The sequence below is a fragment of the Platalea leucorodia genome (assembly GCF_965183815.1).
Source record: "Platalea leucorodia genome assembly, chromosome: 13".
In the NCBI taxonomy this organism is placed as follows: domain Eukaryota; kingdom Metazoa; phylum Chordata; class Aves; order Pelecaniformes; family Threskiornithidae; genus Platalea; species Platalea leucorodia.
The window spans coordinates 16,042,175-16,109,730 of NC_138835.1; the positions used below are offsets into that span (position 1 = coordinate 16,042,175).

Genomic DNA, 67,556 nt, shown 5'->3' on the forward strand with positions numbered 1-67,556 from the left:
TTTCACAGCAGGTCCCCGCCCCAAACTGCAGCCCCTTTTGTGCCCCAGTGCTGGTGCAAAAAAAAACACGCCTGAAAATGCTGAGCCTGTCTGGGATCCCTCCTCCCTGCGCTGTTTGCCTGAAGCTGCTGCAAGGTTTGGGGTTTGGGTTTTACGCCTCAGCCTTGCTAAGCCAGACCCCAGACCTGGCCCTGCGGGTGGGCACCGCCTTGGAATGGCTGGTTTGAAAAAAAAATAAAAATCCATGAATTCGCTTATTTCTGCTTTCAGCAAGGGAAAAAGCAGTTTAGCCCATCTAGAGCAGACAAGAAAGGGAGGAAGAGGAGGAAAAATCAGCTTTTGCCAGAGCCCGGCTGGGTGTGTCTCCTCGCCCCCCCGCGCTGGGTCTGTGTTTCTGGCAGCCAGTCTTGCCTGGGAGGGATCTACCGTCAAAGCCACCCAGGAAAGGAGGCCTGATACGCTAATTAATATTCTGAACTAGTGACCCGTCTTTTTCTTTCCACCCCTTCCCTTTCTCTGGGCTCTCCAGCCTCTCCCTGCCGCGGATGGCTGCAGCCCCCTCCAGCTGAGTCAGTCCTTCCTCCCCGCAGCATTGCAGCACCTCCGCAGCTCCCTGCGCTCCTGCTCCTGCAGCACCCGCTTCGCTCCCGCCGCAGCAGCATGGCCAGCACCGTCTCAGGTAGGACAGGCATCTTTTGGGGGAGCTTGTCGTCAACCCGCTTATAGAACCATCAGGTTTTATTTTTTTTATCATTATTCTGAGGGTTTTGGGGTTTTTTTTCCGTGCATTTCGGGGGAGTTCTCTGATGAGGAGGCAGCTGGTATGGCAGCATTGTTCCCCTTCCTCCCCCATACGCACGCACACCCCTCTGATGCAAGATAGCAGGTGGGCTTTTTATTTTAATATGAATACACATGTGATAAACTTGCCAATTTAAAATATTGCTGCTGTTACATTGTGCCATAAGAAGATGCTGCTGCATGCCAATTAATTATTATTTTTGTAACATGATACAGCTTTTTTTTTTTTCCCCCTAAGAAAAATTTGCACGCTGTGCAGCTGGGTGCAGAGAATTCAGCAATTAGATTTGTTTTGTGAAGATCGTGTCTTGCCTGAATGGGTAGTGGAAAGAAAGACACAGGCAAGAGACGGACAGTAATGCCCTAGAAAATCCCCCAAACCCAACCAGAGTGACCGAGATGGCTTTCTGTCTGTTCTCAGGGCTTCCCATCCCTAGATTGCTTCCACAGCTCGCATTTCTTCCTTAGAAGATGCTACAGGGGAGCGGTCCTCTGATGGCGGTGGGCGAGATCAGATGCTGCAAGGGAAGCCCTTCCTCCCTCCTGCAGCAGCAGCGGGGAGCGCAGCGGGGAGCGCAGCGCGGCTGCCCAGCAGCCTGGCGCCGGGCTCGGGTTTGGCTGCGGGATGGCAGCCTGCCCTGGGGATGCTCCGCTTCTTCGCTCCAGTCGTCTCCTAAAGATACGTTTTGCCCCTTTTAGCTGGGGAGGAGGGATTGAAATGGCTGAAACTGGGAACGTGGGTGAAGGAGAAGAAAAGCCTGAAATGGTAAAATGAACAGTGGGTGGGTTTAGAGGGTCTTTTTCTTTAAAAAAACAAGTTTTCTCTTGAAATGGCTCTGAATTCTGCAGTGCATAAAGAGGGGCTTGGGCGGGGGAAGGTGGATCCCGGAGGGCTGGGCTGCAGGGCTGAGCAGGAGCGGCAGACAAAAAGGAAAGGCAGGGAGTGCTTTGTGCCCCCCGGGCAGGGAACCAGCCCGCAGACCGGGCAACACCTCTTGCTTCTTCCACTGCCCTTTGCCCGTGTCTCCTGCTGTGCATTTTCCAGTCCTTTCTCCTTTTAAAAGACCAGCAGACGCAGGGGAGAGAAGGGCAGAGAGATGGGGGGCGGGGAAGGGTGCAGCTGATCCCGAGTGGGCTTTACATGCAATTAAAGATGGTAAAGCAGCGTTGAAAAAAATGTGTCTCCGTGATAGAAAATCTCCAGCTATTGTATATATTTCTGCGAGTGTCCCTGTCTCAGCGAAGGTGTGCGCCAGCGCACGCTCGGGAGGTCCCACCCATCTGCCTTCCTCTCCTGCAGAACAGGATTGGGCCTCGTCTGCGGAGCGGGGGTGGGAGGGACGGCGCGGGCTCACCAGCCATCTAACCCAAGGTTGCGTCGAACTTGAGATGGACGAGGTGGCGGATGAAACACGCGTAGGCATAACGTGCGTTTTCCATTTGGTGCATTCTCACCCTCCCAACCCACCAGATGCCGATGGCGTATTGCATCTTCCCAAAGATGCAGTTTTACTGTAAAGGAGACTTAGGATCATGGAAGCGTGTGCTTCAGAGAAACGGTGCTTGCTTGTGGCTCAGGTCAAGTAGAGAAACCATTTCAAGGAGTAGAAAGTCATGGGCAAGCAGTGCTGTGGCAGGAGGAAAGGAACAGGGCAACGTTTGCCAAGGGAGGGAGCGGGGCTGAGCCTCGCCCAGCCGCCCTTGCAGGGAGCAGCTCCCCATCGCCTATAGCACTCACAGCAGAAAGGGAGAGAAGCCTGGCACGGCAGGAGAAAAAGGCAACCAAATCCTTAAATTCAGGAAAAAGTCATTCGCTTTCTTCTTTATTTTCTTCTTTATCCGCAGCAAAAGCAAATCCGTGCTGAAGGGAGAGCAGCTGTAATTGCCTGCAGCTGATGCCCGGGGGCTTATCCCCCTGGGAAGATTTTCTGGGGGTTGTTTAAACAAACAAAGAAATCCCTGGGATGAAAAGAAATGGGGCCGGCTTCCCCCAGCCCCGCAGCCACCTCTCTTTTCTGCCTGCCACCTCAGGCGTTTTCTCCTGGCCACGGTGGTTGGGTTTGGTGCCAGAGCAGAGGACGCGGCGGCACATGCTCAGTGCAGGCTCAGCTGCGGTGCTGGCCGTGCCGCCGGGCAGCCCTTGCCAGGGGCAGAGCCCTCGCACCTCCTCCCCAAGGCATCTGCGCCAAGCTTCGTGCTTTTGTACAGCGCAGAAGCGGGGTCTGGCTGGGCTCTGCAGGACTGTGTGACTTTCCCCACCGTTTGGAGGCATGTGGGTTGCGTAAAGAGACAGGAGATTATGAAATGATGCGGTAAGGTGACAGCCTCAGGGGCTTTTCTCCGGCGCTAGCGGGTTTGAGAAGGTGGAGCCAAGAGGAAACGCCGGTTTGTCATTCCTGGCCTCAGGACTGGGCAAGGTAAATGTGCCTTGATAGATCCCGAGATTTTCTCCTCCTGCACTGAAACGTGAGAGGCGTGTGACTTCGTCCATGCCCGGGCGATCCCCTTAATCCCTGTTCCGTGCTGGTGGGCACCATGTGGTATTGCCCTGTCCTGACACTTCTGCTCATGCTGGAGAGCCGCAGTGCTTTCTATCAGCCTCTCCATCTCTCTGCGTTCCCATGAAATCCCTATTTTCTTTCTCTTCAGGTGTTGATGGAGTGTATATGGTCTTAGAAATTTATGGTACTCTTATTGGGACTTCAGTTTTACAAGCCAAGAGAATCTATTGTAGGAAATTTTTAATTTATTTTCTTTACCACTGTATCCAAACGAGGGATCCAACTCCTTGGAAGACATCTGTTCTTTCTAAAATCCTCCTGATGGTACCATGAGGATCCCTCAGATATCTCGAGAAAGGGCTTTCTTGGAGCCTGTCAGTGCTGGTTCAGACCTGGGGAAGGCACTGTTTTATCAGATGAACACATTCTCCTGCTGCAGAGGAAAAGCTGAGCTTTAGTGGTCTGGTGTGGCAACTGGGAGGCTGCAGATAAGACCTTGGTGTGGGCAGCAGGGTGGATTGCAGCTTCAAGCTTTCTTATGGTGAACGGGGGTGATGATTCTTGATGATAATACTTGGAGGGACCTGAAGCTCACTAGGACTTTGCTACCCCTAAATTAACTCGAAACAACACGCCTGCCTCATCCCTCCCAGTCGCCCTACTGACATGGGCTTTATTTTTCCAGCTGTAAGCCTACCTTTACAAAAAAAAAAAGTCTCCTATCCGGAGGGGATTTAAAATGATGGCACATCTTTGGCTGTGATTTAGAAATACAAAAGAGTGAGAGAGCAACCAAAGATCACGTGCATGTGCTGTGGCACTTTGGCACGTCCCGGCTGGTGAAGAGCTGCTCGGCATATTTCCAAGCGGTCCTTTTATTCTTTCAAGTTACCTCTACATGTTTAGTGCTGTACTAGAGAATCTTATGTTTTCTGAATGTGTTTACGCACATAATATCGCTGGGTGATGGGTAAGTACAATAATCCTCAGTGAACGCAAAGGAAACCAAGATCCCAAGAGACCAAAGGAGTGTCTGTGGGCACACAGCGTGGCTGCCCCCGACACATCACGGCGCTGGACGCCTGTCTCTGACTGTCCCCCGCTCCTTCGCAGCTCTTTGTCTCTGCCAAACCCGGCCGTCTGAAGCTACGTTTGCCCCAGCTCCACAAACACGCTGGGACAGCTGCCTCCCTTTGGCTCCTTCATCTGCTTCATAGAATCATAGAATCATGGAATCATCAAGGTTGGAGAAGACCCTTAAGATCATCGAGTCCAACCATTAACCTATCACTGCCAAGTCCACCACTAAACCATGTCCTCGAGCACCACATCTATCCGTCCTGTAAATACCTCCAGGGATGGGGACTCAGCCCCTGCCCTGGGCAGCCCGTTCCAATGCTTGACCACCCTCTCGGTGAAGAAGTTTTTCCCAACACCCAACCCAACCCTGCCCTGGCGCAGCTTGAGGCCGTTCCCTCTCGTCCCATCGCTTGTTCCTGGGGAGCAGAGACCGACCCCCCCGGCTCCAGCCTCCTTTCAGGCCGTTGCAGAGAGCGATGAGGGCTCCCCTCAGCCTCCTCTTCTCCAGGCTGAGCCCCCCCAGCTCCCCCAGCCGCTCCTCCCCAGCCTTGTGCTCCAGCCCCTGCCCCAGCCTCGCTGCCCTGCTCTGGCCACGCTCCAGCCCCTCCATGGCCGCCTTGGGGTGCGGGGCCCAGCGCTGAGCACAGCATTCGAGGGGCGGCCTCCCCAGTGCCCAGCACAGGGGCACCATCCCTGCCCTGCTCCTGCTGGCCACACTGTTCCTGATACAAGCCAGGATGCCACTGGCCCTCTTGGCCACCTGGGCACACAGCTGGCTCATCAAGCAACCCGGGCCACGCTCCTCTCCGTCCTGGCAATCAGCCCCCCGCCAGCCCGGGCTGCGGGGTCTCTGCGGCACCGCGCGGGCCCTTCTCTCTCGCTGAGCCCGTAGGAGAGGAGATTTCCCTGCTTCTTTTCCTGAGGGCAGCCCACAGGTTCCAGTGCCACAGCTTGGGTGATTTGCTGATCCATTGGCTGTGCATAAGGCGGGTTGATGCGGCGTTCGTGAGCTGCAAATGAAACCCAGGAGGGAAGGAGCCGGGTGACTGGAAACCCTTCCTGGGCGATAGGTTAGCAGATGTCTGACAGCAGGCAGAGTAACCCTCGCGCCTGACGGTTCTCGTGGATGAGTCCACGTGAGCCCACGGTGGCTTCTGGGCCCAGACCTCCTGGTGGGCAGCTGGGATGGTGCATGGCATCGGCATGATCTGAAAAAGAACAAAAAACACTAGCGTTTTCTGGTCGTGTGAGCTCTCTTGCTGACCTGTTTTTGGAAGTTGAGGAGCAAGAAAGCAGAAGTGAGTTAGCCTGGAGTGAAGGGCTGGCCGTTATTTGTGTGACGGGGTTCAGGCTTATCGAGGACGATGGTTGCTTTCGTTGCGTGTGGGGCGTTGCAGTCTCTGTGCTGAAGGACCCGGTTCCCTGCCTCTCTGCCTTCTCTACCTCCTGTTTGTGCTTTGGCTACAGTTATAACTGGACTCTTCTCATTTTTCATGATATAATATTCTTTATGGAAGCAGTTTTTACTTCTCCAAAGTTATCTTTGCAAACCGAATTATTTTCCTGTAATAACCTTCCTTTGACCTTGCTACCAGACATAGCACATCCAGTCTGATCCATTTAAATTGCCTGAATTCGTATAAATTGGTCTTGCTGTGCCTCTGCTTTCTTATGAATGGCTCTGTATCGCCGTTGTGCCTAAAGGGCCTCACTCTGTTTTGCTGGCCATCGTTAAACACCGCACAAAGACAGGCTGCTCGAACGGTCTAGAGTTTAATTTTATCTGGTTAGGAAGCAGAGAACAAAACTTGTTCATGAATAAGAGGTGGCGAGGCCAGGCGCACGGCGAGCGGGGAGATGGCTCCCCTTGCTCGCGCACCGGGCCCGTCCCAGCCGTTCCTCCGTCTCCTCGCTGCAGCTGCTGGGGAGCAGCTGGGTGCCGTCTCGGGGGGTAACTGGGAGGGAAGCCCTTCAGATGGGTAAATGCTGTACGCGGTGCCCACGCGAAGCAGCAGGGACGGGGAAACGCAGCGTGTGCTGTGCGGCACGAGAGGGGGCGCGGGCCAGGAGCCACCACAGAGCAAGCGGGGAGCACCCCGGCCCTCCTGGGGCTTGGTGAGGGCCCGGGCCAGCTCCCTTCTCCTTGCAGCAGGGAGAAAGCCGTTTTGCCCGTGCATTATAGACCGTGCAGGGAAAAGCTAGATGAAAGATTTTCATAAAGATTAATTGTTGCATGGGGTGTGCAATGGAATATAAACAGCGCAGGATCAGATGGTGCTGATTACTGGGCACAAATATTCAGAAATATTAAGCGACTGACTGCCCCTTTAGGTGGGATTGTAGCTTAACAGCTACCCGAGGCCTCAGGAAGCCAGTAAAGTGCGAGTTCACCCCACTTTGCAGGATGGGACCCTGATATATTTTCTATATCTTCTACAGTTTATTCACTTCTTAGTTTACAAAACTCAGTTATTTTTAATGTTTCACCCCAATTCTAATATAGAATAGAATAGAATAGAATAGAATAGAATAGAATAGAATAGAATAGAATAGAATATTTCAGTTGAGAGGGACCTACAGCGATCATCTCGTCCAAGTGCCTGACCAGTTCAAGGCTGACCAAAAGTTACAGCACGTTATTAAGGGCATTGTCCGACTATGAAAGCGCTGAAGCGTTATGACCTAGTGATGAAGACGGTACCAGAGTGAATGAACTGGCTGCTGATCCTTCTGTTGCAGAGTTTGCCTAAAGAGAGAGGTAAAGCATCCGTACTCCACACCTGAGTGAGCAGCCTTCCTACCCTTCCACCTGGTAGCGAGACAAAGCTCTTGTTGCACCTCTGAGACTGAAGGGATGCTTTGCTCTAAAGGAAGCCTTAGGAACCGCGTCAGCCAGCCTTACTAAGTTATACACATACACAGTATTTCTTCTGCGTAAGCTGAATTTATTTTACTAACTTAGCAGCAGTAATAAATGCAAGTAGATGCTTAAATAAAAAGTTCAGCATTTCCTGTCTAATTGTTCTTAAAATGTGTAAATTTGTGGGCGGGAAGACATACAGTCTTTCCTGGAGGGGACTTGTTGGCTGTGTCATATTCTGGCCAGCCAGCTCTCTTATCCTGGGGCAAGGATTTTGTCCGCTGGCATAAATGTGTCCTCAAAGCCTTGTATCTATTGAGTACAGCTACTTCTGAAGTCAATTTTGGAGCTGAGGTTTGCAATGCTGATCTTTTACCCCTGAGAGGTTTAAGCATGCCCTTTCTGATGCAGCTGTGATTGAGACACCGTCTTGCTTCAGGAGATCTTGGGTTTGACCTTCATTGACACAGTCTCCTAAACCGTGACCCAGGGGTTATGTTTCTTACTTTTATTTACTGAGTCAGGGGCTCTCCCTCTCCTCACAGGACGCCTTTTCTCATTTCAGCCTGTTAACGGTGGGCTGGACGCAGGTACCGCCTGCTGTTTGTCAGATCAAAAGCGCCAGAGGACGAGGGCATCAGCGCGGGCGCTTCTGCGTCCCCCGGGGGCGACCGCTGGCTCCGGCGCAGCGCCGCGGGGGGGTCGGGGGTCCATTTATTTCTCGGGGCGCGGCTCAGGGGTGATTTCTTCAGGGGTGCGTCCTTCCCCCCCCCCCCCTTCGTGCGGAAGCCCCCGGCCTTGGCGCTGCCCGGGGGCTGCCGGGGGTCCCCGGGGCCGGTGGTGCTGAAGGGACAGCGCCGGGCGGTGGTGCTGAAGGGACAGCGCCGGGCGGGGGGCCCGGGGCCGAGCCGACCCTGCCCGGTACCGGCGGGGGTCTCGGGCCGCTGCCGCCGCTCCCGCTCCTTTCCCCGTGGGGACGCTGGAGCGGGTTCGTCCGGTTGCTCGGGGCTCTTCGGGCGCTTTCCCCGCCGGTGCCCGGGGCCGGCAGCCCCCAGCGCTGCTCCCCGGCCCCGTCCGCCCGCTGCTTGCAGGCGGGGGCTGGCGCCGGGCTGCAGCTCAGCAGGAGGTGCTGAGCTCCTCCACAGCTCAGCACCGCCGCACAGGGAAGCGGGGTCCCTTTGCCCTCGCCCTCCTTTCCACTTTAATTGACGGAGAGGGACGGTCAGTTTGCTCTGCAGAAGGGAAAGCGGGAGAGGGAAGATCCCGATGGAACGGAGGCAGCTGCGAAATCCCACAACCGACCTCCCGAAAGGCAGGGACTGCGGCGTACGCTATCGACACAGAGAACAGTGAAACCAGTACTGGGGAGAGCTACTGAGGTTCAAGTAATGAAATGCAAAGCGCTGTGCCCTGTAAGAAGTGCTAGGAGACCATGAAACGAGCGGGTCGGGGATGCGGCACATCTGCTTAACGTCTTGGTCTCACCCAGGACCAGACGTAACGGTAGAGCAAGGACCTCAGTGTGTGGTTTGTTTCTGCTAAATGTTAAACCTCTCCTTTAGTCCAGGGGACCTCCTCTGCACGTTACCAGACGCATTAGCTTACTGCTGCGTGCCACGACTTCTGGCACGATACAGCGCGCTCGGGCGCCTTCCAAAGAGCTTTCTCACTAAGAACAAAAATCAAAGACGTCCTGCTCTGTGGCTGGCACTGCTGCGTCAGCCGTTCTGATTTGGTTCACATTTAGCATCAGGACTGGGCAGGGTATTAAAATCAGAATGTGGAGCAAACTGGGAAACGTTCAGTAAAGATCTGAGTTTCAGGGAGTGTCGGTTAGCGAAAGGAGGGCGTTAATCAGGGCGAAGTTCTGTACCTCGGAGGAAAAATAAGTGCAAGTATGAAGTAGGCACATGAAAGCACTGGTTTCCCACCCGAGTAGCTGCAGGAAGGCAGAGAAGATCTGGAAGGTGTTCCTGAGGGCATATGGTACACAGGGTGATTTTTTTTTTTTTTTTTCCCAAAATTGTTCTGCCTCTAATGGCTTTTCATATCACAGAGTTTGGGGGATTTCCCTTTCCTGGCCCGGTGGAGGGTCTTGCTATGAAGGTGGCATTGGCAGCCAGGTTGCAGAGTCACCTCTGGCTGGAGGTCGAAACAGGAGCTCAGCAAGGAAGGGACAAACCCAGACCGGGAGCACAGGGACGTGTGGGCAATCCAGAGGCAGAGCCAAGGCTGGACACCAGAACGCCTGTGCCCTGGGGTGGAGGCAGGAGGAAGGATGGCGCCAGCAGGCTCCGGGCAGGTTTGGCAGGACACGCGGCCATGAGGGCTCCGTCCCCATCTGCCTGCGTGTCCCCTGAGCAGCCGGTCCAGGGCAGAGCCTCCGTGAGACAGCAGCGCCCGCCGCTGACCTGCGGCACGGCGGGGATGCTGTGAGGGTTACGCTGATGTGAGAAAGAACCTGGCAGCCTGGCAGAGCACCTCTCTGTTTTCAAGACCTTCTTCTATTCTGAGGTTCTTTGTCAGGTGTGTGCTAACAGTTCGCTGTTTTAAATGTACTAAACTCCAAAAATAAGGTGAAGATTGCCCCAGAAACAGACCCGCAGCAAGCTGGGGGTGCTGCTGCCATTAGGGCAGCACCCTGTGCACTTGCGGTCGCCGAGGATGCCGCGGTGTGCCCTCCAGTCACAGGAGTGCTGAGCGAACTGGAGGGTTGTGTGTTTCCCCGTCCTTCGCAGGGACGCACTGACTGTGATTGCAGACCAGTAGCAACCTCTGCCTGCGTGGGCCAAGGTGGTGGCAGAATCCACTTACGTCCTCCCTTACCTGCTTCTGCGGGGCCGGAGGTACCTCGGGGCAGGAGGTACCTCGGGGCAGGAGGTACCGCGGGGCAGGAGGTACCGCGGGGCAGGAGGTACCTCGGGGCCGGAGGTACCGCGGGGCAGGAGGTACCTCGGGGCCGGAGGTACCGCAGGGCAGGAGGTACCGCGGGGCAGGAGGTACCTCGGGGCCGGAGGTACCTCGGGGCAGGAGGTACCTCGGGGCAGGAGGTACCACGGGGCAGGAGGTACCTCGGGGCAGGAGATACTGCGGGGCAGGAGGTACCTTGGGGCAGGAGATACCTCGGGGCAGGAGGTACCTTGGGGCAGGAGATACCTCGGGGCAGGAGGTACCGCGGGGCAGGAGGTACCGCGGGGCAGGAGGTACCTCGGGACGCCAGCTCACAGCACTTCCCCCCGTTAGCAGCACCCTGAACCCTTTCTTCACTCAAATGCCCATTTGCTCTTCACGTAGCCGACTGCATCGTGCCTCTGCACCCTGAGGCCAGAAATGGTGCCTTGTGAGATACCAGGGACTTGCCAGGGGTTGAGCAATGTTTCCAGGTGTTGATGGGCGCCATCGTACCCCCGCGTCTGGCAGCGGGCTGGAGGAAGGGTCTGGGCAGCTCTCCCGGCGTGGTTAACCACACGGGCTGCAGCGTTTCAGCTCCTTTGGAGGGAGAATCCTGCAGGGAAACTGATGCCTCTAGATGCGGTAAATGCCTACTCTGTGTCTTCCCATGACATTTGCTACGCTGGCAGCTAATTTAGTCTGCTCTAGAACAGACGCTCCTTGGGGACCTTTTGGCAAGCTATGACAGCCTGGAAAAGCCTCCATAGAGTCTGGGAGCTGCAAATGGGTTTCCTTGTGTCTGCTTCCTTCATTTCTCCATCAGAAAGAGCTGCCGTTGCCATTTGACTCTCTCCTCATTGCTATTTCATGTTTTTCAGCCTACAAGGAGAAAATGAAGGAGCTGTCTCTGCTCTCCCTCATCTGCTCCTGTTTCCACACCCAGCCCCATCCTAATACCATCTACCAGTATGGAGGTACGTAACCAGCACCGGAGCTACGGCATCGTTTGCGCGACGCTTCCGCGGGCAACGCGGCAGCTCGTCAGCGCGCTGGGCTGTCCCACCCCGGAGCAGTTTATTTTATTAACGTAACCCACATTTTCCCAGAAAGAAACTGCCCGCAGAGGCTGCCGGCCTCGCACTGGGGTGCCATACAAGATGTTAACAGCAATATGGCCTTTCTGTAATTACACTGGGAGTTTAAATGAATTGCATTGACTTGGGGGGGGATCAAGCTGATCACTCATCGGGGAATTTTGGAGGTAGAACAAAATGCCCCAGGTCAGGACATGGGAACACCCCGAGTCCTAGGTGAAGAGCTCGGTGCCCTCAGGTCACCGCTCTCCTGAGTGTCACAGGTCCACAGAGCCTCTTTTTTTCCCCCCAAAGATATGGAGGTGAAGCAGCTGGATAAGAGGGCATCGGGCCAGAGCTTCGAAGTGATCCTGAAGTCCCCTTCAGATTTATCTCCCGAGAGCCCGATCCTTTCCTCCCCCCCCAAGAAGAAGGACCTGTCCCTGGAGGAGCTGCAGAGGAGGCTGGAGGCTGCAGAAGAGAGGAGGAAGGTAACGAGATGTCCTGCAGAAGCAGTGACTTTTCTGTGACGGGTGCTAATTGCACCAAACCCTAGAACTGGCTTAGCAGGAGCAATGCAAAATGGCTGGAAATCGTGTTTTTATACTTATTATTATATTCCACTCTAAATTGTCAGGTGAGACACGGGAGTCATGGAGTGAGGTTCTGCAGCCTGGTTTAGGCAGGGAATTGGACTCGATGCTCATCATCGTCCTCCTGTTCTTAAAACCACAGAGTCTGGGGTCGTCTCGGTCCCCTGGGTGTGACCTGGCTGGGGACAGTTCTCCCTGGCCAGCGCAGGGGGTGCAGCCCTTGGCCACGCACCCAACCGCGCCTCCAGCCCTGAGCACAGCCCTGCGTTCTGAGAGCCGGCTGTGCCCCATCGGGCTGTCAGTGCTGTACAAAACGTCTGCTGGGGGAAGCTATGGAAAAGGAGAAAACCGGTGGAGTAAGACAAAGTATAAATGTTACAGATGTCGGTGGGTAAGGGGAGAGCAAGCTGAAATAACGCAAAGAATGAGGTGACGCTCGGAGAGGGGACTCTGCGCCCGCACGGGTGCCACCTGCGTTTTGCTGAGCCGGTGGGCACAGCGCTGCGTCGCCTGCCTGCCTGGAGCACCCGACCCAGCAGACGTTGCCCCATAGCAGGAAAACAGCATCAAAGCGGCTTCCAAGCAAGAGCGTTATGGGATGGAGGGGGGCGGCAGAGGGGTTTTGAGCAGAGGAGATGGCCAGAAAGCCTCTCTGGGGAGCTGAAGGCTAGAAGAGCCTCTTCGGTTGCCTTACACCTCTCCCGCCGCCTTGCCTCGGCAGACCCAGGAGGCGCAGGTGCTGAAGCAGCTGGCGGAGAAGCGGGAACACGAGCGGGAGGTGCTGCACAAGGCGCTGGAGGAGAACAACAACTTCAGCCGCCTGGCCGAGGAGAAGCTCAACTACAAGATGGAGCTGAGCAGGGAGAACCGCGAAGCACATCTCGCCGCCTTGAGGGAGCGGTTCCGCGAGAAGGCGAGTGCGATGCCCCGGGAGAGGGCTGGGTGCTGGCGCCCCGGGAGGGGGTTCGGGGTCTGGTCCCTGCGACGGGCACAGGGGAGCGGGCGTTTTGCTGCTGGTGGAAAGCGGGCTGTGGAGCAGCTCCGCTGCGGAGCAGCAGGAGGAGGGGGGATGTGTCCTTCAAGGTCAGGAGGGGAAAATACCGTCTGGGTGATCTTGAGACGTGCAAGCTGAAAGGCACAGGATCAGGCCCACTCCGTGTCCAGGGGCTGCGTGGCCGAAGGGCTTTGCAGAAGAGGGGAGCCGTGAACGCGGTCGCTGTAGGTTTGCATCACCTCTGGGCTCCCGCAGATGAGACGCTTCGCTCCTTGCAGGCGTAACCCACCGTCCTCGGGGTGCGTCGGATGGGGTCTCTTTTTTTTATGTCTGGTGCAAATCCCGTGTGCAGGAGAGAAGGGAAATGGCGATTGCAAGAGCAGAAAGTGTTAGCCTGGTGTCGTCTCTCCCGTCTTTGCAGGAACTGCATGCAGCTGAAGTTCGCAGGAACAAGGAACAGCGGGAGGAGATCTCTGGATAAAGGGCTTTTCTACACATCTAGCACCTGATTCCTGTTAACAAACCAACCAATCGACCACCCAACACATTTGATTTTGTTTGTCTAGATGCAACATTGGGTTCTCCATCCCCCCCTCCCCTGGTGTTTGTCCCCCAGCTACACGCTTCTTCTCTATCTCTGCATCCTTAATCGTCAGTACTTGTGGGGATTCACAGATCATAGGGACCTCTAAGCAGAATAGCAACTAGTTCACATGAAATAGAGAATCGATCAGTCAATCAAACAGCTTCTTTGGAGGGTTTTGTCCTTTTTTAAAAAAATATTTCTTAAACCGATGTAAAAAGAAAAATTAAGATATTAATAAATTCAACCAGCAGTGTCACAGAGATACGGATTTCTTATCCGGGGCTTTTACTCCTCTTGGTGTTTGCTCTGAGCCAACTATCAGCTTCAGAATAATGGGAAGTAAGTGATAATTTCTGTGTGTGAAGTGGAATAGGGAACAGCCCCAGGTTTGCCCGTGGTAGGAGAGAGGAAGGAGAGAGGGATGGGATGGCTCGGGAGTCGTGGGGCGCAGACCCCTCGTCTCTCGGCTGTTTCTGGAGCCAGCCCAGGCAGGCAGCGTCCCGAAGTCCTCAGCTTTGGGTGACGCTTGGACAGCCCGTGTGAGGGTCTCCAGGCAGGGCGCGGTGCCGGGTGCCACGTCGCGGAAGGTCCCCGTCGCAGCCGGCACCGCCTGGTGCCGCGGCCGGAGGAGCCCGGGGACGGAGCCGCCCTCTCCCCGGCAAAGCGCAGACCGAGCGGTCTTGGCCGAGCAGCCTGGGAGAACCGCAGGCGGCGACCGCATCCCCGGCTCCGCGGGAGCCCTGGGAGACGGCGCTCGCTCTGCCGGCTCTCCAGCGCTCCCAAAGCTGAGGTTTCACTCCAGTAAGAAAGTAAATCCAATAGAGATGGTGCATCGTTGTGAAATAGCCTTTTAGTGAGCAGAATAATCCTCCTTCCCTCTTTCCAAAGATGGATGTGGCTCTTGGGTGCCATGACAGGGCAGGGACCGAGACCAGAGCTCTGGCTCGTGGGCAGCACCCGGGGAGGCAGGGCACGCCGTGGTACCTCCAGACCGGCGGCTTTGGATGAGAGGGAGCTAAGAGGGGAGCAGTTCTGCGGTAAGGGTGGAGAAATGTCCCCATGCTCATTCCTTGTCTATCTTTAGCTTTTCAAGGCCTATTTTTAAGAAAAAATTGTCTCTTGATGGAGGTAGGGATGAGCAGAGAACACGCAAGCATGGCAGTAATGTCTGATCTAAATAGGTGACTGTCAAAGCCCATGGACTTCACCTTCTGCAGTCACAGCTTATGGAGGCAGCCGAGGTCCAAGCAGCCACCGTGCCCTGCGAGGGGCTGCCACCCTCCCGCCGAGACCCACAGACCTGCTCACCTTGCCCCAGCTCTGCCGCTGCCTTGCAAAACTAAGCGGGAACGTTGCACCCGAGGAGCGGGGAACGGCCGCCTGCGGGCACGCGGGGCCTCGCGGGACGCGGTGCTGGGGACTCAGCCCTGCAGGAGCACGGGCCTGCGGCAAGGTTTTGCAGAGGAGACGGTGGAAGCTGCTTTCATTTGAGGCAGAAGGTAACAAGAATTCCCCTCTGTCCAGTGCTTTAAAGATTACAGGGTTGTTATATTTTTAACAGAGCGGTGCAGTGTTTCGGGGAGGCGGCAGCGCAGGGTGCCGGGCTGGTATTTACACCAGGGCACCGCTGCCCTCCGCCTCGCCATGGCCCCTCCGTCCTGGCCCCGGAATAAACCAAAGGGGCACCCAAGGCACCGAGACGTTTAATTCTTAGCGATCGGTGTCCTCTGCACGCTGTGCCTCCGAAGGGCCATCCTGCGGGTGGGATGAGGGCCTCCTGCGGTGGGCTTTGCAGCAGCCGCGGGGGTAATTTAAGCGCCCCGGGGGTGCAGACGCTGGCGCGGGGGGCTGCCGGGGCGCCCGGGGACCGTGCTCTGCACAGCGGCGGCAGGCAGCGGCGAGGAGCTAGAGCAGATGAGGGGTTTGCACGGGGAATAACGACCCCCTTGCCTCTCCTCCCCTCTGAAACAGAAATCACCGCTGAGTCTTGTCAGAAGCTGAAGTTTTCTGTCTACCCTGTGCTTTAATTAGGTAAAGAATTGATTACGGCCTGGGGCGAGCATCAGGCGGCCACAGAAACCCCACGGAAAGCCAAAGAGCAGCGGCTGCCGGAGGTGAGATGCCGGGGCTCTGTGCTGATCTCCCCAGAAGCCCCAGCGGATTCAGGGGAGATCCCTCGGTGGCCACGGTCTGACCTTAGGGACGCTCTGCTCCGAGGAGGAAGGGCTTCCTTGCTCCCAAACCCCTCCGCTGGGGCCGGGGCAGGACAGCACTGTTAGAAAGCCCCAGCGCTGCCCAGTGACGAACAAAAATAAGATTTGGGGCAAAGAGGAAGGAAACTGAGGGTTGAATTTCTTAACAGTAGCTAACGATCAGTTTATAGTAGCAGCTGTCTTAGATAAGCATCTGTGTAGAGCGCGGCATCACCGCCAGCATCACCTCATTCATATAGTGACGAGAAATTTTAAAAAGTTTAAAAAAAAAAAAATTTAAAGGTAATTTAAACGAAACGTTTGTGTGTAAGAAATGGTTGAAACTGTCAAATGTCTGTGTCCCGCGTTGGTGGGATCTGAGAAGGTATCTGCGAGATATTAACCCTGTCCTACTCTCTGTGGTGCTGAGTGTTTGCTTGGTGTGTAATTCTGACCTGGAGCTTGTTGTAAATACTGTTTTTAGTACTATGATTATTATGATTATTATGATGATTATTATCGGAAATGTTGTACTCATGAGCAGGAGTTTAAAACAAGAGAAACGACCGTTTTCGCTCCCTCCTTGGGGCTCAGAAGGAGTCGGAGGCTGGGCCGGTGAAGGCAGGGTGCCGGCGGGGTGGGATGCTGGAAAATCAGGGAGTCGGGAGCTGGAGGCACCTGAGTCCTGCAGGCAGGGCGGAGAGAGCGGGGCCGGGCTGCTCCCCGTGCTGGGAGGAGAAGGAAGGGCTGAGAGGTGGAAGAGAGGTGATGCTTCCATTCTGGTACCTCTAATTGAGTCTTACCCCAAACCTCCTCGTGCGAGGGGGTCCAGGCTGCTCCCTGCAGCCCCGGGGGAAGCCGGAGGAGCTGCGAGGTTTGGCCTGTGCTGAAGGAGGAGCGGTGGTGGCAGGTTGTGCTGGGTAGAGCCGTCCTCCCCAAACAGCTACAGCGTCTCCGGACTCGGCTCTTGCCTGCATCTGCCTTTGTGCTGCCAGCTCTCCTCCCTCTCCGTGGGGGCCAGCCTGGATCTCAGGTGGGGACTTATTCCTGCAATAGCTTTGTCTGGCAAAAAATCCCATGGGCAACGCACAGGAGAGCGGCCCGGCACACGGTGCTCATGCAGGTGTGAGCACTCAGTTTTCTCACCTCCGTCGGGTCAGTGCTGGGAGGGACAGCGGACGTGGCTGCAAAACGCGTTACTGCAGGGTAAGCTCCTGCGGCGGAGGAGCAGGGATGTGCAGGGAGAGTTTTGCATCGGTAACGTCAGGGGACCGGCTCTGTTACTGCTGCTGAGGCCGTGGTGCCAAGGAAACAACCTCGTCCGTGGGGCCGACGCTTTGGGTGTAGCAGAGCGATGTTTGCCCGGTGCAGATGAATGTAGTAGGGATGTTGGGGAGCTTGGCATTTGTCCGGTGCCACTGGACGCTATCAGGGAAATGTGCGATTGCTTTGGCTACGCGCCCCAACTCCCGCAGTTTCGGCTGGACGATGGGTGTCCACCCGCCCACCGCGCCGCTCCAAACCCACGGGGACGGTGCTGCCGGCGCCAGCAGCTAACGCGGCGCCGTGCCCGACCCGCAGCACGCGGTACGGTCCGGCATCGCGGTTATTTCATGCCTTTCCATCTCCCAGGGTCACTAATGGTTGTGTGCAGCAGCATACTTCATGCCTCAATTGAGCCTAATTAAGTATCCTCATTAACATCCTTACTGTCCCAGCCTCCCTCATTCCCGGACCATTCCCACGTACCGCAGTCACGGACACGGCATGCAACCCCCAATTCCCGGGGCCACCTTCCTTATGGCAGGGCTTGAGGTTCTTCATTGATTCCCGTCGATGTTTATGAATTAAGCTTTGTAATGACAGTGAGCAGCCACCTTTTTGCAGCAGCATATGAACGCGAGACTTTGTGCCTGGCAGGGAGAGCATCCTCGAGGCGGCCGGCAGCATCCCTGCCCGCACCGCCAACGGACGGAGCGTTTGCAGTCGAGTGAGGGAGGAAAGATGAGATGGTGACAATTTATTTCGTGCGTGCATGCACCTTTCAAAGAGCTCTCCTGGAGAAGGGCCTCTGATTCGAGCAAGGCAGAGAAGCTGACGCTAAGGGAGTTCCCAGCTGGCACCGACAGCCGGGCGAGGAGCGAAGCTGCGCGAGAGCTGGGCCAGCTGCCCTCCTGTCCCAAATTAAAGCTCTGCGCTCACGTTACCCCTTACAGCAAAGTGCTCAGCTCCGTCTGGCAATCGGTGCTTTCAAGGATGCTGGCCCCGCAGACCGCTTGTGGACTGAGCCTCCTCCTTGCCTTATTATTTTGGAGTCATTAAAAAATCTTGCTTTAACCCAGAGGTGGGGTTACCTTTGAGTTGACCTTCCAGGGACGGTGGCAGTTCACGATTGCATGCATCCTACCTTGGGGGTAGGTCGGTATTGCTGCTCCTTTTAAAATGTAAACTTCGGCTTGCTTGATTTTGCTTAGCCCGGCGCGACTCTCTGGGCCTGGCTCTGCAAAGCCTGTCTCGTGGGGTTCGTTTAACCCCGTCCCGCTGCATCACTCCCCTCCCTCGCGGTGGCTGTGCACACGCGCACAGAAATGCGTACGTGGAACCGATATATGCACATACACTCTTATACCACTTGAAATGAGTCAGGGAATGGCTGTTTACGGTGCTAGAGATTTCTTACTACCCATGCTAGGGACGAGACGACATAGTAAGACCAATAAACTCCACCTTTGTAGTCAGTTGTCTTTAAGTAAAGCAGAAGAGGGGCACTGGCCAACACCCACGTGTGGGTGCTCTGTGGTCCCCGGGGTGCACGAGGCGGCCGCCCCCACCCGCTGCCGGGACGGTGGGACCCGAGCGCGGGGGGCAGCCGGGCATCCCCGCCCCGGCACCCCCCGTGCCTCAGTTTCCCCCTCCTGTGACAAGGGGCACCGACGCTCCCTAACCCCGGGGACCGCGGGAGAGCCAACGCATCCACGGCTCTGAAGTGCTCTGCGAGTACCAAAGCACCGAGCCGTGGTACGCGAGCGTCCACCCCGGGGGGAACAAACTGGCCCAGGGCTGCAGGCAGAGGTTTGGAAGATGACTGCGTGGCCGCGGGGCTGAGCCGTAACCCCCGGGCTCAGCGCCCCGGCCGCCCTCCCGGGCAGGATTCGCTCCTCCTGCCGCAGCCGGGGCCACCTTTGCTCGTGCCGGGTGGGAGCCGGCGCGGTGCCGTGGAAGGACTTTCCGTCACTAACAGAGCCTTGCCCGGTTCCCTTCGGTCTACCGCGTGCATTTCATTGTCAACTTGAGGTTGTTGTTGTGCAAAAGAAGTGATTATGAAAAACGAAAAAAAAAAGAAAAAAAAAGAAATAAACTTGGTATGAAACCGTATGTGTCCGTCTCGCTCCATAAACGAATTGTTTTAGCTCCCAGGCTTCTCTTTGTGTTGTGAGAATACTAATAAAATGCGTTAAACGGAAAATTGACCTAAAGATTTAACAAAATAGACTTTCAGCATCTGTATGCTAAATAAGTGCTTTGCACCCAGCATAAAGGATGCGGAGATCCACAGTTTATCGCCATTCTGCGAGGGAAAAAATAACGAAATGCTGGAATGAGGGCCCTGCTGACGTCCCCTGCGGCAGGAAAGGTGGGGGGTGTCAAGTCTTTACAGAGGGAGATCGAAAAAACATAAGACAATTACAATAAATCCAGTTCTGGAAAGCACATGAGCTGCTTTTTGAAAAGAAATCCAGCGCTTGCTTAATGAGCTTTTCCTGAGAAACGCTCCGGCCTTGCCCCGGGCTGGACACGGCGGGGGGAGCGGGGCCGCGGCTCCGCGGGAGAGCGGACCCTAAGCCCGGAGACCTGGCGCTCCGAGTCACGTCCCTGGGGCCAGGTACGCAAAAACGCCCAAAGAGCCGCAACCGAAAACGGGGGGGTTTGTAACGCGCGGGGACGGCCGAGGGGCAGGCGTCCGGCCGCTTCCCCAGCTGCTGTGGAAAGGATCCCCCGCCTCGGTGTCCGAGAAGCTAAGCCGAGGGGAAGGCGGGAGGCGCTCAGTTTTCACGCCCGTTTGCTCCTCTGCAAGAGGCGGGAGGGCGGCGCGGGGGCCATCACGGCGGCGGCGGCCCAGCAGCCTGCGCCCGATGCTCTTCCCATGCGTGCGCAGGGCGCTGCTGCCTGCGCAAATAGGGTTTCTATTTTTGCAGCGCGGCCTTCCTGATGGGAGAGATAACGACCTGACGGCAAACACAGCGTGGCTCGCTTTTCTTCCGAGGTTTGCTATAGACCACTAACCCGGGCTCTTAAAAAAAGCAAATGCGGTAAAGTAAGGCTCTACGTTTGCCTTAGGAAAACAGGCACAGTGCCTTGGTGCCGCAAAATTCAAGATGTATCAGAGAGACCAAGCAGGGTCACCCTCTAACGAGTTAATTCAACTCGGATCCTTCATCCTCTTGTGTCTGAAGGAGAACACGGCAGGACTGGGGTGCGCTGGGGAGAGCGGTCGGAGGAGCGGGCAGGGGCGGCGGAGGGGCTCCCGCCGCCCTCCAGCCTCTGCCCACGCCGGCAGCCCCGCGGGGCCGAGCGCTCGCAGGCAGCACCGAGGGCTTGAAGACAGGATACTGCCGTCTTGAACCGGTTTGTAGCACCCACCAAAATGCTTCTTCCAAGGTCAAAACCAGGCCAGCAAAGCAAAATACGCTCAGTAGCTCTTGGAAGGATCCCTACAAAGTGCGCGAGCCGCGTCCGAGCAAGGGGAAGGGAACAGCTCTGGCAAGGTAAATGCAAAAGTGCACCCGGGCAGGCAAAAAAAAAAATTTTTTGCAGAGTAATTTGCTAAAGGTTTGAAAAATAACAGGCCGCCCTTCCTCAGCAACCTCCCGGCACCACGGCTGCGAGGAGCCTGCCCGCCGATAAAGGGGCAGAGCGGGAGCAGGAGGCGAATTCCTGCCGGCCGTGGGTGCCCGGGAGGAGCCCGGGAGGTTGCCGGTGCCCAGCACCTGGCAGCAAAAGCAAGGTTTCGCTTTCCGCGAGGCCACCAGCTGCTGGGAAAACTGGTGCAGGGCAGCGTGGCCGCGGGTTTGCCGCCTTCTTACCACCTTTATAATGCCCCGGCCGTTGGGCGCCGTAGGCTTGCGGTGGCAGAGGGACCTTTTATCTGCCCCGTCCAGCCCAGGACAGAGCCGCCAGGGCAGCTCCCCGGGGAGCCACGGTGGAAATGCAGACAGGCTTCCCTGGAAAAGGGCTCCACAGTTTCTGGCGGGTGAATTAACGTTGCTGGTTACCGTCGGCTATCGTGGAGAAGGAAAAGAAACAGAACTCCCTGTGAAGCATCACTTTAATGAACGTAAGGTTGGCTAACCTGGAAAGCAAGAAGGAAGCGAGGGAAATAGAGCTGGCAGCGGGTTATGGGGCGGGGTTGGTCTGGATAGGGAGGATGGAAAAAGAAAAGGAAGAACCTTGGGAAAAAAAAGCACTATATACACCAAGTCATGTAAAAAAATACTGCTAACCAGACCAAACACACACGCGACGGGCCAGCCACACCACCGAACGCAAGGCAGAAAAAGCCACTTGCCAAGTAGCTGCGAAAAGCTGACCGAACTAAAACACCTCGAGAGTTTCAGGAAGGGATCCGCAACTTGTCGGGCCTCTGCTCTGGCTCTTCCTTTTTCAGAACGCGTTAACCACCCGCTTGCAGAAAAAGTGCGATGTGGTAAGATCACGTGAAACGTCCTCCCTGTGAAATCACTGCACGCCTTCGAAGGCCGGACCTCAGGGGCAGAGCTTGCAGGGCGAGCCCAGAAACGGCAGAAACGACACCAAAACCTGCAAGAGCTCGAGGTGGGCGAGGGAAACCCCAGCGGGCAGCGTCACAGCACGATGGTTAGCGCCGATCGGCAGCAGCGCGTCTTGGGTGCAGCAGCTCGGGGACGGCTCCTGGGCTCTGCAAAGGGTAGGAAACCCTGACCCCGGATCAGACGGCAGCGCTGCCACATCGTACCGTGCCCGAGCACCCCCCGGGCGCCGTGCAGAGCCCCCCTCCTTCCAGGGACAACAGCACTTTGTTGCTGAGGTCACCCACCGAAGAGTTTGCAACGCTCAGGGACGGCTTGCGGACATCGTGGGTGGGAGGGAGGTGTCCACCGTAAGGGAGCAAACCTGCAGAGCGTTCCCGAGCGGCATGAAAAATTGCCGCTGAGTCTAAACACCGCCACAGACACGGCCACTTTCTCCTCCAGGCACAAAACGCACGCTTCTATCTTCCCGTTTATAATTCATTGCTGATGACAGTAAAAGAGTCCTCTGAGAACGTCATCTCTTTAGTTTTTATTAGGCCTTTTGAATCGGAGGCCAAGCAGCGCTGCGGAGCTCTCGCAGGGCTGCTGCGTGCGCGGTAAACACGAGTGAAGGGCGCCTTGGAAAGCGGATGCCTGAAGCTCTCCCTCGGGGCCAGCCCCAGCGGGGAGCGAGAGGCTGGAAGGTCACCGATGACACCTCGATGCCTCCTCTGAAACCCGGCAGCCTCCAGCCCTGCCAGGCAGCCTGCAGCGCCTGGCTGCTTCCTTGGGCCCAGAGCCTGGGCAAAGAGGAGCACGTGCGCCCCTGCCACTGGGCAGAAATGCCTCAGGCTGCGTGCGGGACGCCCCAAAATGCTGCGGGGACTGGTGCGCGCTGTGCCCCAACGGCAAAGGCAGGTACCGAGAGTTCCCCGGTGCACGAGCACTGCTCTGCGCTCCCGAACAGCGTGCATGTGCACCCACACGCACCCGCTGGGAGGGAGGGAGGGAAGGAAGGAATATACACCCGGCACCCCCGCTGCGCTTGGCCTCGGGTGCACCTGCAGCCCTGGGGGCAGGGGGGAACACGTGCCAAGGTGCAGACAGATGCCCAGTGCAGCCGTGCCCTGGGCTGGGGGCCACGCAGGAGCCCTGGGCACATCTGGGGGCCCGGGGAGCCTGCACGCGTGGGGTGCATGCAAGGGGAGGGCATTGTGCACAGGCCCTGGGGGGGCCATGCACAGCTGGGGGGATGCATGAACCCCGGGAAGCCTGTAGGGAGACACGGGGGGCATGCAGGGCCTGGGGTGGGGGGGCACGCAGGAGATCCGGGGGGCACGCAGGACACAGAGGGCATGCAGGGCCGAGGGGGGCACAGGCAGGAGTCACGGGGGGCATGCAGGGCCCGGGGGGGCGCACGGGGGGCATGCAGGACGCGGGGAGCCCACGCAGGACGCCGGGGATCCCCCACGGAGGCGCTGCCGCTGCAGCAGCGGACCCCACGCGCGGTCACCCCCGGGCGGCGCGCGCCGGGCTCTCCCCCCACCCCATCCCCCGCCCGCCGCCGTGTGCGCAGGCGCGCTGCGCCGGCCCGGCACCTATTTCACAGGCAGCTCGGGCCGCGGCGCCCCCGCGAAATAAGTCCCGGGAGCCGGGCCCGGCCGTGCGCCTGCGCGGGGGCCGAGAGCCGCGCGCGGCGGAGCCCCGCTCCCCCCCACCCTGCCTCCCTCCCCTCCCTCCCCTCCCCTCCCCGCACCCACCGCCCGCCGCCCAGCCGGAGCGCCCGCCGCCGGAGCCGGAGCGGGGGCAGCGGGACCCCGGCCTGAGGTAAGCGCCGGGCCCGGCCTCTGCCGCCGCGGGGCCTCCGCACGCGCCGTCCGGCCGGCGGGTCCCTGCGGAGCGTCAGGACGTTACGGCAGCGGCAGGAGACGGCGGCAGCGCCCGGCCGCCCGCCCCCCCCCATCCTCCTCCTCCTCCTCCTCCTCCTCCTCCCTCTCCCTCCCTCCCTCCCTCCCTCCCGCGCGCCCGGCGCTGCCAGCGTGAGCGCGCCCACGCGGCCCCCCCTCCCCCCCCCCCCGCCGCCGCCGGGAGCGCGCGCGCCGCCCCGCCGCGGGGAGGGAGGGGGGGCACCCCTCACCCGCCCGCGCGGCGCCACGCGGAGCGCCGCGAGCCCCCCAGTGCACCCCCCCCCCCCCGTGCCCCGCTCCGTGTCCCCCCCCCGTGCAGTCGCCTCTCTCTGCACCCGTCTCGTGCCCCCCCCAGCAGCACCCCCCCGCTCTGCGACCCCCTGCACCCCCGGGGAGGCCCCCACCCCGTGCACCCCCCTCTCCCTGCACCCCCGTGCTTGCAGCCCACCCCGTGCACCCCCCTCCCTCTCCCTGCACCCCCGTGCTTGCCCCTCCCTGCCTGCCCCCCCCGTGCACCCAGCGCACCCCCCCACGCCCTGTCCCCCAGCAGTGCCACCCCCTCTCCCCAGCTCTGTTCCCCCCTCTGCTGACAGAGCACCCCCAAAAAAATCTCTCTCTCCCTCCTGAGTGGTGCAATGCTATTCTTTTTTTATTTCCTTTTTATTTTTTCTGCCTCACCCCCAAATCTGCCCTGCAGCCACTGAAGCTCGCTCAGTGCCGGCCGAGGTGCGCCAGCAGGGACGTGCACGGGTGCACAGGGCCCGGGTAGAGCTGGGGTGCTCCCTGCCAGCCCTCGTCCCCCTCCAGCCGCCCCACTGCACCCCGCTGCTGCTGATTACTTGTGTTTTCAGCCCAGTTTTTCTCCGTCCCACGCCGGTTCCTGCCCGGAGGTCTCCGAGCAGCACACGCTCGTGGAGTTGAAGCCTTCCCGCGGTGCCCGTGCAGCCAGCCCTCCGCCAGCGCTGGCGGGATGTCCGGAGCATCCCGAAACCTGGTGCTGGGGCAGAGGCCATCATGGGCGACGCTAACGCTGCAAGAAGGGGTTTACCCCAAAAGGAAACGTAGGGATAGAGCGACAAAAAAAATTGCAGTAGTTAAATGCTCAGCTGCATTCGGTTTGAAATACGTACCGTGTCTTCGTGCGCCGACGTGCAGCACGCAAGGCGCGTTGGGGCGCGGGGTCCGAGGCAGCGGCTGCTGCAGGGAGCTGCCGTCCCGGTGCAGGAGCGAGGTGAAAGGACCTGGGGGTGTTGGTTGACAGCCGCCTGAACATGAGCCAGCTGTGTGCCCAGGTGGCCAAGAGGGCCAGTGGCATCCTGGCTTGTATAAGGAACAGTGTGGCCAGCAGGAGCAGGGAGGTGATGGTGCCCCTGCGCTGGGCACTGGGGAGGCCGCCCCTCGAATGCTGTGCTCAGCGCTGGGCCCCGCACCCCAAGGCGGCCATGGAGGGGCTGGAGCGTGGCCAGAGCAGGGCAGCGAGGCTGGGGCAGGGGCTGGAGCACAAGGCTGGGGAGGAGCGGCTGGGGGAGCTGGGGGGGCTCAGCCTGGAGAAGAGGAGGCTGAGGGGAGCCCTCCTCGCTCTCTGCAACGGCCTGAAAGGAGGCTGGAGCCGGGGGGGTCGGTCTCTGCTCCCCAGGAACAAGCGATGGGACGAGAGGGAACGGCCTCAAGCTGCGCCAGGGCAGGGTTGGGTTGGGTATGGGGAAAAACTTCTTCACCAAAGGGCTGCCAGGCCCTGGCCCAGGCTGCCCGGGGCAGGGGCTGAGTCCCCATCCCTGGGGGGATTTACAGAACGGATAGATGTGGTGCTCGAGGACATGGTTTAGTGGTGGACTTGGCAGTGATAGGTTGACGGTTGGACTCGATGATCTTAAGGGTCTTCTCCAACCTTGACGATTCTATGATTCTATGAACGGGACAGGCGTGCAGCTGCTGCACCGCGACCCTGCCCGCTCTTGTGGTGGTTTGTAGTAAACCCTCCCGTTTCTCTCGCCTTGCCCTGGGTCCGGCCGCCCTTGCTCGCTTTGTTCCTTCCTGCTGCAAAAGCTAAATTCGATTCTGTCGGTGGCTTCACGCTGGGCTGGCTTGGAGGGGCCCGTCTGCTTTTCGCTCCTCGGCTCGGATAAACCCCGTGGCTTCCACAGCGGGGAAGATCACCTCATGGGGTCTGTGTGGGTCGGGAATCTCTGTGGGGTGTGATGGCGTTGCAAAGTCAGGTCAGATATGTTGGGGCCACGCAGGGCTCCGGTGGTGGCCAGGGGAAGGGGGTGGGAGCCAAGTGGCTACTGCACCACGCTCTGTGCCGCTGCTCCGGAGCGTGGCTCCTTCGGGAAAGGCGAAGGTGCTGCTGCTGCTGCACGTACCTGGGTGGGGGTGTTGCTTGCTCGAGAAACCCCAAGTTTCAGGAAAATTAAATTCTTTCACCTTGTTTTCTTTCCCATGTGATGAAAGCATCGCACAGGCTGGCGCGAGCAAGCTCTCGGCTTGACATAAAGTTCTGCAGGGGAATAGCAGCGGCTCTGGTCCTGCTGCGGTGATGCTGAAAACAAACGCGGGAGCAGAGCGGGAGCTTGTGCCGCGGCTCTCGGCTCGAGCCCGCGCTTGAACGGCCAGAGCTCGACAAGGGGAGCACTGGCACAACCGCGCCCGCGCGTAGGCTGCGCCGGCGCTGTAGGTGATACCAGCGCAGTACCGTAGGAGATGCTTTGTAGTCACCCTCGAGACCCGGGCGTTAGCGTGCGAGCGGGTGCTGCTCAGGTGTTAGGGGGAAATGCAGACGCGGTTCACTCGGGCTGATTTGCAAATGGTTTTATGGCTCTAAATTGTGTATGCCAGTTCTGTCACACCATCCTTGTAACGTGAAGGGTAACGCGGGTGTTTGGAGGACATTTATGCACACGTGTGTTGGTAAAGGATATTTATTTCCACTTTGGACCTCTCCTCTCCTACTGCTTGAATGGCTTAAAACTGCTTTTAATCCTACAGTTACCTAAAATCGCCGGGAAAGCGGGCACGGGCTCGGTCGCCGGGCGCAAGCTGGCAGGAGAGGTGGGCGACGGTGTCCCCGGGGCTTTCCCCGGTGAGTTACCTTGTGCTGCGGGCGCGGAGGCTGGAGCAGCCGGGGGTGTAGTGCAACCGTGAGCGTAGAGATGCACGGCTGCTTGTGCCTTTGGTTAACTAGGGCTTTATTTCCCCCCTAAGTTTCTTCTTCCATACGAAATACTGGCTTTGCAGGGCTGGGCGCTGAAGTCGGTTTTAAATGTTGTCTTAAATCCATTGCTGATTTATTAGAAACACACACTTTGAAAGAGTTTTCAGATGTCACTTTGCTGCTGCAGGCTTGAAGTGGTTCCTTAATTTGATTTTTTGTGTGTGACTTTGGAGGAGGGGAGAGTCCCCATTCCTGCCATGGAGGAGACAGTGATGAGCTCCTCCGACAGCGTGAAATCCTTCCGAGAGAGTTTGAAACGCGTTTGGAAATGCACCTTCAAACTGTGCCTCTTCATAGAGTTCTCGGTGAATGCCAGGACCGTTTTCTTGCTGGCTATCCGCTCCCACGCTCTGCCCCTCGCCGCCTGCGCCCCGGTCCCTTCCCACCCCTTGCCTCTTCCCGTGCCCATCACCCTCACCCAGTCCACGGAGCGCCTGTTGGGTTACCAGCCTCCCCTCATCCCTCCTCTTGGGATGGATTTGCTAATCCCCTTCTCCTTAGGAGCACGGATTCCCTGTGCCCCCTTGCTCCCACCACACCGATGGTCTTTCTGCGACCGATTTTAGCAGAGAGCACTTTTCACGCGGGGCTTCCCCTTGTTCCTCCGCAGGCAGCCGGTGACCGAGGGCTCTCCCGCCTGGCCGCCCGTCGCTGCCCGCGGCTGCCTCGCGATGGCGACTCCGGACGTCAGCGTTCACATGGAGGAGGTGGTGGTGGTGACGACGCCCGACGGCACGGTGGATGGAGGCGGCGTGGAGGAGGTGAAAACGGTGCTGGTCACCACCAACCTGTCCCAGCACGGGTAAGAGATGGGGTCGGCGTGCACCAAGGTGACATGCTGGAAAACCTCCCAGCCGCGGTCGCAGTCAGCTGAGCTGGGTGTAGTTAATCACCTACTACTTAATCCTGCGTCACTTCTCACAGTGGGGACCTGAGTGATGCCCGGGCAATCTCCGGTTCCTCGTGAGGTCCTCGCTGACGCCCCTGGGACCGTACCCAGGGCTGCGGGCTCTGCAGCTCCGAGCTTACAGAGCAGAGCAGGCTCCACTGCTTCTGTTAAAGCTGTTACTACTGGTGGTTTTCAGCTGGGGTTACCCAGAATAAAAAGCAATGCGACAGTTTGTTTTGGATGGATGGGGGAAAATGTCTTTTAAAAAAAAAAAAAACAAACCCAACAAAAACCCCAAAACCAAACCAAAACATCTTTTCTGAGTGGATGTGGATGTTGGAACGGACGCAGATCCGGTTGGAACGGGACAGTGGTAGCTAAATGAATGTTTTTGTGCTATTTATTTCATGATTGCTTCCCTAAGCTGCGTACCTCTGAGAGGTGAGTCTCTGTTGGCAGCGCAGGGAGCGCGGGGCAGCCGGGCTCCTCTTCCCAAGGGGTTTGGGGCCGTGTTTTTCGGCAGAGCTCTGCAGGAACCTCCACCGCCGGCAACGGGAGTGAGAGAGGTGGCCTTGAAACCATGCGGCGTTGAGTGGAGAGGCCCTGCTCAAAAAACCCGGGTGAATATGTCTGATTTTTAAAGTGCTGCTGCTTTGCCCGATTTCTGCCTTTCTTGTTGGCGTTTCAGATCAGGGACTGCCGTTCATTCAGGTCTGGTCTGTGCAGCCGCAGGTCGGCCGAGTCTTTGCTCCCATGGCCAAAGTGCCCGGCTGGTACCTTGAAGGCCCAGGTAGCCATGGGCTCTTTGCTTTATTTCTCTACAGCCTTTCATGGGACGGTGCCCAGAGACGTTTTAGTGCTTTGCTCTTTCGGTGGGCAGAAAATCCAAGTCCACACCTGGAGCTGGATCTGGGTGGGTTTGATCCAGAAGTGTCTGCACTTGAAATAAGTGGGGAGCGAGCGGCTGTTTATTGCTCTCCACAAAAAGGAGACATTTCTCTCCTTTCCTCAAATACGCCCTGCTGTTTCTGTGTCGGTTCCCTGCGGCTCGGGGCAGGGCAGCAGGGCACAACTTTTACGTTACGGCGCGGGTGCCATTCGTCTTGTTGTGCTGTAACTGGTGTAAAACTCATTAACAGATGAACTTCTGGTAGGGAATGGGCAGGGACAGGCAGCAGCGAGGGCCGTCAGCACTGGGGCGGGCAGCAGGGACGCCACGGGCAGGAGCTGCCCCGCTCCTCCTCCGCATCCCAGGTCTGCGAGCGCTGCCGAGAGCCTTTTCCATTCCCAGAAGAGCGGGTGATGGTAGGGAAGAAAGGCTCTGCTCCTCTTGCTGTCTGGCCCACGGTGCCTTCCTTAGCACCCTCGGTGGAGAAGCAGCCAGACGTGAAGCTTGGGATGTGGCTCTTCTCGGGTGCAGAACAGTCTCTGGTTTTAATGTGGCTCCAAGCCTTTGCAGATGCCGCTGTGCAGCAGCGTGCTGTTGTCCGGGAACGTGGATCACGGCAGAGGCTGGCTCAATCAGCTTGGTTTCCTTTCGCTCTTATTTCCCCTCCTGTATTTCTTTGGAAACCTTTTCTCATCCTCCCAGTGTCCCCTGGATGGTCAGGAGCAGGACAGCTCTACACAGCAGAAAGAAGATGATTTTTATTTAGTTGCAGCTACGAGCAGAGCATATCTTAGCAGGCGTTACGAGATTCCCTGAGGGTTTTCCATGCGGCTCTCTGGAGAAGGGCCGGTGGGCAGGCTCCTCGCTCCCCCGTGCTCCGGGACGGCAGCGGGTCGCTGGGAAGGAGATGGATCTCGGGCTCGCGGAGCAAAGCCCGCCCGACTCCCGCTGCGCCAGCTGCTGGGACTCCCCTCGCCGAGCGGGGCCGCGGGGCTGGCGGCGGGTGGCAGCACGAGCCACCCGCGGGCTCTCTGTAGCCTTGGACGGTTGCCTCCGCCGGGCTCCGCTCCTCCCGCGGAGACACCGTAGCGGCGCTGGCTCCCTCTCCCTTTTTTCCCTTTGCAGCCCCAGCTGGCATAAGGAAAGCGGCTGCAGGCGCGGGCTGGCACTCCTCGGTTTTGGCTCGGTCACCGCTCACACGGGAAGCTGGCTTTCAACTTGTCTGATGTGGCACTTAGAAACCAAACTCAGCTTGGAGGTTGATGCCTTTTTCTAGTGCTCCTTTGGGTACGGTTTTGCTCTTTAAAAAAAAAATTAGACAACCAGTGGTGAAGAGCTTAATTAGTTCATGTGTTTTTAAGATTGACTGGAAAAGGCAGAGGGAAATGGGAAAATAGTAATAATCGGCAAGAAGCTTTTCTCCTTCGTCTGCGATTGGAAGGGATCCGTACTTGATGCTCTGAGGAGGTGCTGGTATTTCTGACCAGCATCCCCAGCGCAGGCTTCTGGTGGGGACTTTTTTCCTCTCTGAAGTTTCCAGGCGAGGCAGGAGCGGAGGAGAAAGGGGACGCAAGCCCGCTGCTTTATCAGCACACACTTTCTTCTCTTCCTCCCATCTGGTTTATGGATCCTCCCGGGGAGGAAGATGAGAGCCATCCTCCTCTGGCTTTGTCATGGCAACCGGCGAAGGCAGGACCGGCTTGGTGGGATGCAGCGCTGGGGCTTGGAAGGTGTTTGAGTTTTCTCCTGCTCCTGCATCTGCCTCGGTCTGTTCCTCTGGAATGGGATGGGAGAAGCAGTGTGGAGAAACTCCCCTTTTTCTGTAGTTTTCTCTTCCCCCCCAGTTACATCTCCACGGCAGACCCAGACTTTAGTGGCTTGAATTTTTCATACAAGCTGTTGAGGTAGTTTGTTTGTTTTCTGGAGGATGGGTTTGAGATGGGGGCTGGGTTATTTCTCCCAATCCAATCATGCCTTTTGGTTGTTTTTTTGGAGCGGTGCAAATGCCTTGGAGTCCTGGAAGAAGCTCTGTTTCGGGTGCGGGCTCTCTGCTGGGGTGTTTCTTTTTGACAAGTCGGTGGAGGTTTTTGGCCTGGCGGCAGGCGGAGGCAGATCGGGGCCGGGGCTGTGGAGTGCTGGGCTTTGCGCGGCGGAGGCGGCTGCTGCCTCTTGCAGCCCTGGTGCCCTGCTGAAGCGGCGTTGCTGGCTTTTCTCCGAACGCCTCTGGAGAAATGCAAGAACCAAGCAGCAAACTGATGAACTAAAACCGGGTTACAATTCTTCCATTTTTCTTGTGTCAAACTGCCGCTTCTGTAATATTCACCTGTGTGCAGATGCATTACCTCCGAGTTTACCTTTTGGAGTCCTTTTGTGTTATCCACCCCCTTTCCCTGCCGGGGCTCTGGGCTGTTGGCCGCTGCGAGCCGCAGAGGCAGCGTGAGGTCCCGCGGTGCCTGCCTTCCACGTTACTCACCCGGTGAGGCTGAGCTGCCGCCCACGCCGGCTCCCTTATCTCGGTGCTGCTCCCCACCAGGTACCTGCCCTGCAGCTGGCAGGGGGAGGGATGCTTTGAAACTGCAGTTCCACCCCGGAGCTGCGTGTTAGGAGGCCAGGATGGAAAAACCAGTTGCTCTTGAATTTGCTTGTCCCCATGGCACCGCGGGTGGGAAATGTGGTTGCCAGTGAGTCACTAGGACCATTCTTTTAATTCATCCGTGGTACCAAAATGGGGTAGTTTTCAGGTTTAAGCCTATTTTCTCCTTACAGTCTTCTTTAGGAAGTTTATGTGTTGAAGTATGTGAAAAGTTAACTGTTGTTTCCCCCCCTCCTGCAGGACCCCACAGAGGTCCAGCAAACTTGCTATGGTAATTATAATAACAAAACCAAATGCACATCTTAAACCCCATTAGGAATGGTCGATGCTGAGAGCTGGCCGTGATGCACAGGTCGGATCCGTAAGGGTGCCGCTGTGGGCTTCCTCCCTCGCCCAGGACCCTCCCAGCCGAGGGGGTGAGGAGCGTGTCCCGGATCACAGCCCTGAATGCCCTTCCCCTCTGAGCGTGCACCAAAGCTCGTCAGAGGGGCCTGGGGCTTCGTACGCCGCAGCGAGAGCTGGAACGGGCGAACGGTGAGGGTGTGGATGCTGCGCAGGACCAGCCGTGTCTCTCCGTCGGCAAAGCACCAAGAGAAACTGGAGATCTGCGGGGTGGGGAGGATGAAAGCGGTCGGATAGCCAGCTGTTAGTTAATATTATGGGTATATTGAGTTGTAAAAGGCTCAGAGGTTGGATCATGAGGGTCTATAGTTTGCGTTATGTTATCTCTTCTCACGGATCCGCTGTTAGGGTTTGTCTCTTTCCTTTATAGCGTGTTTGCAGCTCCTTGAGGTCCTGCTCCTGGGGGCATCCCGCACACCGGGGGATTCAGCCAGCCCATCGCCCAGGCAGCGGCAGCGTGTTTCACACATGTTGTTCCTGGGGAAATCTTCTCAGGCAAAGCTGCCAGAGGCTGGCAGCGACTTCTGAGCGAGGGGCCGTGCTGACAGCATCCCTCCACGCCAGCTCCCCTGCACGGGCTGTGCTGGAGGCAGCTCCATGGGGCTGGGATTAAAAGGGAGGCGAGGCAGAGCCGGCCAGGCTGCTGGCAGCGGTCCTGCCTGCCCGCCTGCTGCGGGGCTCTTCATATCCGTACGGAAAAATGGAGCTGAGCCTCTGAAAACCAGAGCTGACTTTTAGCTCTTGTGGGAAAATGCAGTCCGAGTGACTTTTGAAGCAATGTCTCTGTGGGGCATCGGCTGTGGGGGTGGCACATCCATGTGGCTTAACTCTGCTGCTCCCACTCTCTTACCAGTGGTGACATAAACGAAGACACGCTGGAGACCGAAAATGCGGCTGCTGCGGCTGCTGCTGCCTTTACAGCCTCCACGCATCTGAAGGAAGCGGTCCTAGGTAGGTTCAGCCCGTGCCGTAGCCCCTCGGTGGAGCCGTGCCGGCTCTGCAACCCCTGCGCTGGTGCCGGTCGAGAGGGTCTGGCCGCTGCTGTGCAGAGTCGCCGGCTGGCCCCGGGGATGCTCTCTGGGGGTACTGGGGATGCTCTCTGGGGGTACTGGTGGGGGTACTGGGGATGCCCTCCCCAGCATCAAGGGGAGCCCGGATTGCGGCGGGGAAGGGAGCTGGCAGCGGCTGGCTGGGCTGCTGCTGCCCTCTCCTGGTGCAGGATGAGACCCCGTCTCTGGCCGTCGCTGGCTCCTGCCCTTCCAGCTCGCGATGGGGACCTCAGTTTTGCAGCAAACTCGCTGGCTTTGGTTACAAGTAAAAGCGAATTTAGTGAGCGAAGACTGTAACCAGCTGGGCTGGAGTTGCCCTAAAAACAGTTGCGGTCTAAAACCAAAGGTGAATGTATAATTACCTGAACAACGACCGTCCTTTCATTTTTATCAAGAATTGAATTTTTTCAGCCCTGGCCACTGACTTCTCAGATTTCACACACACAGCTGTGGCCAGATCGGTATAAATCTGCCTGCTCGGTTTTGCCCGAGAAATTTGGGTGGTTGGATGCTTTAGTAGCAAAGTGCAAGTGAATGGTGGCCACACACCCCACCGTGCATCGTCTATGTTTGTTTTTTTTTTTTTTAATCCTGAGCTTCAAAACTGCTTTATCACTGTACGTGTGCGTCAGGGTGGTGAATCGGGGGCTGCGACTCACGTTTCTTTTTGATCCGTCCCTTCCTCTGTTCCCTGTGAGAAGTGAAGATGGCTGAAGATGAGGACAGTTTGGAGGCAGAGATTGTCTACCCCATCACCTGCGGGGACAGCAAAGCCAACCTCATCTGGAGAAAATTTGTGTGCCCTGGGATCAATGTGAAGTGTGTGCAGGTGAGAATAAAGGTCCCTGACGCTGACTCGTGCCTTCCCATGCCCGCGTTGCAGGCTCACCTGGCTCGCCCTGGTTTTGATGAACTTTGGTAAGCTGCTTTGCATCAGAACCCCCATCGTGGTGGGAGAGGGGGAAGTTCTTGGTACTGTCGTACCTGACATCTGTCTTTTCGGCCAAGTTGAACAGTGCTGGGTGGAGAGATGCTGCCTCAATTTAGCCGCATTGTTGGCGAGTTTGAGAAATTTGGGCGCTTCCAGTGTCTGCTCAGTTTGTGAGAAAGTTGAGAAGTTGTTGAGAAGATTATTGGTAAGGAACCTGTTGAATAGGTTGAATGGTTAAAATTTGCATGAACCTGGGGAGCAGGGCTGAACTTTCATTTACAGGACCGTACCGTGTGCGATGCTGTCGTAAGCCATCGCTGGCATTTATACACGGACTCAGCGATACCCTGCCGAGGGAGCTCCTCTGGGCTGTGTTGCAAGCAGGCTTCCCAAAGGGTGCTCCTTGCCCTGCAGAGGAGAGATGGCCTTTTCCATCCCCAAGGCAGAGGACGGGTTAGCTGCAGGTGATCCTGCTGCTGCCTAAAATCGGTCTTCTCTCTGCACCAAAGCCCATGCGCTTGTGCAGAGAAGCAGTTTCTCCTGCAGTAATGGTGAGTGAGCTCTATGTTGGTCAACGTGAGCATTGAAAAGAGGACACCTGGACTTGGGAAATCTTTTCCGAGATGGGCTGTAATGCAGCTCTTTAGAGGAGTGCCTGATTCTGTGGGTTGCTTTTAGGTCAGCTCATGGGTTGAGGCACAGCTGGGTGTGTAGGGCAATAAAAGAAAGGGGAAGCGCTGGCTGCTGGTGCAGTGTATGCCAACTCCCTAAAGCTGGCTTTCGGTAGAAGTGGGTGTGAGAGAGGCCAGAGGTTTCGCTGATATCGATGGCCAGGCTCGGTAGCAGGAGGTCAAAGACCAAATGGGCTCCTCCTTCCCTCGCTTGCACGGGGCGTAGCGTGCCCCTGGACCCAAATGTCACCGGCGGCAGCCCGGCTTTCGTTGTGAGTCTGCTCGTTAGCGGGAGCAGCCCACAGCTGCTAATGGCACTTTGCACAAGCGAAGGGCGTTTTTCCCAGCTGTCCTGCCTGGGCCGGGCGTTCAGCAAGCTCCTCTGTGCTGCACACGCCCTGCGCGTTGAGTAGCTTTTTGAGCCTTGGCTTTGAGCAGCTGTTAACCGACCATCCACGAAAGCGATATTTGGCTTTAATTTTTTTAACTCGGTCAATGCTCTCTAAGGTGGGGAAGCGTGTGTCAGCCCTCTGTTTTGGTGCTGTTATCTGAACAGCACGTTGAGGCTGTGATGCAGCTCCACTGCTGGACACCGGGCAATGCCATCCGGGCAGCCCGGCTCCGCTGCCGGATCACGCTCACGGGGCACGCTTTTGTTGTTTTATGGTTTGTCACACTGATGTTGCACTTCTGCCTCTTGCAGTTTGACGATCACCTAATTAGTCCCAAGGAGTTTGTCCACTTGGCGGGCAAGTCAACCCTGAAGGACTGGAAGCGGGCGATCCGGATGAACGGGATCATGCTCCGGTTAGTCTCTTCGTTTGTATCCGCAGAGCAACAGCGGAGGCTTCGTCTTTCTGGGGGGTAACGTGGGGTGGGACAGCTTTTGGCGTGGTGGTTCTGCTGCGGAGAGAGCAAACGCACCAGTGAACGTCTGTCTTAACAGCCTGGCCCCAGGCGTGGTCTGCCCAACGGCTTTGTGTTATCCTGCTGCCTAGGGAATAATTTGGGGCAACAAATGCTTCCCCGGTCTTTTTAGGACTTGAATCACACCGAGTTCCCAGCTGGCGTAAGGGCATTGAAAATTTTAGTGGCCGGTGGTGGCTGGGCCACGCTGTCCCTGGGTTCTCAGCGTCACCTACCAAATGGAACCTGGTCACGAACTAACGTTCCTGTTGCAGTATGGCTGCTCTATATCACTTTTTTTTTTTTGCCAAGAACTTATTTAAAGCTTATTTATGCAAGCGTTTCTTTTCTCTAGTCTTAACTACAGCAATTTAATTCTTCTATGGTTTTCCTGAACACCAGCCTGAGACTCTGATTTAATTAAAGTCTGTCTCTGCCTGTAGGCAGGATAAAAATGCATCACCTCTTTCCCCGGGAATTGTCAGTGGTTTTATGTTCTTTTCACAGGGTGACATTGCCTTTGCCTGTATTCTTCTGCTTCAATGCAGGCGTCTCCCGTATTCCTTCTAAGCAGCTTTTGCTCCACGTAGATTTTGCATAATAGGCTTATACTTTGGCAAGGCAGGTCTTTTAAGGGAAAAAAAGCTTGACAAGGAATGTGTGAAGGCGAGCCCAGCGGCCCGCGGGAGCACATCTTGGGAAGCTCAGGTTGGCCTTGGCCAGCAAAGCCCAGGGATGCCTTGGAGACAGCTTGCTTAGAGTGGGAAGATCACGTATGCCGATGTTGCAACCTCCTTTGCTTAAGCTGAGAGACCTTATTTTACTTTATAAATAGGGTTATGCCCCATCTCTTTTTATGAGGTGCAGAGTCAAAAAGGGAAGGAAGAGAATTCTTGCTGCTTCAGCCCTGGCCTGAGACTTCAGCTGACCCTGAAGCTGCAGGCATGCACGGGGGGAAGGTGCTGGTGGGACCAGACTGGGACCTTCTCTTCTCCTTCCTCCCTGCTCCCTAAACGAACCAGGAGCTCATCAGTGCCGGTGAGGCTTCCTAGTTAAAATTCCAAACCCCCGTGCAGAAGAGCCTGCTCAGAGAGGTGGGACCAGCTCCGAAATCAGCTTGTTTGGAGGCCAAGCATTGCCCTGCTGTTAGGAGGGGGGAGAGCGGCAGGACGGGGCAGCTCTGCCCCTGCCGTGGGGAGCCCCGCGGATGCGTGGGCACGCTCGGCGTAGGTGTGTGTTGCTCGTACCAAGGTGGGGGGTGTCCTTAGAGCAGGGCGGGAGATGCCAGGGAGGGGGAGCCTGTTCAGCATCACAGGGCAGGGTTAGAGCTGCTGCATGGGAGCGTGGCCCAGGGTGGCGGGGAAAGGCTCTCCCCACTTTGCTGCTGTTATGGGAATGGCAGTGTTTGGGCTCTAAATGGCACGGCTTCCCTGAAAGCTCCTAGCCAGCAGAAGATCTGCTGAGAGCAGTGTGGTTTGTCCCGATGCTTCTCAAGGTATGCTTAGTTTTACAGGGATAGATCCCTAGGAAAAGCTCGTGTGTCTCTTGAGCCTCTCAGCCCAAGTTGAGTGTTCCAGTGGCGAAGAAAAGGACTTTCTTTCTTGGACTAAGGCAATTCATCCTCTCTGGGTGGATGCGGGATGTGGCAGGGAAGCGGTCAGAAACCGAATCTGCTCCAGTCCTTTACTGCAGCTATGGCACGATGGGCTTTTTTCTCCCCGTCCCAGCCTCCTGAAAGGCTGTGCTGCCGCTGGAGTATCGCGCGCTTGTTGGGTTTCTGCGCGTGGCCAGTACGGAGCAGGCTGTGGATGCTGTTTTGATGAATTCTTAGTTAATGCTGCCTCTAAGGTCGGGACACAGGGGGACTTGTTATGGGAAATTCAGACTGTTGCCTCTGCCTGCTCTCCTGGCTTTTGCTTTTCATCTGGGACTTTGAGAAGTTTGGGGGTGGAGGCTGCCAGGAGCTGCAGCTCGGAGCTCTCTGCTCCCACTGATGTGCCTGTCGCTGTGCTTGCTCCCCGTCTTTCAGGAAGATCATGGATTCGGGAGAGCTGGATTTCTACCAGCACACGAAGGTCTGTTCCAACACCTGCCGGAGCACCAAAATCGACCTGACGGGAGCCAGGGTGTCCTTGACCAGCCAGACATCAACGGAGTACATCCCTCTCACTCCCGCTTCTGCGGATGGTACGTCCAGCCGTTCCTCGCACCCCGAACAGGGGCTTTGAAGCATTAAAGCACAACGAATGCCGCGTAACCAACGCCCCTTACGGTTGCCTCTCTTTTTGGCTTTGCGGGTTGTTTTATCCTCTGCTTTCTCTCCCTGCTCTGTTGCAGGATTCCCCATAGCAGAGCTAGGCAGAGTCGTTGTTAGAGCATCTTGGCAGAGATGCAGTAACTCACCTAGTTGCTCTGTAACACTGCATGACCCGAAGAGCCGCCCTTCTGGCCTCCTGCCTTACCCCAAACTGTGTAGCTGAAGCAGAAGACTGCAATTAATCTGTAAGAAAACAGTAGTCGTTGCTCGATGAAGTTCCCTTCTGTCCTCGCTGCCGGTCGGGCACTGTGTCCGCGGCGCTCGTCCCGGGAGGCAGGGACCAGCCCGGCTCCTCGTGCTGCACACAGTGCCAGGGTAGGAGTCCCTCCTCCCCCGGCTCTGACCTGACTTCTTCCGCAATAATTTAGGGATTTGCATTTAAGGCTCCCTGGCTGAATTGTTACTGAGTTTGTCTGATGAAAGCTTAAAGAGAACCAGGGGATACAACAGATTTTTATCATCTGCACTCATGCATGCAGTTTATAAAACTGGATTTAAATGATGTTGCTGCCCCATAGTTAAGAACCAGCCCCCGAAGAGCCCCACACCCCGAGCTCCTGGTGGTGCCTGCGGGAGCAGAGCAAGGCCAGGGCGAGCCCCTTTGCCGGCTCTGCAGAGCGCCTTCGGCACCACGGCCCGGCGCGGTGGTGGGGAAGCCAGTGCCGGTGCGCGGTGCAGCCTGTCCCGAGCCCGCCCGTTAAACGTGGACACCAGCTCGCTAGCGGGGAGACGCTTCCCACGCTGCTGGGCTGCACTGGAATAACCAGAGCCCTGAAGGCTGCCGAGTAATTGGATTTAATGGCAGCAACTGAGCATTACAAATGCCCTGTGCAGCACCGTGGGTCTCTGGCCGGATTCCCGTTCATCCCACTCCTGTGCACGGCTCGAATGACGCCGGTTCCCCCGGCTGTATGGCAACAAAACCGCTGAGATTTGGCAGAGCTGGAGGGAGGGAGCCAGCCAGCCCCCCTGCACGGCGGGGGGATGCTCTCCCCTTCGAGGCTTTAGAAACCCTCCAGACATCCCAGTCCTGCGAGCTGTAAGCTGGGCAAAAAAGGATTGCCAAAAAATCAGACTCTAAATCTGTTTGACTTTTGCCCTAAGCAATACTGTGGTGTGTATGCAGGGGGAACGGGAGGGAAACGCTGCTCTTGGGCATGTGTTCTTGTGCAAGGGTTGCAGAAGTAACCCCTGGGGTATTGCACTCCAGCATGGAAAAATAAGTACTGCTGGCACAGCAACTGCGTGCGGCTTCGCTGGCCGCTGGGGCGTCTCTCTCCGTTCAGCTTTGAGAGCTAAGTTCAAATAAAAGCACTCCTGTGCTGTAAAAAGGAGAAGTCGCAGAAATGCAGCAAGGGAGTGCTTCCCTCGGAAACAGCCCGTGAAAAATACAGAGAAAAATCAGGACTTGGGTTTTTTTTTTCTTTTCTCTTTTGCTATTGGTTGCAGTGAACGGATCCCCGGCCACGATTACCATAGAAACATGCGAGGATGCCAGCGATTGGAGCACCAGCATCGGAGGTACGGCTTGGGATCCCGCATGCGGGGCAGAGGGTGGAGGAGATGTAGGGAAAGAGGGAAACAGCAGGGATGAGGAGCAGGACCTGTCTGCCCAGGGCAGCCCTGCTTGAGCCTCCACTGGGATTATTCGTTTGCCGCTTACCGGCGCATCGGGCTGCGTTATATCCTGCCTGCGTGCGGTCTGACCGCACCGTCGTCTTGGGATGAAGTTGTTTCTAAGCACTGATACATCAAAGCCTCGGCCAGGTCCTTGGTGCGGCTCTAGGGAAAGAAAACCAAAATCGGAGGGGTCGTAAAATTATTCTTGCTCCTCTGGTGTGCGCTGAGCAACGGGCTTTTCTGTAGCATCGGTGTCCTGTTTGTGTGACAGAGGATGAGGAAAACGTCCTCTTCCAGCTACCCCTCCTTGGGCTCGGTCCCGGCGCCCGGTACCTGCAGCCTAGGAGGACGGCACCCTTGCAGGGGCCAGGAGGGGAACCCAGAGCGGGTCACCATTAAACCCCCCCTCCGAGGATTTTGAGGTTCTCCCTTGCTCTCTTTCTCCAGATGACACCTTTGCTTTCTGGCGAGGCCTGAAGGACACGGGTCTCCTGGAAGAAGTAATCCATGAGTTCCACCAGGAGCTCGTGGAGACCATGAAGGGCTTGCAGCAGCGAGCGCAGGATCCTCCGCTGCAGCTCGGTGGTAAGGACCTGGGCACGGGCGCTCAGGGGCATCTCGGGAGAGGGGCCTGTGGATGTTTTTTTTTCCTCCTTCGGGATATCTGGGTGGCACTATAGGGACACAGTTCATCATAACTGAATCCCACTTCTGGCTGCTCACCGGGCAGGCTCTCGGCTGTGCTTGGGGATGTTTCAGGTGGCCTCAGTTCTCCAGTTCCCTGCGCCTGGGGCTTCCTATCTGCTGGCTCTGGACAAACTGAGGGGGAATTTAGGCCATCGGGATAACGATGCGGCAACCAGCTACTGTGCCAGCAGATTTCTTATCGCCCCTGCTAAGCAGGAGAGGACTGTTATACACTAGTGACCTCTTGCACTTTCTCATGACTTCTCCTGTCTTCTGTTCCCCAGCCTCCTGCGTTACTCTCCCACAGATTTTGGCCATCTCAGCTGAATGCGTTTGCTCTTGTATGGCTTTTTACCAAGCCGTAAATACTTTGCGTAGGGAATTTTGCTTTCCTCAAAGATCTGTGTTGTGTTTTTAAGATGCCGTTTTACTCAACAATGTAGTCCAGAACTTCGGTATGCTGGATCTGGTCAAGAAGGTCCTGGCCAGCCACAAGTGTCAGATGGATCGCTCGAGGGAGCAGTACACGCGGGATTTGGCAGGTATGCCCCCGGGACACGCCGGCGCTCCGGCACTTCTTATCGCTGCCAGCGCGTTTTCTTTCTGTGTAAGAAAGCGAGGTTTGTGTTAAAGCTGCTGCATGCTAAACCAGCCGCGGTGGGGCTGGCTGCTGCTGCTCCGGGCGCTGCCACGGTCCTGGGAAGCTCGTCCCGGGTCCGGGCTGAGCCAGCCCTCTTCTCTCTCCAGCTCTGGAGCAGCAGTGTGACGAGCACCGCAAGCGAGCGAAGGAGCTGAAGCACAAATCGCAGCATCTCAACAACGTCCTGATGACCCTCACGCCTGTCTCCGTCCCCACGCCTTTAAAACGTCCCAGGCTGACCAGGGCCACCTCCGGACCAGCTGCCATCACCTCCCAAGTCCTGTCCCAGCCGGCGCAGCTTGCCGTCACCCCCGGCGTGCCCGTCTCCCAGCTTGCCAACCTCCCTCTTGGCAAAGTCGTCTCAGCCCTTCCACCCTCGGTGCTGGGGAAGAGCCCGTCCCAGCCTCCCGCCGCCAGCTCCCCGGCCTCCCCGCTGCTGGGAGGGTACACAGTACTGGCCTCCGCCGGCTCCACCTTCCCCGGTACGGTGGAGATCCACCCGGACGCTTCCAACCTGACGGTGCTGAGCACGGCCGCGGTCCAGGACGGCAGCACGGTTGTGAAGGTGGTGAGCCCCTTCCAGCTGCTGACGCTGCCGGGACTTGGCACGACCATCCAGAACGTGACACAAATGGCTCCCGGCGGGAGCACAGTCGTGACAGTCCCGTCCGGTGCCACCGAGGCCGCCGGGGACGAGCACGCCGCCGCCGCCATCGAGGTGACCGCAGTGGCCGACGAGGCGGAGCAGAAGTGAAAGGGGGGACTTGCCTGGAGGGACGCTGGCCGTGCCGCTCTGGGTGGAACTGCCTTTTCTCTGGCTGTGCTGTGGGAAGAGGAGCGGTGTAACGAGGGGCATGGGTTAACGAGACTCAGAGCGGCTCATGTCGGTAACGAGGAGGTTCAGGTCAGAGGCAAGGAGGGGGAGGAAAGACACCTGGAGAAGGGAAAGGCATAAATGCCCTGTTTGGAGGAGAGAGAAAAAAAAAGCTTAATTTTTTTATAAAGCTTTCCTCCCCCGTTCTCTTGGAATAGTTATTCTGTTCTAGCTCATCAGCCCTGCCTCATCCGCAGGCGTAGCTGGAGCAGCGTCCGTTAGAGGAGCGGGCAAGAGCAGGGGCGCAGGGCAGGGAGGCGAAGGCTGTAGCAAAAGGAAAAGCAGGCGAAGCGCTGAGCAGGCACCGATCCGGCTGCCGAGGGGTCTGGCGTGAACAGACGGGCGGCATCGGGGAGCCGGCTGCCCCCCGCCCCTGGGGGCACCGGGGAGGGAGAGGGGACGCCGAGAGCGGGGTGTCCACGGGATGTGCGCGGTCGTCGAAAGCGGGAAGAGGCTCTGTATGGCAGCGCGGGCGCGAGCCCGGGAGGTCGGCTTCTGCGTGCGACGCTGGCTTTGGGTGGCGGAAAGAAGCGGGAGCTCCCGTGGCGATGGTCACGGCGGGTTGCCCGGGTCTGCTGGGGGACGGAGCGGGGAGAGAGAAACCCAGAGGGCCGGGAAGAGCTGTAACTTCTGAGGATTTAGGGTCTCTTTCTAGTTTTCTCCAAAAAAAAAAAAAAAAAAAAAAAATCCGTTCCTTGGGATTTTTTTAAGCAAACAGCAATTTTTAAGCAAAGCCCTTTGGTTGTGCAGATCGTGCCGTAAGGCAGAGATCTGCTGTTGAACGCGCAGAGAGGTGAGCTGAACGGCAGCGCTCTGAGGAGCTTTGCACTTAGGAACAGGGTGTGAGCCTGGTGCAGGATCAGGCCGGTCCCCAGCATCTCGCCGGGTGCCTCGTCCCGCGGGAGCCGGGCGCTGCCGTTCCCTCCCCGCTGGGTTTGAGCAGCCGTTCTGTAACGGGGTGGTCGGCCCCCCCAGTACTCCTTCGAGCGTTCGACTTGCTGCGAGTCTCCCAGCTGCCCTGTTTCAGGGCACGCCTGCGGCTGCAGCGATGTTCACACTGTCTCCGGCTGGAAGGAGTCGGGTGCTTCAAGTGTTGGGGTTTCTACAAACTTGATCTGGCAGCAGCAGCGACGACAGGTCACTTTAATGAGCTAATAAATATTTTTTTTGAAAGAGCGCGGCTGGTTTATTGTATTTCTGCATCTGGTTGCAACAGCTGGGGTTGCAAAGCGGGGCTAGGTCGGGGCAGGAACACGCTTTTCACTTTTATTTAAATATAAATGCACAGAAATGTACTGGATGCATGCTGCTGTCTGCACGCATGCGGAGATGCTCCAGACCCTTGGGGGTGGTGGGCAGGTGGTGGTGCTTAAGAAGTGTCTGGGCTGTGTTCGGGGGTTGATTAACCATGGGGAAGGCAAGGGGGTGCTTTGTCTGAATCTGCTAGCTGTGTTTGGGGGTGCTGGCCTGGTAAAGCACTGGGAGGAGCGAAACCCAGGGAAAAACCCGTAGGGTTTGTTAAAGGAAGACAAGAACCGAGTTTTGCATTAGGAGAGGGCGATTCTCCTGCTGGAGGGAGGAGGAGAAGCCTCTCGGCGCTGGTGTGGACCCTGCCAGATGTGAGTTGGAGCCATTTCGGTGCTACCTCCGTGAGTGGGAGCAGCTTTATCCCAAACGTGTTCGTGCTATAAGATTTCTTTTCTTTTCTTTGCAGATGATGCTTTTAATTTCAGGAGCTGGAAGGGTTGGTGCCACCCTGCAAGCCTGGTGGAGACCAGGCTGGATGAGAGCAGCAGTCATGCAGATCTTCTGTCCTGGCTGTGGGACGGGGCTGCCCCGGCTGAGCTGGGAGCCGCGGCTGTGCCGGCGAGTCCCGGTGTGTCCCGGTGCTCCGGGGAGGCACCGCGGGAGCAGGATGGAGTGGAGAGCTCATGTGGGTGCGCTGCTACGGTGCCCCTCCGTGGGGCCGGCGGTGAGGGGGTGCGCGGGGCCGGGGCGTTGGTGTCCGCTCTGCGGCCGGGTCAGCCGCGGTCGCTGGGGTGGTTGGGCGAGGACGCGGCTCAGTGGCACCGGGTGCTCCGGCATCCCCCAGCCCCTGCCGTGGGCACCGAGGTCCCTGGTGCTCCTGCAGGACAGGGAGGAGGTTGCAGGGGGCTCCTCTCCATGCTCCCGTGCTTGGGCAGAGGTTCCCGTGTCCTCTCTTGCGGGCAGGAGCTGCCGTAGCTTCAGCAACTCGGTGTTTTTAGGGAACCGCAGTTTTCGTGTACAATGAATTTTGTTTCCAAATGCAGCCCTGGTGAGACGGACACGGCCAGCGGCAGGGGGGTGTTGCGAAGGGAGCGCTTGGCTTTGAAGCCGGCGGGTTTGGGGAGGCAGAGCTGCCTCGCAAGGCGCTTTGAGTTTGAAAGGATGCCGGGCTGGGGTGGGCGAAGCAAGAGAGGGAGGTCTGTCTGTCCCGCCCGTGTGTCCCCAGGCGGCAGTGGGCGCTGGGAGCAGCGGTGTCTGTCTGGAGGTGGTTTAGGTGTCTTTTTAAAAGTTGGGTTTTATGGACTCCGCACGTCTGCTCTTGTTCAGGGATGCTTGGGATCCCTTTCTGTGGTGGTTTGTTTTGCCACTCATCGCCTGGGATTTGAATGCGGATGGGATCCTGGGAAAACTGCCCTGGAGCTGTGCCTACGCCGAAATCCGCATCCTGAAATAGTGCAGGGAGGGTGGCGGGGCTGTCCCTGAATGCCTGGGCTTTGCTCGTGGCACTCGATGCCATTTCCATCTCTGCTACTGGCAGCAAACTCGGCACCAGGCACCCGCTGCCGTGCTGCCCGTAACGTCCTGCCTGCAAAGTGCCAGCTTTAACTTAGAAATGCACCGGCGGTTATGAAGATGAGCCGAGCGCTTTTCGGGGTGCCGCACAGGGCCGGGCTGTCCCCGGGGTGTCCCCGGTGCGGGCAGGGTGTGCGCGGGGCTGCGGAGCCCGAAACGTGGCTCCAAAGTCTGGTCGTCCGTGGTGCGGCGGGGGCGGACCCGGCTACACCCAGCGCTGATAACCACCGGCTCCTCGAGCTGCCTTGAGAGGGGTTATGGTGTGCAATCAGGAGGAAAAATTATTTATTCCTCTAAGGCATTAGATTTTGTTTTGTTTCTGGCAAGCCTGAACCCCGGGGTCACAGCTGATACAGAGGAGTCCTGCCTAATCGGAGGCTTTTCCCTCCCAGGCTGCCTGCTGTTCAGATATCACGGTTCTTTCTTCCATGCTGTCTTTGTGCTTGGGACAGCGTTAGTTATGTCAGACCAAGGAAATACACGGTTGTGATCACCGGGAGCCGCCTCTTGCCTCTCCAGCGTGAGCAGCGGTGCTGAGCTCGACACGGGGCTGCGTTTCTCGCCCCAAGCCCTCTGCTCCCACGCTGCGATGGTGAGCGAACACCGTCCCCTCGCAGTGCCGGGGGCTGGAAAGCGTTGGGGCGTTTGCCCAGCCCTTGGGAGCTGCGGGCTGAGCGCCCTGCACCAGCCCTCTCCGCTTTGGACAAACGCATCCAGGTTATCGGGGGGCTGCAGGCTGAGAGGGGACGGCCACGTTGAAAGGGGGCAGCTGGAGGGGCCTCCTGGCTCCTCTTCAAGGGTGGCATCTGAGCGTGGAGTGGGACAGAGTTTGTGGCATCTCCACGTTGGTGCGGGTGGTGCTGGGGACACGGCAGCGGGCAGCGAGTGCCGGGGCAGAGCTGGGAGCGGGCAGGAGGCAGCGGCTCTTCCCCAGCTCCGTGCGCCTTTACCTGCCCCGGAGACTATAGATCGCTTTGCCGGCAAAGCGTTCCCAGTGCGGGTGCACTTTCCCCTGCGAGGCAGCGCTTTGTAGGGATGTAAACAGCTCCCCAGGCAATAACAGCTCCGCAGGCAGATTTTGGCTGGTGCAATCCTCCTCTCCCTTTGCAGCAGCTTCTGGGGTGGCCGGGCAGGGAGGCGCTGGCGGTGCGGCCCTGTATCCCCGGAGAGACCGGCTGTGACGCCCTGGGATGGGTTCCCGGCGGCGTGCTCCGCTCCCGGGGTGGCTGTGCCGCCCCCAAGGGCACCCGGTGCCTCCCCGCTCTGCGGAGGGCAGCCGGGTGCCTGCAGGGCTGTTGGTAACTCGTGGTAGGGCTGGGGCTGAGGCTTGGGAAGAAAAAGCAAGGGGAAGTTGTCTAGAGCGAGCTGTAAATAGAGGTGGTCACTTAGCGGGTAGATAACTGGCCTTGGGCTGGAAGCAGCAAGGATGTGGCCGCTGGGGCTTGAGCAAGACGCCCTGGCCGGGGGAAGGTCCCACGGTGGGGTGCGTGGTCGGTCGCATCCTGGTTCCTCAGCCCTGGTCTCAGCAGCGGGGTGAAGCATCGCTCGTGGGGAGCGCGTGCTCCCCACGGTGCTGATGGCGGCACCGAGGCCCGGGGCTCCGTGTTGGGGAGACCCCCAGCCCTGCCCTCCCCAGCGCATCTGTGCCCACAGCCCGAGTGCTGCCACGGAGCCGGGGCGGGCTCCTGGGGATGCAGGGGGTGTTGTGCACCCCACAACTGGAGCATTGGGGTGAATCCCAGTGGGTCGCCGTGCCGTGTGAGCCTGGGGTCCCTGCAGCAGGGCTGGGGCTCCCTTGTGCCTGCTGGTGCCCGCTCTGCCAGCGCAGTGCAGCCAGCAGCTGCCTTCCCAGGGCCCGCTGGGGTGCTCGCTCCTGCTCCCCTTCCCTCCCCGGCGCTGAGCAGCGTCCCGTGGGGAGCCCGGGGCTGCTTCGCTCGCAGCCAGGCGTGCAGGACTCGCATCCAGAGACAAATTACATCAGGGCTGTGGATGACTCATGCCAAGCCCCTGTTTTTCTCTGTTTTGCGCGGTGATGGAGGCATGGCCGCTTGCATTTTCTCCTCCAGGCATCCGCAGGAGCAGCCTGCAGCGTTGGGGAAAGACCCACAGAGGCTCCCGCTGCCCCGGCATCCAGCCGGCAGCGTTGCAAGCGGAGCTGTGCCGTGGTCCTGCCGGCTGCTGCCTGCAGGCTGCCGGGGAGCGGGAGGCTGCGAGAAATCGCCCGTTCCTCCGTCGCTGGGTTTCTCTGGGCTGGGTTAGGGCTGTTACTGCGGCGGGAGATGCTCCAGCATCTTTGCGGGCAGGCCCTCCCGGGTCCCAGCTCGTCCTTGGGTGGCTGTGCAGTGCACAAAGGCAGCGTGCCCAGGGCTGGGGGGCTGTGGCTGAGCCCCCCCGGGGCAGCAGCAATGGCTGCGTGGAGAAACCCTTCCGTGGCTGTTGGTCTCGTGGCAGGAATGGAAACCGAAACTCAGGGCTTTCAGCTGGGTTGGTTTGTCTGAAATCGGCAGATCCTGGGTTTCGGCTCTCCCCCGCCCCGGCGCGCTCGGTGCGGTGACGCAGCTTTGCCTCCTCCCTGCGCCCACCGCAGCTGCCTGGCCTGGGCTGCGGCTTCCTCCCCTCTGCCGGCCAGGGACTCAGTAACAGCAGAGCCCGGGGTTTCTTCTCTGTTTCTGTTGCGTTTTTACGCACGCCAAGCAGGGCCGGAAGCTTTAGATACGATGGTGAAAGCTGTTTTCTCCTGGCTCCTTGAGCTGGAGCTCTAGGGAAAATACCCTGCCTGTAAAATCAGAGTGAAGCCTCCAAACATCTCACCTGTACAAATCGGAGCGAAGCCGCGGTGCCACGGCCGCTCTGCCCGGCTGAGCCTGGCACTGCCCGTCCTGGCTCTGGCACCTGGGGGGTCGTTCGAGGGTATTTGGTTTCTGGTTTTTACTGCTATTTGATGATACCTGGGCTATTACAGAGGCATTTGCTGTGGTTTAGAGTCAGTGCTGCAGGGAGGAGCATTTCTGCCCACAGGCAAGGTAAATCAGGATGGGCTCCATCGCTGTTGTGTGTCCCGGTGCCTGCGCTGGCTCCGTGCCGGGGCTGGGGACCGGAGCTGGTGCCTTCCCGAGCTCTTTGGCCTCGCTCGGCTCCGGGGCTGCATCTTCACAGGGGAAGGGACCGCTCCTTTCCTGGGCAGGGCTGGCCCCTGCGCCGCCCCGACCGATAACGGGTCTCACGGCTGCTGCAAGGAAAAGGCCGGGAGGCTCCCTCCCGGGCAGGAAAGTGCGGGGGCTCGGCGGGGTCAGCTCCTGCTGCGGGGCTGAGCCGCCCGCTCGCTCCTTGCTGGCAAAGCGCAGAGCCCAGCAGAGCGCGGCTGTGGCCACGGCCCTGCCGCGGGCAGGCACCGCGGCCGCGGGGCTGCCGGTGATGGGGCTTTGGTGCACGGCCCAGGCGGGTCTGCTGCCCGGGGGGGCTGGTTTGCACGGCCACCCGCCGCTCCGCTGGGGTCCATCCTGCGCCCGCGGGCCGGCGCAGCACCGCACCCCTCCTTGGTGTGAGAGCCCCTTTCCCCTGGGGCTCCCTGGGGTGCTGCTGGGTGGGAGCAGGTTTGGGCTTCTTCCGAGGCACCCGATGGGTGCGACCGTGCAAAGCAGGAGGGCAAAAACATCGTTCCTCTTCCTCCTTCCTTTGGTGTTGACAAACATGCCAGAAACCGCTCCCTGCCCCTCCTTTCTCCCCTGCTCCCGCCGCCGGCGTGCCCCGCGGGCTGCCTCCGGCGCCTCGGCATTTCCTCCTCCTGCTCGTTTCGAGGGCGAGCTTTTATTTCCCCTGCTGACGCTGGCTTTGTGTCAGGGCGTCTGCCCGGTGTCACCAAGCACGACGCACCCATCCCTCGACAGAGGGCTTTAACAACCCTGCTGTCAGCAGGGAAACTTTGCCTCCGGTGCCTGCGATCTCTTACGGTCCCTCGTAGTTGGAGGTCTGGTAGTTTTGCCTGGTTGCTTTCCAGGGCTTGCAGCTGGCCGCTGGCACGAAGATAATTTTATTAGGTGGGAAGGCTGGAGCCCGGCCCCGTCGCTGTGTCGAGCGCAGCATCCGCTCTGCAGGTCGGTGCTTTCTGAAGCCTCGCGGCGGGGTTGGTGAGACGATGCGCTGCCGCGGCCTCCCGGCTGTGGCCTGCTCCTGGGGGGCTGGGGGGGCTGGAGGAACCCCCGGAGGGGCCTTTGGCCTTTTGCTTGGCTCTGTGTGTTTTGGGGGAGTTCTCGGGCTGCGGTGTTTAGCGGGGCTGCCGCGCTTGCCGGTTATCTGTGTGCACCACCCTCAAATTTGCAGCAGCACCAAACCGCGCAGGGGAAGGCTGCTGGGGCTGCGCAGTGGGTCCGGCTCGGCGAGCGGGGAAGGGGCAGCGCTGGGGGGCCGAGGACCCCTCACGTCCCCGGTGCCGAGGACCCCTCACGTCCCCGGTGCCGAGCATCAGGCGACGGCGCTTGTGCGGTGGCATGACCAGGGTGCGGGCTCTCGCCACCCAGGCCGTGGGTGCTGCCGCCCTGCGCCGAGCCCGCTGCAGACGAGACTCCGCTCGCTGCTGCTGGGGGTGGATTTGTTTGGTGTTGGGTTTTGGGTTGTTTTGGCTCGAGGTTGAACTTTCTGCAGCTGGGTGCACCTCGGCGGGCAGGGGCAGGCATGGAAAACGAAAGTGATGCTGATGAGCGGAAAGGAAACCGGCGCGCTTCGCCCCTCCTGGGAGCCCTTTTTAAGCAGGAGCCGCCGGGCTGGGGGCCGCTGCTGCCGAATATTCCCGGTACCGCCGCTCCGCGGGCGCTGCACCGAGGCTGAGTGCGGGAGAGCCCCGACCCTGCGCGGGTGAGCAGCGGCCGGCGGCCCCGGGAGGCGGGCGGCAGCGGGGGGCCGGGACCGGGTACCCCCGGGGCCGGGGCTCGCAGCGCTGCCGGCTCCCCCCCCCGCCCGGTGCCGGCTCCCCACGGTGCCGGCTCCTCTCCCCCCCCCCCCCCCCCCCCCCGGTGCCGGCTCCTCTCCCCCCCGCCCCGGTGCCGGCTCCCCCCCCCGCCCGGTGCCGGCTCCCCACGGTGCCGGCTCCTCTTCCCCCCCGCCCCCCCGGTGCCGGCTCCCCCCGGTGCCGGCGGGCGGGGCGGGGCGGGGCCGGCCGCCGTGATGCAATTTCCGCGAAGTCCGGCCCCGGTTTGAATGCGGGGAGGCCCCAGAAACGAAACCGGCGACAGAGAGGGGTCCGCGGGTCCCCCCCGGCAGCGGTGAGAGCGGAGCGGGGGGGGGCTGCAAGGGCGGGGGGGGCTGCGGAGCGCCCCGGGGTGCTGCAGGGTCGGGGGTGCTGCAGGGCTCGGGGGGCTCCCCGTAGCCCTGCAGCGTGTTTTGGGGTGCTGGTCCCGCTCAGCCCCCCGCCGCGGCTCGCAGCATCCCTGCCCGCACCGGAGCCCCCGCGGGATGCGGGTTTTGGGGAGCGAAGCCCCGGGCTGGCGGGGACGCGCGGTGCCGGCTGCGGGGAGCGATCCCCGGCGGCTCCCCCCCCTCTGCCGCCGCTTCCGAGCTGCGGGGGCGCGGGCGGGGAGCCGCCGGTGAACTTTTCCCGGTCGGGTGAGGCCGGGGCCGGGGCCGCGGGCGCCGCTTCGCCGCGGGCGGGCGGGCAGGGCTGCGCCAGCTCTCCGGGCGGGATGCGGAGCGGGGCGGTTTGTTGAAAAGGGCTGGGGAAAAGAGGGGCCCCGGGAACTTCTGAGGTTGGTTTTTGCCCAGGAAGGAAGGGGCCGCGGCTCCGGTGCAGCCAGGAGGAAAAGCGGCTGCAGGCGACAGGGTGGCATCGGGGGTGAAACTCCCCTTCCACCAGTGCCACAGCCCTCCATCCAGCCCGGCCGCGCCGGTCGCTCGCAGGGTGCTGGGGGACCGCGCTGGGCTCGCACCGCTGCTCCCAGCGCTCGCAGCCGAGAGGAAAAACCCCCGGGGTGCCCGGGGCCGGCGCTCGGCCGGGACCGACAACCGGGGCGCGGGGCCGCGGTCCCCCGGGCGTGCCGCTGGGCCGCTGGTCCCCATCCCCACAGGGGCTGTCCCGCGCTCTGACCCACCTCGCGTGCTCCGAGCGAGGGGCACTTGGCTCGCTCCAGCGCAGCGTGTTGCCTCATCTCCTGTCAATAATTAATCGAGGCGAGAGCTGACAAAAAGGCCGCCTTCCTCCCGGTGGGCCGGGATGGCAGAGGGGTGCGGAGCAGCAGGACTCGGCCACGGAGGCGCGATGAGCGTTTCTGTGCCGGGGCCGTGCTTCGACTCGCCATTTCCAGGGAAACGTGGTTTTCCCTGGCGTGGGCGCAGCCCCGCGAGGCGTGCACCAGGGGACGACGCTCGGACGTGGCGCGGCCCAGCCCTGACCCAAAGCGTCCTCCCGAGCACGGAGGAGATGCCGTGAGCGAGGCGGTGGCGTGGTTTGGTTCGGTGTGGTTTGCGGCGAGGCTGGACCGGTGCTGGGCGGCGGGTGCGCGTGTCCCCGTGCCGGTCCCTGCTGCGGGTACGTGCTACGGGGAGAGAGGCAGATACTTGCCCCGACGGGGCCGCGAGCGGGTGCGGGGCTGGGCACGCAGTAAACCGGGCGCTCCGCCTGCGAGAGCGACTCGTTTCGCCCGGCAGCGGGGTGCAAGTGGCCCTCAGCGCCAGGCTGGGCTTCTCAGGACCAGCGCAAAGAAGGTTGTTTTTCTTAAAACGTACAAAATTCAGCTTGCAGGTTGTGGTCTGTGGCTTGCTGGTAAATACCGCTCTTGATCAGCTCCCACCTTCTTTCAGGCACTTGAATTTTGCCCTGTTGACATCAGAGTTCTGTTATCAGCAGGACAGCTATCGTATGGTGCATAAGATAACTTCCTCCACAAGCTTCCTTGTGCCCCGCATCTTTCTTCCGCCTGGCCTTGGACTGCAAAAGCTCCTGTAGCTTTTTCCTTTTTTCCCTTCCTTTGCTGGTATGGGATGGTTGTAGAGAGAAAAAGGCTTTAATTCGGTGCCGGTGCTGCGCAGACTTTGATGGGTTTGCGCTTCCCCTTCCTCTTCCCTCCCCCCTCCAGGCCGGAGCCTGTTCGGGCAGCTTGCTCAAAGTCAAAGGCTTTCTTAAAAAAATAAACAGCAGGGGAATTGACCCTTTAAAGGTGGAATATTCCCTCTTAGCTTTTTCAAACTGGGATGTCCTGCCTAGGCACGAATACCAGTAACAGCCCGGCTGTCCTGTATGGTTTTTATAGGTAGTTCTTAAAGTGTTTAACCGAGCAGGACGGCGTCGTTGCTGCTGCAGGACCGCGCGTCCTCTGGGCTCTGCGGCTGCGGATGTGCCGGGCCCGGGAAGCTCGGCTCCCGCTCCGTGGAGCCGCGTGCCAGCGATCCGATTTCATCCTCTCTCGCGTGTGTTACTGAGGTATTTTGGAGTTTTCACCAGTGACAGCATTGCACAGATGTCGCATAAATCCCGGACCTTCCGAGGAGGGCTCGTCCTGAGGAGGAGGCTTCCAGGGGAAGGAAGGTGAAGCTGCTATGGGAGGGAAACCGAAGCGTTCCCAAAGCCGCAGATGTTAGCCCCAAAATAAGCCCCGGTTCCACCAGGAGCGTGCTGCTCACCCCCACCAGCTCCAAAGGAGCTGCAAGGCTCTCGGAGGCCAAGCGTGACCTGGGGTCCCTCTGCTGCCCTGCCTGCTGCCCTGCCTGCTGCCCTGCCTGCTGCCCTGCCTGCTGCCCTGCCTGCTGCCAGCCTCCTCCTTGCCGGACCCTGCGCGGAGTTACCGCGGCAAGCTGAGCCTGCGGCAGCCGGCGCACGTGCCTCTGCCCTGGGGTCCGGCTTAGCTCCAGCTGGAGCTACCTCCCAGGTGAAGCCGAGTGCGAAGGCTCCCTCTTGGCATCGCGCTTTGGGCAAGGACAAGCCGTCTCCCCAGGCTGGCACAAGAGGGATATTTGCTCCCCTAAAAGCGCAGGGGTTTCCCCTCCTGCAGCCCGGCACGGGGTCCCGCGGAGCCGCGCTCGGGGCAGCGCGGGTCTCCCCAAGCCGCTGCCTCGGTTCCCAGCCGCCGGGGGTTTTGCAGGTGTTAACGACCCGGGGGGGTCTGGCGGGAGCCGCCCCTGGGCGCGGGGTCTGCAGCCCCCTGCCAGCGCTGCGTGGCCTCCCTTGCCTCGCTGGGATCAGCGGAGCATCCCTTGGGCAGGAGACACAGCGTCCCGCTCCCCCCCCGCCTTTTTATTGTTTATAGGTGCTCTCCCATATTTTTATTGTTTCCCAAGTTATTTCATTTCAGCGCAAAGCATTTTCTCTGCATCAGTCGGCAGTCAGGTAGCATCAAAACCTCTGCTGCGGCCCCAGGGGTTTTTTTGTGGTAGAACCAGAGCAAAGAAAGAGCTGTTGAACCCTGTGCAGCAGCTGGGCTGCAGAAATGTTTTTCTTCCGATGACCATGACCTTGTTACAGTCAGAGGGTGGGGATGCCCTGCCTCTCCGCTGGCCCCAGCCCCGCTCCGGCTCAGGGATGCTCTTCCTCAGCACTTGTGCTGCGGTTGCGTCCAGCCGCTCTGCTGGGGCTTCGGGCCGGGTACCCGCAGGACGCAGCTTGTGGGTGACGCTGCCTGAGCAGGGCCGCGGTGGTCCCAGCAGATGCTGTAGGTTTGGACGATTTATAGATAAGAGGCCAGGCAGAGCCGTGGCAGGGCTATAATTCATGCTTTAAGTAAGGGCTGCCAGCCTGCACGGGAGGGCTGCAAGTAAAGGTTTGGAAATGAAGGCACAGAGATGAGTCGGGGTGATTTGGCGCTCGGTGCGGAGAGCCGACGGCGTGGCACAGTGACCCGAATCATGGCGGAGGAAGAGCCAGCGCTGCCATGGGACCCCGCCGCCGAGTCTCGCAGCTTACCGAAACAGAAACTAGCAGTTCTGCCCGGCGCCAGGCTCGCTGCCAGACCTTGAGAGATAAACAGGGCTGGTGTTTATCCACCGAGCGCGTGTCCAACCTGATGCACGGCAGAGAAGTAGGATTAGGTGATTTCTTCCTGGCTCGGCAGCGGGTGGGTGCTGTGGCACTGGGCTGGGATGCGAGGAGCTCGCTAAGGGTGAGCTGGGAGGGCGGTGATGCTCCGGCTGCTTCCCCCCTGCAATCCCGGCTCGGTGTTTGCTGCCTGGAGCTTCAGCCGGAGCAGCAGCTTCAGCACCCCCCTGCCCGCCTCCCCCAGCACCCCATTTATCCCAGAGGTGGGGAAAGGAGTCTTAATTAAAAGTGAAAAGTATTTCTGCAGAAGCAGCACAAAGTTTGCCTCCCTGTTCCGTTGTCTGCCGGACTGCAGCCGTAAATACTGCTCTTCCCCTGTATCGCTGGAGCGCCGGTCCTTCGTGGCTGCGGGTCGGGAGCCCGAGGCGGGTGCTCGGCACGAGGCTGGCGGCTTTGCTTGGCAGCGCACCCTGCCCGCAGAGCCAGCCCGGCGTGCTCCCTTCGCCCCGAGCCGCGTAGCCCAGCCAAGAAACCCTGCAGCATCATTCCTAGGGATGCTCCTGGCCTCTGGTTACCCAGGAAACTGCTGGCAAATGCCGGAGCCGGTGGCCGGGGAGGGCAGGGAGCCGTGAGTCACCTTCCTCACCACCGAGCGAGAGCTCTCCCAGCCGGATGTTTACCGAGCTGTCGGCCGGAGGAGATGCTGGCAGGGCCCTGTTCCAACATGCCCATCTCCCGGCCTTGGGTGCTGCATCTGAGGAGCAAAGAGGGCGGTTGCTTTGTTAATTAATTCCAGTTAATCTTTCGTGCCACGGCGGGGAGATGGGCTGGGGGGTTGGAGCCGGGTTTCTCCCGCTTGGCGTGGGGCGGCGGTGGGGCTGCCCCACCAGAGCCAGGGGAGAGAGCAGGAAAAAGAAAGAGAAAGTTGGCAGGAGCAAACCGAGGCGGGGGAGGCGCCGGCAGCGGGAAGAGGAAGTCGGATCGTCCGGGCACGGGCCGGGAGGAGGTCGGTGGCTGCTGTGGGGACCGCGCTGGGCCCTCCGGGGCAGCCTCCGCTGCAGCCGGCTCTCCGGCGTTGGGCGGTAAATGCCGATGGGGACTGAGCTGAGCCCTGCCGGGAGCCCTCGCCGCTCGGCAGCCTGGTCCCTGCAGGACCCGGTCCCCTGGGACCTGGGCTGGCAGGTGAACAGAGGTGGGCGAGCGGGTGGGGGCAGACCCCAAGGGCGAGGGTGTCTGGTGGGTTTGGGTGCTGGGTGAGGCTCCAGGCTGCTGGCTGGCGAGTGGGGCCGGGCTGTGCCGGTGCCTCGGCGTACACCCAGCCAGGGACCGACCGATGTTTCCTGCTAAGTCGCTTCTTCCTCGTTTCTTTGTCAGGCTTTGTGAACTCGCACCAATGGCTGGCAGGTACGTAGTGAGCTAGGACCCGGCCGCTCCATGGCGCCTCTTCCCCCTGGCATCGCCTTGTAGGAACTTCCCGCCGTTAATTTTGCTCCGCTCAAGCCACCGCCGAGGATGCCGACGGCGAACGGCCCGGCGGTGCCGCTGGGCAGCCTCCAGCAGCAGCTGGAGCTGCGCCTGGTCTGCTCCAAGTGCAGCGTGAAGGCGAACGAGATCACCTACCACCTGCGAGAGGTGGAGCACAAGTGCATGTACGAGATCCTCCTGGCCCGCTGCCGCAGCCGCCGGAGCACGGCCTGGAGGAAGGTGTTCAGGCGGCCTGGCTTCCCCAACCCGGCCCGCTACGCCGTCTGCAGGTACTATGTGGTGGGGCTGGGCTGCAGCAAGCACAGGAGCCAGTGCACCTTCGCCTGGAGCCCGGAGGAGGCCATGGTCTGGAACTTTGAGAGGGAGCAGCAGCTGGACCGGCGCCAGCTGAAGGCGGCGGTGCTGCAGGCGCAGCTGGGGGGTCACCCCGCTGCCGCCCCCCATGCCGCAGCCAGCGTCGCTGGCGAGATCGCCAGCGAGTTCGGGGGGCAGTTCCAGGAGATCTGCAAACGTTGCTTCTTTGGCTGCCCCCAGCGCATCTCGGCGGGCGGCCAGGGGCGGCTCTGCGAGTCCCACCGGACCTGGGACCCCCTCCTGGTGCACGTGGTGTCGGACAGCCGGAGGAAGCAGCAGTACACCGCCATCCGGCCCTGCCCCGAGTTCATGCCGAGCCTCAGCTACTGCAGGTTCGTCTCCAGGGGCCAGCCCTGCAAGCACACCCCGCAGCGCTGCCAGTACGCGCACAGCGACGTGGAGATGGCCGTCTGGGAGGCCGAGAGGGAGCACAGCTTGGTTCGCTCTGACCTGCTGCTGGCTGCGGGGACCTGCAGAACCAACGGCGAGCCGGCGGCGCCTGCACCGGTGCACTTCTACTGCCGGGTCTGCCTGGTGACCTTCAGCTCGCAGGAGAGCTTCGAGAGCCACTGCTCCTCCATTGAGCACATGCAGATGCTCTCGGCCGACACCTCTGTGCAGTGGGTCCACCGCGCGCCGCCGCTCGGGCTGACCAAGTTCTCGCTGTGCAGCAGGTGAGGCATCCAGCCGGTGCAGCGGGGAAGAGGGCAGGGGCAGCAGGCAGCTGCCGGCTCCCTGTGGACCCCCGTGCCACCAGGGACACCTCTCTCCCAACAGGGCGGACGTGTGCGAAATGGGGAACAGCTGCACCAAGGCTCATTCTCCCGAGGAGCTGCAGGAGTGGATCCAGAGGGTGAAGGTTGCCGTGAAGAAAAAGAAGCAAGCGCTGAAGGAAGGGCTCTTGTCCTACCAGGACCGGCTCATTGCCGAGTATCGGACGTGCTCCAACGAGGTGTTGATTGTGAGTCGCGGGCGGCGGGGTGGGAGCGCGTTGGTCCGGCGCGTCGCGAGAAGCCTCTTGTGTAAGAGCTTGGGAACGGAGCCCACCGCTCACCTTTCTGCTGGTGATGCAGAAAGGGATGTTGCATCCCCCTCCTTCACCCCTTTCGAGACGGCAACCCAAGAGCCTGCTCGGGCTACCCGGCCGCACTGCTCTGCCGTGGGTCCTTTGGTTTCCCAAGGCTGCTGCGTGGGGATGCTGAGCAGCGGCGGGTGAGGACTGAGCGTGAGGATTCACTGACGGTCCCCTCTCGGGGGGATGTAGCGTAAAGGCAGAGGACGGAGATGGCCCCGCGGAGGGCTCTGCAGTGTGTCCCTGGGGTGTCGCCTTCAGTCCCGCTCCTCTCGTGCCTCCCCCACAGATGGCTGAGCACGTCGAGGGCGTCAGAGTTGTGTGTCAGCAGCCCCTGCACGTGCAGTCGGAGGACAGGAGGATGAAATACCGGTGGAAGTTCAGGGTCCACTCCCAGGTAAGCCCAGCTCTGCGCAGCGGGAGGCCGCGAGCCGCTGGCAGCGCCTGCGGCTGTGCGCAGTCCTTTGGGGCTTTTTGTTTGGGTTTTTTAATTATTATTTCTGTAAGGGGCAGGAGCAGAGGGATTTGGGGACGTCTGAACGAGGACGCGTGTTGGGTATTTGGGAGCAGCTCAGGCTCAGGCGGTGCCTGAGCTGGGGCCCTGCATGCGGGGTGCAGCCGCCGTGTCTCCTGTCTCGTCTCCTGCGGTGGGGCTGGGGTGGGCCCGGCTGCTCTCAGCGCCTCCCACGTATCACCCCAAATAACGAGACTCAGGTGCTTTCCTGCCCAGGATTTCGTGGGTGTTGGGGGCAAGAGGCTGGGTCTAATTGTCCTCTCCAACATAGGAGATTTCCCATTTACAGCAGACTGGCTCAATTGCTATAAATCTGAAACCTGAGGTTCTTTAAGACCTTAAAATAATTGCTGTGGGGTTGCGTGAGGAATAAGCTCCTTTAAGGAGAATTTCAAGTGCGCCGTAGGTCCAGCATGGCGTTTGGTTCCTGCAGCAGCTTTTGGGAGGAAATGCTGTTGGGAGGACCTCATCGGCCGCTGGGCTCTTCCCATGGGCTGCCCTCACCGTGCCCCTGTCTTCTCCTCAACCGGCAGATGCCTCTGCAGCACGTGGCGCTACTGAAGCGGGAACCTGGAGTCAACTTCTACCTCTCGGGGAATGGGCTTTCCCGGGACCTCCACTACCTTCGGGGGGAGCACGTGGCCACCCTGCCTTCCTCCCCAGCCACCGCGCTGGTGGAGGTCGGCATGGAGTGCTGCACGCTGGGCGTCTTCGAGCAGTGGGTGGTGTTCGACTTCGGCAAACGCCCCGTCCTCATACAGAAGATCAAGGTGAAGGTGGGCCGGCGGGAGACCCCCCAGCACGTCCCCGGCAGTAGGGAGAGCAGCCACCTTGTCGACTTCGTGCGATGGGATAGAGGTAACCGGATCATCGTTCCCAGCGTGCCAAGGACTGGCGAAGATGTGGATCTGCTGGCCAAGTACAAACCTCCTGCTCTTGCGCTGGACTACCAACACGAGGGTGGTGCGACCGTTCCCATCACCCGTCTGAACTATCGTGAGAGGATGCACAGCTTCCTCTTCCGCGAGGAAGAAGCCGAACAGGCTTTGATTGCCAAGTAAGTGCCAGGCGTGGACCCAGAGGGGTTCCTCCTCGCTATGGATCACAGGCCCGTTGCTAACCCTGCCCTCGGGGCCGTGCTGCTATTGAAGTCTCCATCTCTTCTGGGTTGGGTCCTGGGGAGCCCTCCCAGAAAAATGGAAACCTGCCAAGAAAGATGGCTTGCTGGGTGGTGATAGGAGGGAACGGGGCTGGGTCTTGTCCTGCGGCCGTGGATTAGTCAGAAGCACGGCTTCCGCCTCTGTGTGCTGCGGGGGCTGGCGGACCCTCTCTGGGTGTCGGTGGCAATCCCCGCTCTGCAGCGGGGAGGGCGGTTGCCGATGCACCGATGGGCCAGTTCTCTGCTGTTCATTCGGGTGTTTCCTCCTTTCAGACTCAACCTGCGGGTCGTCATCTCGCTGACCCCCATGCTGCAAAGCCTGTCCATGGGGATGAAGTTTGCCCACTCTGGTGAGCTGTTTGCTGAAGTGCCTACCCCTTATAACCTCTCACCGGACACAGACGAGGGGTATCTGCTGAGCCGGTCTGTGCCCACGGCTTTCCTGGCGCTTGACCCACCTGTAGACCGTCGGGTTTACGAGGTTAGTGTGGAGCATAAAGCAACCACGGAGAAGACCATCTGGCTACAGATACCAAAGAGATGCTGCTCAGAGCTGAACTTTGAGCCAAACACCTCCCACAAGGTGGAGATCCAGTTCCAAATCGACCAGCTGCTGTTCCGGCAGTGGCACCAGGCTGTGGACTGCCTGTTGGATGAGAAGCTGGTCCTGCCAGATGTTGCCAGTTGCTCTATCCCCTACTCTCTTGGGTCACCACAGAAAGGGAACAGCAAGCAGAAACTAGCCATCTCCTTCATCACGGGTCAGGCAACCAGCAGCCGGCAGGTCCCACCTCTGCTCATCTACGGGCCTTTCGGCACAGGGAAGACGTTCACCTTGGCCATGGCCACCATGGAGATCCTCAGGCAGCCCAACACGCGGGTGCTGATCTGCACTCACACTAACAGGTTAGCAGGGGGTGAGGGAAGAGGCAACCAGAGGCGCGGGCTGAGTCCCTGCGCTGGCCCATCGCTCGCCTGGTGGGGTGAGCGGGAGCCAGGGTGCACGAGATGGAGCTGAGCTGCCCTTTTCTTAGTATGCATTTCAATTACTTGTTTAAATAAATTCATTTTTATTTAATATGTCTTGAACCACTGCTGCGCTTCCTGCTAGGAAGAAGCCTGGCACGGGTGGAAGTCTTTGTGGAAGAGGCAGCATATTCCTGCCTCATTATACAATGGGGATGGGGTTGGAGATGCAGTTCTTTCTAGCCTTTACTGCGTCCTGGAAGAAGTAGAAAGCCGTTGCCTGACCTTGCTGGGATAATATTACGCTCTACTTGCCCTTGAAGACTATTGTGCTCTGTGCACACGCCAATTTTTTTTTTTACTTTTCCAGGGAGAGTTTGGGAAAGAGGAAATGCAGATCTGGTCTGGCTGCCGTTGAATCTGCCTTCAGAGAAACGAGGCCAAGATTGTTAAAATTAGAGCAGTTACACTGAAAAGAGTGTCCACATCCAATCCTGCAGGCTGTTACTGCCTTAGTTTTTAATGTATAATAGATGGGTGACTGCTAATCTTAGCCTGTTTCAGGCTGGCTGGTTGCACTGAAGCCTCCTCTGCAGATCCTGTATCACCCGCCCGGGCTGGGGACGGTGAACTGTCGGAGGAGCGGTGGGCTGGGTCGCGTCTGTGTGACTTGGCCCTAGAGAGAAGCAGGGCCACGGATTTTGTTGGGCACATTGCATTTCTCCATATGAGCATTGAGAGATGCCCTGGTCTCGAGCATCCAGTCCTATTTTAAACCGTACTCTCAAAATAGGCTCAGAACTGGTGGCTGCGTCAACACCGGCGTCTTTGCGCATGTGTGACTATCTCCTGTGATGAGCACGTTGTCAGCCAAAGCTGGGGGAGACTTTGCGTGCGTGTTGGTGAATGATCAGATAGGGCGTTGGGGTGATGGTCACAGCATTGGGAACAGCACTTACGCTTCCTTGGTAATTTCCCCTTTTGTTCCCCTCCAGCGCTGCTGACATCTACATCCGAGAGTATTTCCATAACTACGTGACCAGCGGGCATCCGTGGGCTGTTCCCTTGAGGATTATATCCACTGACCGTCCCATCAGCATGACGGACCCCATCACTCAGATGTACTGCTGCCTCTCGCCAGACCAGCGCTCCTTCCGGCACCCCACGCAGGCGGAGATCGACAAGCACCACATCATTATCACCACCTCCATGTTATCCAAGAACTTGAAGGTTGCCCCAGGCTACTTCACCCACATCATGATTGACGAGGCTGCTCAGATGCTGGAGTGCGAAGCTTTGGTTCCACTCTCCTACGCCACTTTTAAGACCCGGATTGTCCTTGCTGGGGACCACATGCAAATAACCCCCAAGCTGTTCTGTGTTGGGGATGGACAATCTGCTGATCACACCCTGTTAAACCGACTCTTTCAGTTTTACCAGAAAGAGAGGCATGACGTGGCCAAGAAGAGCAGGATCATCTTCAATGAGAATTATCGATCCACTGCAGGCATAATTGAGTTTGTCTCCAAGCACTTCTACATCGGCAATACTATCCAAGCCAGCGGGAACATCCCACCCCATCCCGAAATCTACCCACTCATGTTCTGCCACGTGTCTGGCGTGGCTGAAAGGGATATGTCCATGATTTCTTGGCACAACGCCTCCGAGATAATACAAGTGATTGAGAAAGTGAAGGAGATCTATCAGAGGTGGCCAGATGAGTGGGGTGCCCGAGATCTGAAGAGGATCTGTGTGGTCTCCCATGGGATGCAGGTATGTAAGAGAACCACGTGTTCCCCACCTGAAGGGCATGTGCATGCACTGCTGACCGCTCTCTGAATGCTCCCTAATAAATGCTGGACTCTATTCATGTCTCTTGTGCTAACAGAAATAGGGAATCTGGCATCTTGCATGCCACCAGTGGTTTTTTGAGGTGCTCTCCACTTGGGTAGTACGTCATGGGTGGTCGGAGCAGAGATGCCTCATGGTGGGATGGTTTAGTTGAAGATTTCTTTCAGCATCCTCTAGGCAGGTTACCAATGGGGCAGACTGGGAGCACTGGCTGAAGTCAGCCCAGGACCTGTGATTGCTGTTGAGTAACTTTCTCGGGGCCCTTGGTGTTGGCTGGGGGGTGTTTCCGAGCTGAAACTGTGTTCAGTTGTGCCTCTTGCTTTCTTGCCAGGTTTCTGCAACAAGACAAGAGCTGAGAAAGAAGCAGCTACAAGATGTGGTGGTAGAAAACTATGAAAACTTGCCAGGTTGGTGTCTTGTGCAATAGTTAGTCATGCCTGGCTGCGTTTTGAGGTCTTCTGTGTGCTAGGGAGAACTTTGGCAGTCATGTTGGTGGACAGGCGAGTCTACCGCAGCTACAGCCACCGTGTAATGAGCAGGAGGAAGAGAGGCTGGGTCGTTAGCAGAGGTCTTTGTGGCATCTTGACGTTGTCCTCCATGCTAAAATGCAAAACACCGCTTGATCTCATGGCAAAATACCTCTCTGGGAGGGTGCATGCGGTGCTGTTAGGCAGAGCTCCCTGGCCTTCCCTTGGTTCTGCCACCGCTGCAGCGAGCAGCCGCAGCCCACGTAGCGCTGATTAGGAGGGAGTGCCTGGAAATCCTTTGGCTGATTTCCATCCCCTTCTGGTTGGTAATTCTTTGATTTTTGTCCTTTCCTTAGTGAATAAGATTTCACACTGAATTAAATCTGCACCCAGCTGTCAACTCGTTTCATGTATATGGACGTTGCTTCGTAGGAGGGTGAAAACCCTGTAAGTGCAACCCCAGGGACTTGAGCGTGTGTGAATCTTGTGAAGCCCCAAGTACCGGCAGGGGAGGCTAGGAATAGAAGGGAATTGAAACCAGGATGGCCTGTGGGTACCAGTCGCAGTAAAAATCGCAGAACGGCTCACTAAAGGAGGAGCCTGCTGCTCTGGATGACGAGAGAGGCACGGGGCTGGTTTTGTCCTCAAGGACTTAGTTTATGACTCATCTGTGTTTTTATTACTTTTTTTTTATTGTGTAGCTGGGACTCTTCATGGTGAGAATAACTGACCCCTGGGGTGTGTTTCTGATCTCCACACCCTTTCTTTGCAGTCTCTTCTCAGCTCTGAAATCAGCAGGGTGCTTCTTGCTGTTCGTCATTTGTCGTGCGATCAGCGAGCAGAGCTCTCCTCGAGGGGAGAGGGGTTCTTGCGAACAGTCGCTGCTCTTGTTCCTGCAAGACCCTCGGTTCCCCGAGGAGTTTGGGATTCGCAGAAAACTCTACCTGTGTTTGCCAGGAGTGGCTGGCGGGGGCTGCCGCTGGCACTGAGCACGCGGGGCTGCTCCACGGGTGCTCGTGGCTGCACTGGTCCAGTGCCCTGCCTTTCTCGCGTCTCCACGCTGCCCTTCCCTCCCTGGTGCGTGGGTGGTGGTGGCCTCGTGGTGTCCATCCTGCTTCATGCCTGGAGGCCCTCACGATCCCCAAGAGCTGCTTTAGTTGCATCAGGTCACTCCCGTGACTCAGCCAAGCGCGGTTACATCAGCCCACGGCCACGTCACGCAGCGTAGATGGGCAGAGCGCAGGGCAGCAGCCAGGCAGGGTCTTCCCCGTTGGATTCCCGTGAGTGACTTCTCCTTTGTCCCCCGCGGTGCAGGGCGGGAGTTCCGGGTCATCATCATCAGCACGGTCCACACCAGCGAGAGCCTGCGCCTCTCAGTCTCCCACCACCTCGAGTTCTTCAACGAAGCCAGAGTGCTCAACACCATCATGACCCGGGCTCAGTCACTGGTTGTTGCGGTGGGGGATGCCGTGGCCTTGTGCTCCCACGGCCAGTGCAGCAAGATATGGAAGCACTTCATCCAGCAGTGCATCGAGAAGGGGAGCGTCTTCCCAGAGAACCTGACGATGGCCCAGATCAAACAGGCTGCGTGTGACAAGGAGAGCTGGAGCAGGCGGAGCCCAGAGGGGGACGAGGAGGACAGCGACACGGATTCCTGGAGCTCTGAGGCCGAGAGCATGAATCCTGATGATCCCATCCTGCAGGAGCTCTTAGATGAGAGCAAGAACATGCTGGTGACCGTGTCTGAAGAAGGGCTGCTGAACGTGAAGTCTGAGGCTTCAAACCTGCGGAAAGGCAGGCAGGAATACGTCAGCTTCTCTTCTCAGATGATGCAGGAGTATCTGCACATGCACCCCCAAATGTACAAGAGGTGCGAGCTGATCAAAGAAGGGTTCGACAGAGCTTCTGCCATCACCCTCAACGACTCCCCTGCGATGACCATTCAGATCAAAGGCAGAGTTAACTGTGGGACGGCCTTCACTGGGGACGAGGTGCTCGTGGAAATCCTGCAGAGCAGCACAGCCGACAGCGGCAGCCACCGCCCTCAGGGAAAGGTGGTGGGCATCTTAAAGCGCGCGGAGAGAGAACGGACCTTCATCTGCATGATGGACGAATTTGATCCCCGGGTGATGATACCCATCGATCCCACTGTCACCAAAATATTTGTCCCAGGGCTGAAAGAGAAACCCAATGTCATTCCTATCCGCAGGCTTGTCCATGGGAAGTACAGAGTGGTCAGCTGCGAGAAGATCAGCCAGGAGACGAGGAGATGCCAGTTCTTCTGCGTCCAGGTTATCTGCTGGCGGGAAGGGTTTTACTATCCTTTGGGAATAATAACGGAGATTCTGCGTGCAGCGTTGACTTTGGAAGAAGGCTTAAAGATCCTTGACTTGGAGTATGGTTTGGAGAAGAAATACCCAGCTGCTGTCACCAAGGAGTCAGCCAAATACACCTCCAGCAGCAAACTAAACCTCACCGAGGAAAAGCTGAAGGACTGTCGGAGTTACCTGACCTTCACTGTCGACCCCCAGGGTGCCAGGGATTTGGACGACGCTGTCAGCGTTAGGGATCTTGGGCATCTCTATGAGATTGGGATCCACATTGCAGACGTGGCTGGCATCATTCCCAAAGGCAGCGCCTTGGACCTGGAAGCAAAGAAGCGGGGTGTCACCTACTACGCTCCCAACCAGGAGCCACTGTGCATGTTCCCACCCCACATTAGCCAAGATGTCTGCAGCCTCCTGCCGCAGAAAGATCGCCGAGTGATCTCCTTGTTTGTCAGCGTAGAAAAGGGGACTGATGAGATGTTAAAGGGAGGCTTCGCCATCTCTGTGATCCGCTCGGACAGGCAGCTGTCCTATGAAGAGGCAGAGCTCTGCATTAAGGACCACTACAGGGGAGCGGCAGGGGCCCTTCGTTTCAATACCCTGGAGGACTGCATAGCTGTGGCTTATCACTTCTCCAGGATCCATCGGAAGTTTCGGCTGCAGGAGGACTGTTTCTATGACCAGCTGGATGAGGAAAGCTCCCCAGGTAACAGGGGGTCCCATCAGATGATAGAGGAGTTAATGATCATGTTCAACAGTTTCGTGGCCGAGTTCCTCACCAACCAGGAGGAGACCAGAAATGTCACTCCTCTCCGGTGTCAGTGTGAGCCAAGTCTTCAACAGTTATTACTCATGAAAAACAAGTACAGCCACATCCTTCCTTTGTCCATCCATCTCTCACACCACTTGGGAGAGGTGCCTCCTGGCCAAGACTCCTCTAAAAATGTGGAGTTCAGCCTCCTGGCCCCCATCTGGGAGCACGTGCAGTCAGCCGCTAATGCCCGTGACTTCCAAAAGATGCTAGACCTCGTCGTTACCGATGACATCCACCCGAAGCTGGCCCCCGTGGCCCTGGAGTTCAGGAGGCTGCTCGGCCGCTCCTATTTCAGTCGCTCCAACTCCACTGTCCAGTCGAAAGCGGGCCATTACTCCCTGCACGTTGACTCGTACACCTGGGCTTCCTCTCCCATCCGCCGGTACATGGATATCGTGGTCCAGCGGCACCTTCATTCCGTGCTCCGCAAGAAGCCCATCGTCTATTCTTCGGACAACATTGAATTTCTCTGTCTTGACTTCAACAGGAAGAATTCCCAGGGGGTGATGTACGAGAAGAGAGCCCGCAGCCTGCAGATGGCCACCCAGCTGAAGAGCCAAGTCCTGCAGAAGGTCGCCTTCGTAGTGGATATCGAAGGGTCGAACAAGTACTTTAAAGCCCTGTTTCCACTGAACAAAGAGAGTCTTCTGGATCCCCAGGTAATTTACTACAGGTCTCTTCAGCTGATGGAGCAGCCCATGTTCATCCAGCAGCAGAACAGCATCAGGCTGATGTGGAAGAGGAGGATGTACTCTGTGGAGACGATGAAGGAGCACAATCTGCAGGCAGGACCTCTCCACGACCGCAGCATCGCCCTCTTCAGCACCCAGACTTGGCAAGACGTGCTTGCAGCCATCAGGAGGGAGGAGTTTGAGACCGCAGCCTCCCTCCTTCAGAAGAGCAAGGAGCCGTACCAGCGGCGCGTGGGCTGTGTAAGGAAGAGCCAGTGCTCGCACTACATGGAGCTCTCCCTGGACCTGACCGTCGGCGACACGCTGCAGTTCCAGCTCACCACGGATGTCTACCGGGGCTTCCTGGTGCCCTTCGTGCAGCTGTGGTGCGTGACGCCGGGTTTCGACATCTGCCTGCAGCACACGGAAAAGCCTATTGATTGCTTCTCTGCCTATGCCACCCTGCCATCCAAAGACAAGTACAAGAGCCCAGCGGAGTATAACAAGGTATGGATGCCGATGAGCGCCATGGAGTCCGCTTTGTGTGCGGTGGCCGAAAACGACTCGATTGTCCTCCATGATGTTGAAATCACCTGGGCAAAGCAAAGGACAAGCAAAGGACAGCTGCAAGGGAGTATCCACCTAAAGAAAGATGTTGTGAAGGAGTGCTGCATCGAAGTGGACTTCAACCACTGTTACTTGTGCATTCGCTTAGGCGGGCTGAAGCTTGGGAACCTTCAAAGCGATGAGGAATGCCTTAGCCAAGGCCTCCAGGATCTGACTTTTCTTAACAAGGAGAGGTCAGAAAACAAACTTGTGGTTGATCCAGATACCTACACCTGGGTGGCTCACGGGGTCACTGAAGAGTTCGGCGACGATGAGAAGTCAGACAGGACTAGCCAGCACACCGTGAACTTTTACATCCACTATATGTCTATGGAGAACATCCCCATGGAAATCTCACAGGCCTCTGCCAGGTTCACGGTGGAGCTCATACCAAAGATGCTGCCAGACATGTAAGTGTGCTTAGCGGTCGTGCTCTGGTTGACCTGTCCATGCAGAGCAACGGCGTCCGATGGGACTCCTTTGCTGCACCCAAACGGGGTTTGCTTGCTGGTGTGGCTGATCCCCTGAAAAACCTGTCTTTGCCCAGCTCCAACCGTCCATGCTGTTGGCCTGTCAGTGTTTGGTGGGGGTGGCAGCATTTCTCAGATCTGGTCTCCAGATGGCCCTTTGCTCTTCTGGTTGGCCTTGAGAATGGGGAGAGAGGGGAAAGTGCTTCCTTTTGTATCGTGATTTTTAGGAAAAAATTGGAAGCTAATCAAAGAAAATGGAGTGGGCCATAATAAAATGGAGTTGGGGCAGAAGTTGTGCTCCTTGCTCTCAATGTCTTTGCAGGCTCAGCTCTTCAGGCAGTTCAGAAATAGTCCCAGATGCAAAAGAGCAGAATAAGAGTTGTTTTCGTTTAAGTTCTTTGTGGAAGGATTTAATGCAACGCCAAAGCAGAAAGAAAGAATAAACAAGACAGTCGTACAAAGCTGTATTACAATTTTCACTATTTTATGCTACGTTCCATTCATTCTTATTTTTCCCTGTCTGTCAGACGGAAAGAAAAGGCGATTTGGAGGCTCAAGCATGCCTCCGAGCTTGCTAAAAGCATTGCCCTCGGCCATGAACCTCCTAAAAAAGGTAGGTGCAAATATTCACCTTTCTTACCTTGTGGCTACTTGCTTCTGGCCAGGCAGGTGCCCTAGCAGCTTCCGTGGGTCCTCGCCGTAGGGGTTACGGTCCCAGACCGGGAGGTTCCCCTGCCAAGGGGAAGATGGGGGCTGCTAGCCTGGCAGAGTGAAGGTAATATGGGATGCCCTGCTGGCGAGTGGCACGGGTGATGTTTTAATCCCCAGGCCTCACAGAGAAGGCTCATGGGCAGAATATCTTGGTACGGGACCGGGATTACTTTTAGGTGGTCTTGTAAATGGGCCACGATTGCTTGGTACCTGCTGCATCCTCCTGTCGAATCGCTTGTGTGCTGTCTTCAGTAACCTTCTTTAAACTTGTTTTCTTGGCTCTTTGTGCAACAGTGACAACGTCCAGAATCCTGCAGCAAAAATCCTTTGATCTCCCTGGCAGCCACAGGAACCTCAACCAGAGTCAGAACCAGGCTATTCTAAATGCACTGAGAAAATCCTTCACGCTCATCCAAGGCCCACCAGGTGAGGCTGGGGGCCGGCACGAGTACCTGCCTGCTTTGTTTTGAAGGGCACGTTAGAGCTAATCTGTTGCTTTCATAGAATCAGAGAACCATTTAGGTTAGAAAAGACCCTTAAGATCATGGAGTCCAACCGTTAACCTAACACTACCAAGTCCATCGCTAAACCATGTCCCGAAGTGCCGCATCTACCCGGCTTTTAAATACCTCCAGGGGTGGGGACTCAACCACTGCCCTGGGCAGCCTTTCCATAGGACCCTCGGTGAGACAGGAGAAGGTAGCGTGGGTTGGCATCACCCACAGCTGTTCAACGCAGTCCCCTCGGTTCTTGACTTTATTTCATGGCTGATCATCCGGATGCTGATCTAGAGCATGGGTGTCATGGTTAAAGTGTTCTCAGCAACCTCCTTGCTTTTCTAGGCACAGGGAAAACGGTTGTTGGAACTCACATTGTCTACTGGTTCCATAAGCTGAATGAGGAGAGCATCGAGAAGGAGCAAACACCATCCTCTGAAGAAGAAAAGTCCAAGAAGAGAAAGTGCATCTTGTACTGTGGTCCGTCCAACAAGTCTGTTGATGTTGTTGCTGGTAAGTATTGGTTTTAAGCCCCTGAAGCAGCTCGTACTGGTGGGAGGGGGAACGCGTGGCCGCGAGCGGGAGGCTGGGAGACAGGAGGCGCGTAAAGCGGGGCTGGTCCTTACGGGAGACCCCTCACTGCAGGGCAAGGACCGGTAAAGGTGGGGTTGATGAGCGAGGGGTGGGGAGAAGAGGCGAGTGCACGGCAAACGCTGGGCACCTCGCAGGCCGTGAGCTTTCTCAGCATCGCTGGTGCCTGGTGCTGCCTGAGCAGACCTGTTCTCCTTCCCCAGAGATGCTGCTGAAGATGAAGAACCCGAAACCGCTGAGGGTTTACGGGGAGGCCATTGAGACGATAGAATACCCATACCCGGGGAGCAACCGGCACA

The 67,556-nt window shown here is 58.4% G+C and overlaps 3 protein-coding genes across 8 annotated transcripts in view; all 3 read left to right on the forward strand.

Annotated features, from left to right (window-relative positions):
* Positions 1 to 612: 612 nt before the first annotated feature.
* Positions 613 to 13,275, forward strand: STMN3 (stathmin 3; the record flags this gene model as incomplete). Its single annotated transcript, XM_082325569.1, has 5 exons — positions 613 to 679; positions 11,013 to 11,108; positions 11,523 to 11,698; positions 12,522 to 12,713; positions 13,216 to 13,275. Exons 1-5 carry the CDS (start codon positions 661 to 663, stop codon positions 13,273 to 13,275), a joined length of 543 nt encoding a protein of 180 aa, XP_082181695.1. The 5' UTR covers positions 613 to 660.
* Positions 13,276 to 23,102: 9,827 nt separating this feature from the next.
* On the forward strand, positions 23,103 to 40,806 carry GMEB2 (glucocorticoid modulatory element binding protein 2; the record flags this gene model as incomplete). Of its 4 annotated transcripts, none has more annotated exons than XM_082326105.1 (10): positions 23,103 to 23,167; positions 27,069 to 27,260; positions 32,085 to 32,182; positions 32,982 to 33,109; positions 34,586 to 34,689; positions 36,818 to 36,975; positions 38,555 to 38,626; positions 39,173 to 39,310; positions 39,832 to 39,954; positions 40,160 to 40,806. In XM_082326105.1, the coding sequence occupies exons 2-10, from the start codon at positions 27,130 to 27,132 to the stop codon at positions 40,804 to 40,806; spliced, it is 1,599 nt and encodes a 532-aa protein (XP_082182231.1). In that variant the 5' UTR covers positions 23,103 to 23,167; positions 27,069 to 27,129. The 4 variants fall into 4 exon arrangements, with proteins under 4 accessions (XP_082182231.1, XP_082182230.1, XP_082182233.1 ...); XM_082326107.1 differs by lacking the exon at positions 23,103 to 23,167 and adding an exon at positions 26,294 to 26,326; XM_082326106.1 differs by lacking the exons at positions 23,103 to 23,167; positions 27,069 to 27,260 and having other exon boundaries at positions 27,287 to 32,182; positions 32,987 to 33,109.
* A 6,975-nt stretch (positions 40,807 to 47,781) lies between these two features.
* Positions 47,782 to 67,556, forward strand: part of HELZ2 (helicase with zinc finger 2) — a 27,482-nt gene continuing 7,707 nt past the window's right edge. The window contains exons 1-13 of one of the 3 annotated variants that reach the window (XM_082326103.1): positions 47,782 to 47,840; positions 54,077 to 55,215; positions 55,319 to 55,502; positions 55,903 to 56,010; positions 56,661 to 57,184; positions 57,560 to 58,192; positions 59,248 to 60,025; positions 60,435 to 60,510; positions 61,885 to 65,398; positions 65,986 to 66,071; positions 66,464 to 66,595; positions 67,012 to 67,179; positions 67,461 to 67,556. The exon at positions 67,461 to 67,556 is cut by the window's right edge and continues 46 nt beyond it. In XM_082326103.1, coding sequence (XP_082182229.1) covers positions 54,215 to 55,215; positions 55,319 to 55,502; positions 55,903 to 56,010; positions 56,661 to 57,184; positions 57,560 to 58,192; positions 59,248 to 60,025; positions 60,435 to 60,510; positions 61,885 to 65,398; positions 65,986 to 66,071; positions 66,464 to 66,595; positions 67,012 to 67,179; positions 67,461 to 67,556 — 7,300 coding nt within the window. In that variant the 5' untranslated portion in view covers positions 47,782 to 47,840; positions 54,077 to 54,214. Of the gene's footprint in view, positions 47,841 to 48,929; positions 49,005 to 53,875; positions 53,895 to 54,076; positions 55,216 to 55,318; positions 55,503 to 55,902; positions 56,011 to 56,660; positions 57,185 to 57,559; positions 58,193 to 59,247; positions 60,026 to 60,434; positions 60,511 to 61,884; positions 65,399 to 65,985; positions 66,072 to 66,463; positions 66,596 to 67,011; positions 67,180 to 67,460 lie in introns of those variants that run through there. The other 2 variants (XM_082326101.1, XM_082326102.1) reach the window with 2 other exon arrangements.